Here is a 60,948-nt window from a genome sequence, read left to right on the forward strand (position 1 = left end):
GTGGCTCACTGAAATGGGAGAAATTATTATTTTTTCCCTAGGAGACCATACAGTTAGGCTAATGCCATTTGCAGTCTAAATAATTTAACCCAGTTTAATCATTCCTCCCACTTGTTTGTGAGAACGAGTTTAGGAACACTTTTACACAACACTGTTTCCACTCTCCTGTAAACCAACCAGAATGCGCAAACTCATTGTTCAGTCAATGCTTTGTCCTCTGAGTTACTCAAGCAGCAATTCTCCTCTCTCTTACTTTGTGCCTATAACACAGGTGGGCAACTATGGCCCCTTTATGACCTGTGGATCAGCTTTCAATTGAAGTCCTCAGATCATAAAGGGGCAACCCACCTCTAGTCTATAAGGACAATTTTAAAGATAGCAGTACTCTCCTGCCCTCTGCTCTCCCCCCCCACACACACACACTTCATGTTGCTGTGATGGGAGGTTAAGGGCAGTTATTATGGGAAGAGCTAATATTATAAAGTGTTTCTTTGTCAAAGAGGGTGCTGCTGTGGCTGCCTGATCTGAAGGAGGCAGTTGGTGCACCCCTTTCTCAAGAGGCCATCCCTTGACCTCACAATATTAGACAAGCTTTGTCCAGTCTCCAATCTTCCCTTTTTAGGGAAGATCATTGAGGGGGGTGGTTGGCACAGAGATACAAAGGGCTTTGGATAAAACAGATTATCTGGGTCCTTTTCAAGCAGCGTACAGGGTGCGGTACAGCACTGAAATGATGTTGGTTGCACTTGTGGATGATCTTTGGAGAGCTTGAGATGGGAGTGGTTCAACCATTCTGGCCCTCCTGGAGCAGTGACTTTTGATAATTTTTTAAATCCATTCATTTATTTATATGCCACCTTTATTTTTATAAACAATTCAAGGTGGCGAACATACCCAGATTTCCTTCCTCATCCTATCTTCCCCACAACAACAATCCTGTGAGGTGGGCTGGGCTGAGTGAGAGCAACTGCCCCAAGTCAAAGTATTGTTCTGGATGATCTTCAGGGATTCAGAGTGGGATGGTGGTTCTCCTCCTTCCTCCTAGCTACTTCCTCAGTGTTGGTGCAAGGGGGAAGGTCAAGGCCTAGGGCACCGCAATGTGGGTGGCCTTGGGGCTTCAGCCTTTTGCTTGACCTTTTAAACATAATGAAACCGTTGGGGGTGGTCATCTGTCAGTATCGTCAATCTGCTGGTGATATTCCTCCACCCCTAGATGGACTGTTGATAGTATGGCAGTGTTGGCCAAGGATCTTGGTGGGGAGGAATTGGCTTTGATACTCAACCTTGGCAAAAAAGAGTGGCTCTTGGCTTTTGGCCACCCATGCCCAGATTTCATTTTTGACTCTGGACAGAGTAGCAATCTCCCAAATCATGTTGGTATGCAATTTGGAGTCCTCCTACTAGACTCACATGTCTCCTGCTCAAAGAGCAGGGGGGCAGCACATTTGCACAGATTCATCGTGTACCAATTGTACCCTTCCCTGGACTAGGAGGCTTTGTTCAAGTCACTCATGCCTTGGTAATTTTCCATTTGGATTACTGCAGTGTGGTCTACCTGGGGCGGCCTCTGAAGGCTACCCGGAAGGTTGCATTGGGAAAAGAGAATGGTATAAATGCAAACTTCAAGTTCAGGCTCCAGGAATGGAATAGCTGGCAGCTGGGGAGGGAAGAGCTAGGACTTAGGGGGCAAGGCAAGGCAGAGATTCCCTTCAGTGAGCACAAATCACCCACAAGCTTCCAACCACCCTGCTTTAGATGAAACTTCAACTTTACTCCAATTTCAAATTCAGATGTTGTTGAGCAAGAAAAAGATTGGTTCAGATCTCCAAATTAGCCAGTTCATATATAATCATGCACACTGAGAGTTGGTTTTAAGGTTCTGAGGTCATCATGGTAGACCTGGCTATATGATAATGGGTACTGTCAAAAATCTTTTACCCCAAATTCCAGTGGTGGGTTCCTCCCGGTTCGGCCCGGTTGTCCCGAGCCGATAGCGGTGACGATATGACGTCACCGAATCGGTTCTGCCCACCCCTCCCCCCACCCCCCGTGTTATTCTTACCTTTTATTCGGCCCCACCCCCAATCTATTGCTGCCTCCTGAGACCCAGCTGATGGCTAGAGGGAAAAAAACTGTTTAAACTCTTGCCACAGGGCTTCAAAGGGCCGCCCTACTGCTAATCAGTGGTAAAAGAAAACAAATGAGTAGACCGGTGCCTGCAAAAATAAATGGGTAGACCAGTGCCTGCAAAAATACATGAGTAGACCAGTGCCTGCAAAAAAATAAATGGGTAGATCGGTACAGCTCTGCTAGCAGTTAAAAGCCTGGTAGACCAGTATCTCTGCTCAATCCTAAATAATTGTCACATCACCATCAAGCCATGCCCACAAAATAAGCCACGCCCACAGAACCGGTAGTAAAAAAATTTAGAACCCACCCCTGCCAAATTCTCTCCAGCAAATCTTAGTCTGAGATACAGCAGTAACAGTCCAAGGAGACAATACAATTATACTTTATTTCTTAGAAGACCAACAGGGATAGAAGAGGTAAAACATACAGACATGGTGGAGCCCCTCTCATTTACTTCATGCCTGGCATAAATGAGGTGGATTTCTCTTGGGCTCATAGATGCAAAAGAATATGCAAAACACACACAGAAGTAGGGAACAGATCTTTTTTAAAAAAGATAAAATGAAAAGATAAAAGAACCTTTTAATGGAAGAGGCTAAATAAATGTGCTCCATGGAATCACAGTTCCACAAACCTCCTGATTATATTTTTCAGGTTGAGCTAGCTAGGGCAATCTGCAAGCTGGTTTTGTCCCATTAATGGAAGTTGGGAGGACATGGAAAAGTTATGATTCCAGTGGGTTGGTGACACGTCCCATAAAGACTGGGACCCTATGATCCCTCAAAAACAAAAAGATGAACGGCTGTTGCACTTCAAAGACTGTGGCTATACGTGCTAAGTTGACGCTTGTTGCGGCAGCTGCCTCTACTCCCTCCTCCGAGACTTGTAGGACAGACTTGTGCTTGGCACTGGACATGGCTACGGCTTCACCCGGAGCCATCCCACACAAATCGGCATCATAGAAAAGGCCAAAATCTGAAAGGAAACGTTGAAAGAATGCCTAAGAAATGGCTCAACATTTGAAAGAAAAACAGAACTAAACTAAACTAAACTAAACTAAACTAAACTAAACTAAACTAAACTAAACTAAACTAAACTAAACTAAAATAAAATAAAATAAAATAAAATAAAATAAATCTAAATTTCCATATTACATGCTTATACATAGCTGAGGTGTGCTGCTTTCCCAGAATTATTTAAAGAGGAATTATGACATTTATTTGTAAAACACTATTCTAAAAACTAGCAATGCCCTCCCTCATTGATCTTTCTGTGACACATATTGGCAAGTAAATCCCATTCTGCAATGTCTCCCAGTTAGAATAATTCCTATTTAATTAAACATTAATTAAAGGCTCAATACTGTATTGTCAACTTCTATTACCTAATGTTTATGCACGTGATATATAGTTTTTATTTTTTTATTTTTTGTTATTTTCTTCTTCTTTTTCTTTTACAGCCATCTTTCCAAGTATCCTCTCACAAAATGACTGACATTAAAACAACCCTAAAAGTCTCAAAAGCGTTTTCCTTTCCCCAACTCTAATAATTTTCTATTATTCAAGAGAACTGCACTGAAAACAGAGCCATTTTTCTATTTCCTCATTATCTTTCAAAGTTACAGGTAGTCCTCAATTTACAACCATTCATTTACTGACCATTTGAACTTGCAACAGCACTGAAAAAAGTGATTTATGACTGGTGCTTGCACTCACGACCGTTGTAGCATCTCCATGATCATGTAATCAAAATTCGGGTGTTTGGAAACCAGAATGTATTTACAATGGTTGCCAGGGTCATGTGATCACTATTTGTAAACTTCCCAGCCGGCTTCCAACAAGAAAAGGGGGAGCTGGATTTGTGATTCAATTGGCAACAATACGGATTCGCTTAACAATCACAGCAAAAACCGTCATAAAATCAGGTGAGACTCACTTAACATCTGCTTTGTTTAGCTACAGATAATCTGGTCCCAATTGTGGTTGTAAATTGAGGACTACCTATAATCGCAGCAGTAGAGATGAGATGTGAGCCCTAATTAGCTTCACTTTTTCAAGGAAGAAGAAAATATGGGAAAGAGAAAATAAAATGATTTATTTCCAGTAGGTTTTGAGCAATGCCAGTGCCAGGTATCCTTTTTGAGAATATCTGTTTTGGATGACGCCAAAAGACCCCTCTAGGAGCAAAAGAGATGATGGCTGTTTCTTCTCAGAATAAAGCTATATAACTGAAGTGAATTAAATATGCCTAAGATTGGCACCGAGGATGTTTTTCCCCCCCCACACCATTGGCTAGGTGGCTCAGTGGCTAAGATGCTGAGCTTGTCAATCAGAAAAGTCGGCAGTTCGGTGGTTGGAATCCCTAGTATAGGTCTCCTATGTGAGCAGGGGGTTGGACTAGATGACCTCCAAGGTCCCTTCCAACTCTGTTACTGTTACTTGAAAGAAGCAAATATATTGTCCTCATGATTTCTAATGTTCCCACTGATTTAAGTTCTTAATTTTTCTTACCCATTTCCCCAATGATTTCGGTAAGATCCTGAGATGATTCCAGCTTAAATTTTGGTAGAGTTACTATTGTTGGCTTCAAAGGCAAGGTCTCCAGCACGTTCAGCGCGGACATGATGGCTGTTGCAGTGAGACGTTCCTCTATCTCAGAGAGGCTTGTGAACTGGGAGCGAGGGATGAGGATTGCCAAACTCAAATTGTCATGCAGCTGAAACCGGCCAACCTGACAAAGCAAATATCCATCAGCCTCTAGTGACTCTGTCTCCCAAATTCCCATTCTCTTCGACTTATAAAAGCATTCATTTCGCTTTCTTTTCACTGTAATAGTGAAAAGAATAGTGAGCCGGTGAGGATCATCAAACTCCTGGCAGTCTGGGGTTTGCATTTAAATGAATTGCCTTTGTTGTTGTCCTCATGCTTACTTTTTATTTTTGTTTTATATTTCTAAGCAGCTAAAAAGGATTAAAAATTCAAATGTAACTAAACAATATATATATATACTGCTCAAAAAAATAAAGGGAACACAAGCAGAAGACATCCGAGATCTGAATGAATGAAATAGCCTTATTAAATACTTTGTTCTTTACATACAGTAGTTTATACACTGCTCAAACAACTAAAGGGAACACAAAACTACTGTATGTAACGAACAAAGTATTTAATAAGGCTATTTCATTCATTCAGATCTCGGATGTCTTCTGCTTGTGTTCCCTTTATTTTTTTGAGCAGTGTATATATATATATGAGAACCACATAAAACATCAGTAGATGACACATCAATTTCCCAGAACCAATTAACTTCCCATATCCCTGATGGGAAAATAGCCACCTTTTAAAAGCTTTACAAAATGTCACCAGCCAGGGATTCCAGAGGGCAGATGTTGTGATAGAAAAGTCTTACTTCCTAGGCAGGGGTGAAATGCTCCCGGTTCAGACCGGATCCCCCGATCCGGTAGCAATGGAGGCGGGTGGTTTGGAGAACCGTAGCAAAAATCCCTGCCCCCCCCTCATTGCCCAGCTGAGCTGCACAATCATCAGAAGTTTGTGTTTTTTTTTTGAATTTTTAAAAGCATTTTTTTCTACAACCTCTTCGGCTGAAAAAAATGCTTTTAAAAGTAAAAAAAAAAAGCCTCTGATGATCACACGGCTCAGCTGGGATCATCAGAGGCTTTTCAAAGCATTTTTTCTACAACCTCTTTGGCCGAAGAGGTTATAGAAAAAATGTTTTTAAAAGGAAAAAAAGCCTCTGCCGATCAGGCAAGTCAGCTGGGATCGTCAGAGGCTTTAAAAGCATTTTTTAAACAACATCTTCAGCTGAAGAGGTTGTAGAAAAAATGGTTTTAAAAGTAAAAAAAAAAAAAAGTTGGCCATGCCCACTCAGTCATATTACCCCCCCACCAAGCCATGCCCACAGAACCAGTAGTAACAAATTTTACATTTCACCACTGTTCCTAGGTCCTTGTTAGAACTTATCTGTCAAGGAATTCATGGAATGTGAATACTTCATAGAAAGCATGGATCAGATAAAAGGGACTTGAAAGAGGCTGTCCCTGTCATGTGCACATTACCTTAGCCTGCAAATTGTAGTCAAAGTAGGAAGCCATTGGATATTTCTTACTGGTCAACATGGGTACCTCGATGGAAGGGAGACCAGGACGGTGGAATTTTTCAAAGACTGTATTCTTTTTTTTAAATATAGTTTTCCATTTAGCTGAAAAGTTAAAAAAAAAAACTGGATAAGAGGGAACCTTAATTATTTAAGGAAATTCCTTAAAGAATTAAGGAAGGTAATTAAAACAGCATGGAAAGTAGTATTGTCACAGTCCCCTCCCGCCCCCACTCCCCGTTTCTCTTCTTTTGTTAGAATTTTTGTAAAAATAATTCAACAATGGATTGTACAAAGCTTCAAAAGTTTTCTTTGCTTTGACAAAACTTCACGCAAACCATACCTTTGAGAAGCAAATCTTCCTTCTCCACTTACAAACAGGAAGCAAGGCTGACATTTGCTTTACTTCATATTGCTCTAGATTTCATTCAGCAGTTCAGCTACTGGAAGTACCAGATGAATCTTATGCAATACTGGTGAAAAAGGCTCTTTAGATACTGGATTTGCCATATGAGGCCTTTGGTGTTATGAAGTGTGATCAATCATATTGTCTCTGGGACATGAAGCACCACACTGAGGCCAATTACAATTGTCTTGCACAAACTAACCAACACATGCCAATATCTGAACGTTGAATTTCTATATGTGTTTTAATAACATAATAACTCTATAACAATATAACTGGGTGGCTATATTTTTAATCCTTTAATGATTGCCACTCTTAATCCCAGATCCAGCAACACATTATGCACAGTACAAAGAACACAATTATTTATTTATTTATTTTTTCTGGAGAAAATGATGATGGCAGTGAGTTCTAGATTAACTGCCCCCCCCTTTTCTGTAGCACTTTCCTTCTACAGGAAATCAGAGAGAGTTAGATGTCAAGGGCAGAATCCCTAGAAATATTTTACTTACAGTGGAAGTAGACAGCGTTGAGGAGCACCATTTGGGTATCAGGATCTAGGTCATCCAAGAGCTTCTTGATCTTGTTACCAGTACGTTCACTCACCCATGAGTTGATATCAGTCACTGCCTGGTAGGTGTTGTTACTAAGGAGCTTCAGCTTGGTTTGATAGAATGTACTTGTTAGATTATGAAATCCACTGCCCATTTTAAGTGCTGCATGTCAAAAATGTAGATAAAAAAAAATGAAATAGCAGGCATGTACCACTTACAATACAAATAATTATAATTCTTCTTCTCCTAAGATTTTACAGTTTGCTATTCATTTAAAAGATAAAGATGGATGGTTGCCAACTGTGACTCATTTACAGAGAATATGTTATACTGTCATTAATTCATTTTCTTCAAGGGATCAGAAGAGTGCTTTTTAAGGAGGTTCTTATATGAGAATTATAATCAATTCCTTAGTAAGCTATAGAATTTCCTTTGGAAGTACAAATCTAGAAAGCATTAACTCATTCTTTGCATCTGTGCAAAAGGAAACAATAGCCCAACCTACCAAAAGCAGCATCGTAGGAGACAGAACAGAAATGAAACTCAAAACAGACAAGAAAGTGTAACAGAACACCTATCCATTTAGATAAGCAACTGTGAGAGTTGATGTAGGTGTCCTAGTAGACCAGCACTTAAGTATGAGCCAGCAGTGTGCTGCAGCTGCCAAAAAGGCTAAATGGAGCCTAAGTTGCTTCAACAGAGGGTTAGTTTCAAGATCCCTTGAAGTGATAATACTGCTTCCAATTCTGGTTTTACCACAATACCAAAAAAATATTGAGACGACAGAAAAAGTGCAGAGAAGAACAACAAAAATGATAAGGAGTCTGGAGGCTAAACCATATGAGGAATGAACGAGGGAACTAGGTATGTCTAGTTTAACAAAGAGAAGGACTAAGGGATGATATTATAGCATTTTTCCAGTATTTGAGGGGCTGTCACAGAGAAGAGGGAGTCAACTTATTATTCAAAGCACCTGAGGACAGGACAAGAAGTAATAGATGTTAAGATCTAAGAGAGTTTCAATCTAGGAGAAATTTCCTGACAGTGGAGAACAATTTATCAGTGGAATGGCTTGTGTCTGCAAATTGTGGGTGCTCCATCACCGGAAGTTTTTAAAAAGAGACTGGACAGCCATTTGTCCAGAATGGGCAAGAGGTTAGACTAGAAGACCTTCAAGATACCTTCCAAGTTCCAACCATATCATTCTATGTTCTATGACTAGTATGCTATTTATAGATTAGCATTACGGGAAGTGATCTGAATAATCAACTTCCCCTAGCTTCAAATCTATAAACAGCAATTAAATAGAATCCTGCTTATGGATCTAGGTAAAAAACATATATTTATAGATGCTCAAAAAAGGGAAAATCAGCCACAAAAATGTTCAATCATAATAAGTCCAAAAATGTCACTAGAAGAAGAAAGGAGAAGCATAATAGTTTAAATTACTGTGCCTTCACTTTTGTTCTGTTGCCGTATTTTATATTTGTATGTTTTAAAAACATGCTAAAATTATTTTTGGACTGAGTCTGTCAAAGGGGCAAAGAAAATATGGTTATAATAATATTTAAAAGTTCAAAATTCAAAAATGCTTATACCATACTTACACACACAAACCTTTTCGCAGGGTTTTAGGAATATATAGATAGTTTTAAAAAAACTATTACCAGTAACATTTATTAGCTAAAAATCCAATTATAATAAGTTATTTTTTTCAAACTTTAAAAACAACTGTGGGAACTACAGCAGAGGTGGGTTTCAGCAGGTTCTGACCAGTTCTGGAGAACCGGTAGCAGAAATTTTGAGTAGTTCAGAGCCGGTAGTAAAAATTCTGACTGGCCCTGCCCCCATCTATTCTCCACCTCCCAAGTCCCAGCTGATCGGGAGGAAATGGGGATTTTGCAATATCCTTCCCAAGCCACGCCCACCAAGCCACACCCATAGAACCGGTAGTAAAAAAATTTGAAACCCACCACTGAACTACAGCCCCAAAGGGTAATAAGTTAGGGAAGGCATTCTAGCATTTGCTCATTAAACTGAAAGCAGGCTAAAAAAGGCCTTTTGCAATTTTATCTTGGAATCTCCCTTAAGGTAGACTGGTCTAGAGTTTAACCTAGTGATGAGACTGAACATCTGACAGAACGTATCTTATTCTTCTGCAGAATGTAATTGTACAATCTGAAGTAAATAATTTTTGGATTTGAGTGTTAATCTATTGATGGATTCATGAAGAGAGCCTCAAGTATAATTTCCAGCAGAAGCCACACTTCAGTTGCGTTCCAAGACGATTTTTCCTTTCCATTTGGGAACACACTGACTTTTAAAAATCAGGCATTTAGTTAAAATTAACCAACTGTTACTCACCTGGTTGGTAAAAAATCGCATTGGCTGAAGTCAGGGCTTTGGACTTGCCAAGTACTTTCAAGAGACTATGCACACATGCAAATTCTTTAGGATAGAACAGCAAACTCTCAAGACGATCTTTGGTTTCATCACAGGCTCCTGAATGGCAAAGATATGTGTATGGAGGAGTTATATATCATTGTGCAAAAACACATTTTTTTTTCCCTGCAACCTACTTATTTAATCATTCAACTCCAAAATTCTTGGATTTTATAACAGTGCCTTTGCTATGACAATTACTTTTCAAGGCTGCCAAGTGTAACTCGTGGGCTTGATTCTGAGATCTAGACAAAGGTCTATCTTTTAGTAAATCTTACTCTTCACTTTAATGAACTTTCATATTGCAAAGCCACATTTGAATATTCACATTGTATGGATAACACCAGTACCGGTGTTTCTTTTTGTTAATCAGGTAGAGGATACATTTTCCAGCTATATTAACACAATTCCAAGCAAAGAGAATATTAAACTCATGTGACATTAATCACTAACCACTGGATGATTTAGTGTGACAATGAGATCGGTTTGCCACCTTGTTGTTGCCAGCGTTTGAGATGTGGATTAAGTGAAAGTACGGCAATTGTTTCTTCTCACATATAGTAAGACATTCAAGTGCCCTAAGATATTTTGGACCTTAACATTATCAGCTTCAGCTGGTATGGCCAACGGGCAAAAAATTGTTGGTGCTGTAGCCCAAGATATCTGGGTGATATCTGACTGTTTTCTGAGGAGCAGAAAACTCCTTAGACCAGAGAACAAGAGGTTCAGTTTGCAGCACTGACTCGTTGTTCTGAAGGCCTCATAGAAGGAAAAAAATTAGACAAAAATGGTGAAACAGATTGGATCAAATGAAGGCAAGTCAACAATCCTTTGAACAATCAAAGGAATTTGATTGTTGGAGCAAAACCTTTTAGTGAAAAATGAATTGTGTCCCCATGGATTTTCAGCAATAGTAATCAGAATAATATATTGTGCTTAGTAGCCTGACACAATATAGAGACAAATATATCCTGAACAAATGCTGGAAAAATCTGTCCAAAGCTTTATTTAGGTTGTCAATGAGTGAATCTGACTCATTTCTAGAAAGATAGGAACTTTTTCCTTAATTTAAATGAAGCTGCCCGGAGTTTAATACTATAACTTTCTCATAGCAAGAATGAGATTGGAAGACAGAAATGTATCTACTATATTAGCAATGCTATTTGAAACAGGGATGCGTACAGCAGTGAAATCCCCCAGGTTCTATCGGGCTTGCCGAACCGGTAGCGGTGATGGCAGGAGGCTCCGGCCACCCGCTGGTACGTCATTATATCCCATTTTTTAACCATCTGCACATACACAGAAGGTTCTGTGCATGCGCAGAAAAGGTGCTCCCGCGCAGGAGCGTGCCCAAACTGGTAGCAAAGGTAAGTAGATTTCACCACTGGATGCGTATGACAGGAGGGATGTTTCATAACTTACTTTTTAGAGAAACATAATATTTAAGAAATTATGAAAAGATATGAATATATTTTTATACTGAAGCATACAAAGGAGACCCACTCACACTGCACTTCAGATCCTCCAGGTAAGGGGGGGGGAAATGATGCAGAGGTCCCAATGGTGTATTCTTACCTAATAGGAGATTGGAAAGCGTTGTTATGATGCTAAGGGGTGAGAAAACCATGTTACCATCATTTTTCTGGATTGCTATTTTATAGAACTCAAGCGAAAATCTGGATAGAGCCTCAGCCAGCTTCTGTTCATCTTCTGGAGTGGATTGAGCACATGTAGGCCATGGTTTCCAGCGCTGTGAGCATAAATTGGGTGGACAACTGGTATCAGACACTGTGGGAATGGGGGTAGTATTTATTGTGGTTGGTCCTTCTGTTGGAACCTCAGCAGATTCTTTTTTGTCATTTGAAAGTTCTGGATCCAGAAAATCGGGTATCACAATAATAGTATTATTTTCTCCATTGTCTCCATTTTCCTTGTGTATTGGTCCTTGTGTAATTTTATCTGAAGTCTCCTATAAAATGTTGATATTGTAATAGTGGATTACATTTATACACATATGAATTATATATCAGTAAAAGCAAAAATGATTGGCACTTTTTCTGACTCCAAATCAGGGGTGAAATGCTCCTAGTTCAGACTGGATCACCTGATCCGCTAGCGATGGAGGCGGGTGGTTCAGAGAACCAGTAGCAAAAATCCCTGCCTTCCCCCCATGCCCAGCTGAGCCGCGCAATCATAAGAGGCTTTTAAAAAAAAAAATTTAAAAGCATTTTTTCTACAACCTCTTTGGCCGAAAAAATGCTTTTAAAAAAAAAAGCCTCTGATGATCCCGCGGCTCAGCTGGGATCATCAGAGGTTTTTAAAGGCATTTTTTCTACAACCTCTTCCACCGAAGAGGTTATAGAAAAAATGTTTCTAAAAGGAAAAAAAGCCTCTGCTGATCAGGCAAGTCAGCTGGGATCGTCAGAGGCTTTAAAAAAAAAAAGCCTCTACCAATCAGGCAAGTCAGCTGGGATCACCAGAGGCTTTTAAAAGCATTTTTTTACAACCTCCTCAGCCGAAGAGGTTGTAGATAAAATGGTTTTAAAAGTAAAAAAAATAAATAAATTGGCCACGCCCACTCAGTCATATTACCATATTACACCCCCCCACCAAGCCACGCCCACAGAACCGGTAGTAACAAATTTTACATTTCACCACTGCTCCAAATACCTAGATTTTAAATTAAAAATAAGCATATTCGGCACTATATTGCATAGTAGTCACAATTAAATGTTTTGACATTTTGCAGTTTAGATGGGTTTGATATATAATCAGTTTTGGAAAAAGTTTCATATAAAAGGAATTCTAAAAGATTAAACTTCAATACCTTGTTCCTTAAAACAAAAGAAAATAAATTAGAAGTTTAAGTTCAGTTCAAGTTAGGTCTTTCAACAGGCTGACAGCCTGCTACATTGCTTTCATTGCTTTCTCCTGGGAAAAGTTGCAGGAGAATGGATTTGCAGAATTAGACAATTCTGGACACTGATTATTGCTGTGAGCAGATTAGACATTTTACCTTAAATGACTCTTTCTAAATTTTTGATTCTGAGATGTAGAAAATACGTATCTTCTCCTGCATGCTGACCAGAGCAAATAAATATTTTTTTCTTTTATTTCTTCATGACCATATGGTTAATAGTTTGAAAGTTATCAATAATGTTTCTAAAACAGAATGAAAATGCTGTTGGCTAGTAATGCCTAAGATAGTAAAATAGCTAAATTTTTAAAATAAATTCACTATTATTTTCAATGCAAAAGAAATCTGAGTTAAAAATTCCTTTTTCTGGTCTCCATTAGCTAACACACTTGATAATCCAAGTTCTTCTCCCCAAACTTACGTTGCATTCAGAGTTGGTACCAGTATCTGAATTCTCAGTTTCTTCACTTCTCTCAATGTCTTGAAAGGGAGTGGGTGTTATATCGTTTCTATTATCTTCTTTGATGCAAGGTGTCTTAGAAAAATAAATCCTCATTAGATAAATCAATGTGGTCTGCTTTCATCATAAACAATACATTTTCTTTCTGATTTAAAAGAGAAGTTAGTTGTATTATGTTAATTTTTAGCTCAAAGTTTGGAGGAAAAGTTAGAGGACGTGCTTTTGGAGAATTAACAAAAATGTGTTAGTTGATAGAATTAACACAATTGTGATCTGGATTTTCACACCACCTTCCTCCCCAAAATCCATGACAAGAACCTCTGCCATCTGGTTTCATCCTGGCATTTGACTACTTTAGGTTCTTCAGTCCTCTCAGCAACTGTTTCTCTTCTGGATGCAACCTTGATGTAAGGTGTGATGGAGAAATACATCCCTGTTATTTAAATGCATATTCTTCCTTTTAAACTCTAAATACTAACCATGCATTTCTTATATCAACATTTCTTCCTGATTTGGTTAACAAATTGATAGTTCAACAATTTTTAACAGTCAATGCTCAAATCTTCAATACTTGAAGAAAGAATATTATTCCACCCTAATAATTTATCCTTAAAAGACAGACTTAGATTTGCTGACAACAGGCTGAGGTTTTCTTGTTCATTCTTCATTCATGGAGAGGATGATCTTAAATTCGGACACTCTCCTTTGAGATAAATATTCTGTGCTATGCTATGCTATGCTATGCTATGCTATGCTATGCTATGCTATGCTATGCCATGCCATGCCATGCCATGCCATTTTATTCTATTCTATTCTCCATTCCATTCTTCTTTTGCCCTGTCCTAGAAGACATTGAAAATCTGATTTGAACCACGAGGTGGCAGTGTCAGGTCACAAAGGACCTGAACTAGGAATCCTATTGGCTTCTTGGCTCCTCTCTAGGGAGTTAACTAGGGACTGTTTCTCTTGGGCATGTTAATGTACATTTCTCCAGTCCATGAGTTGGCAGAAAAGTGTGCTGATATAAACGACACTGCCCTGATATCTGAGCCCTATTGAGCTGCAATGCAAGACTAGTATGTGTTGCTGTCCTTAACAACAACACATGCTGGAGCCTGGTTTAGCTCAGCAGACTAAAAGCATAGTGATTAACACCAGCTGTCTGCAATTACTGTAAGTTCGAATCTCACCAGGCTCAAGGTTGACTCAGCCTTCCATCCTTTCAAAGGTAGGTGAAATGAGGACCCAGTTTGTGGGGGCAATAAGCTGACTTTGTATAAATATACAAAAGTATGAAGGCTATTGCTTAACGCATTGTAAGCCGCCCTGAGTCTCCGGAGAAGGGCGGCATATAAATCAATTTTTTTAAAAAAACAGTTTTAATGAAGACAAATTAAGGAAAGCAATTGGTGCATTTTTCTGGTGTTATTTCCCCTACTATTAAATACAATCTGCTAGTGGGAGATCATCCAGCAATTGCTCTCTCTAATGTATGGTTGGATGGGTTGGGCAAATAAAGGCCAATGCTTTGAGCAATGGGTTTAGCCAGCTGTTCAGTTGCCTAACAGTTTATAAATATGGAGGTGCCCCTCCAGTTTCATAATGTGCACTTCCTTCACATTTTCAACCTGTCATCCAGGCTAGTTTTGGATATGAGTTTAGTGCTCTTTCAACAGTAATTAGACTTGTGTTGGGAAGAGGTGACAGGTATGAAGGTGGGCTCATGAGAATCATTGGGGGGGGGTGCTCCTTTCCCACTCACCCCACAGCTTTCCCCCATGTTTGTGACTTATCAATTAGGCTAGGCACAGAGGAGGACTCTGGGAGGGGGGGACGTTCAGATCAATAACTATTTTTGCAGGAACAAGTGCTGCAAAGGAAATTCAGTGCTGGCGATGACCGATAACAGAATAGGCAAAATGGGCTGCCTAATCCTTTGCCCCATCAGGGAGTGAAGTTGGGGTTGCTCTCTGTGCTCTGGAAAAGAGCTGTAGCCGGAGAAAAATGCTTCCCACCACCACTTCCCTTATGCAATCATACATTCACTCCCAACTTTACTCACAAGCATCCAAGCCAGTGTGTCCAGCTGCCTGTGATAATGGAGCCACACTCTGGCATTTTAAGGGTGTGCTGAAGTCTAGGGGCAGCTTCACCTGACCCAGGCCCTTACCTTACCAAAGCAAATGCTGAGGTCGAGGGGAGTGTGTAAGAGGAAGAGTGATAATTGAATGGCGTACAAACAGGAAAGCAGGGGCAACATCTGGAAACTGGTGGCTATTACAAGCAGGCAAGAGGGTTCAATTGCCAGAATCACAAACTACGTTGGGGCAGACTATCCTGATGAGACTCCTGCCTGGAGCTTGGAACTTTGCTCGGAGTTCAATAGCCACCAAAAAAAGAGCAACCACACTGAAACAGCACCTCATCCCAACCACTGCAGAACCTTTCGGAAAAAGTTAACGATTGTTTACTACTTTATACATTTCAAGACTTTTGTTTGAACTGAACATTATAGGACTGAGTATTGAAAGACCGAGCATAAAGGATTGAGTGGCAGCAGTAACTCGCAAGTCCTAGAAGGGTAGAGTTGTCGGGGAAAGTGTGTGGTGCAGTAAAGCATTATGTACAGATTGGATATGCTGTGGCATATCCAGTCCTTGGAAAGCAAAGAACCTTCACACACTACAAGAACTAATAACCAGAAAATGGCCATAAGAAGACCTCATAGTCAGAAGAATCCCCCCCCCCACATTCCTGCAAAGCATTTATTGGTGACAGAATCAGCAACACATAAACTGCCAGAATGCAGTTTTCTCTCCTGTTTCAAACTATCTTCTGAGCTCTACAAGGCTAGAACTTTCGTCACTAAAGCTGTACGTAGGAAGAGCATATATAATAACCAAGAAGCATTATAAAAGCATTAGTAAGGCATTACATTGGTAGATGCCAATGACAAAGTCAGATTCTCATTGTCCATTCTCTTCTATAGCCCTGCTGAAAAATGGGAATGGATGGTGGTGCCCAGAAGGGGGTTTCCTATACCAGCTTAAAGCCCCCCCCACCCCCCACCCCCGAAAAGCAGGGCAGCTCCCATCAGCACTACTTCGTTCCCAGATGTTTGCCCCCATGACCTTGGCTTTCTTTTGTGATTGTGATCGCTCTAATTTTATCCCAACAATCAATATTAGGATGCTGCATACTCTTAGAAATCTAATAAAAATTTAAATCTTCTCCATTGCTCTTAATAAGGTAAATAACAGGCACTCACCTGCTGAAGACTTGATATGGTCATAATGGCCAAACACAGAAGGATCAGCCATGTCTTCATGGTGGCAGAAAGCCTACCAAATAAATAACTCTCGTTTTTAATCCCAACCAAAGATAGAGGCCTCTCTCCTATGTCTCAGATCTTCTTCCTTGAAAAGTATCAAAACAGTTTCTTGCTGGAGGAATTCTGAAGAGCAGCCACTTATTCTCTCTCTCTCAAATAACTCCTTGTTGTTCTTCTCTGGCTCTTGGCAAGTTCCTCTCTCCCATTTTTCGCAATCTCTGATCACGTGATTAAGCACAACTTAGTTTCACTCTCTTTAGGGGAATTCCATTACTCCAGCAGATCTTGCTGAAAAGAAATAATTAGAAAAATATGATGAAATAAAGAGATTTTTTTTCAAACAAAGAGGGGGAACAGGAAGTTCTCTGAATGGAAGAAAAACAAGAAGCAACTTTCTTTCTGCAAACTTCTCTAGATAATAGAACCAAAGAGTTGTGACATATATTACCTTACCTTGAGAGAATGGCACAAGAGGAAGTGAAATCTAGACAACTATGAACAGTCCATTGGTTGGCTTTAAACGTAATCAGTTAAAAATTAAAGGTGATTGATTCTCCTCTCAATCAGAATTCCCGTAAAACAAGAGGGTGGGGATAAAAGAATAGTCATGGGTCAGCCTGCAGAATATTCTATCATGCACAAAAAAGAAAGATAATATATAGGTAAACAATAACAAGCTGTGACTGCAAACTGCTTATTGTGTTCTCGCAACTTATTTTTAAAAAATGGCTCAACCTTAAATCAAGTAAAGGCTTTTGCATAGTGTTAAAAAATTATTATTGTTAACTTTGTTTTGAGAGGGCTCTTGAACTGGGAAGATAATTCAGTAAATGACATTTTGCAACTGCAAACTTAATCTGAAAAGGCAACCCATAGGCTACAGATTTTTAAACGGAAACCGTTTCTATGAAGAGAAGTATCAGCACGGTAAAAAACTCCACGTCTCATAATCATTCATCTGTGTATATCCAGTTTGCACTTCATGATCCTCGGTTGCAATCACGTAGCAAAATGCTATGATACGTATGGGATTTATATTCCTATTCAATTATAGGTATTAAATCTCTTCTCATGTAGCAAATCCAGCACCAGTTCCTCCTTTTCTTATTTCACTGCGCAAGCATGTTCACTTGTCCTTGATCTGAGTTTTGCGGTAACTCCCTCTCTTGAATTTCTCAAGTTCCTGCAAAGTCTTGAAGCCCCTTTATTCTACTTGCACTTAAAATATTCCTGATAGGTGCCAGCACCAATATTGTGTACAAAGTGTCAGAAATTATTTCTTTGGCAGGCTTGTGCCAAGAGAAGACAGTAGTATTTTCTAATACTACTTTAAAACTGGAATGGCTAAGGAGTGGGTGAGGGATGAGATGAAGATGAAAATTCAGGAGGACATTTCCTCTAGAAACGGCTAGCAGGCTATCTTGGTGCATTCAAGGACATATGTCATAAAGTGATTGGTTTGGTTTGGCTCTAGCATGTTGTATAAACCCAGTCAATTATGGATTAGACCATAAATAATGGGTCTGCAGGTGTGGCTTTTGTAATGTATGGACTTGGCCAGAACATCCTTAAAAAGATTACAAGTAGAACTCATTTATTTAGATAGTTTTCAAGTATTACAACCAATACTCTTACGGTAGCTTTAAATCATGAAAGGGTCACTTTCTCAACTGCATTAAAAAAAATGGCTGTGATCCACAAAAGCTTATAAAACTGAATGTATCTGTCTTCATAATGCTGTAAGAAACATTTTTGTTTCTTCTGCAAAAGGTTCTTGATTTTTCCGCATGGCAGGGCAGCTCCACACCTAGACGGGCAATACTCTTGAATGTCCTCATGAAGTTATCAGCTTCTGGGAATCTTGATCCATTAAGCCAATTAGCTTTAGAAGGTAACTGCTGCTGCTACTCTTGCATATTATATCATCCCATGGTCATCCATAAACCATGGTTTACAAACTAGCTGAATAGGGGGAAGAGGTTGTGCAAGTCAGTTGGGCATAAGAGTGATACCATTACCAGTGGACTATTGCACAGTTACATCTGAGGATAAAACTAAACCACAGAATTATCTCCCAACACATGGCTTCCAAAATAAAAACCAACAAAAACAGAATAACAGATTTGGAAGGGATCTTGGAGGTCTTCTAGACCAGTCTGCAGCTCAAGCAGGAGACCTATAACACTTCAGACAAATGGCTGTTGAGTTTCATTAGCATTTTCTAGAAATCAGCTGTGATACTCATTTAGAACAGGATAAAATGGCCCAACATTCTGTTTCTACCATGATCATTAATGGGAAACTCTGAAATTAGAATTTCAGCAACTGAGTACTATGTAGATTTAAACAGATCTGCACATAATATTCCAGGTAAGGTTGTACAATTTATTATTAACTACAAAGTCATAAATGAATGAAGTTCCCAATTTTATCTTACTTCTCAATCTTCTTATATCACTTTGGGGGAAAAGACTTTAAAAAATGAAGACAACAAGCAAGCAACAAGTTAAATCTTAAGGCCTGTAAAAGATAATAATTAGAAAATTAACAATTTCACATTTGAATGAAGTGTGAATTTAGATATAGATATCATTATTTGCTTGTTTTTAAAAGTATTAATAAAGTTATTTTTACTTTTGTCACTGATATTTGTCTTAATAATTCATATACAATATGCATGGATCCATGGTTTGCTTCATTTTTGTTAAGTATGTCATATGAACCTAGCATTCTGGTTTAACTCACAGTTATGATTTAGTATTTCTGCTAATCCAGCCAGGATTTAGTTTAGTGTGATTCATGATTCCGGCCTCAGGTTCTCAGACTCCCACAAATATCTATCCTATATTTTCTATAATGAATAAAATGCGATTATCTCTCACCCCTTAGTAAGCCATTGGTATCCAACAGTCCAAATGCCTTGTTTGACTATTTCCGCCTCTGAGTTATTTAATGAAATGATGAAGTCATTATGATTCATGAATATGTGAACAAATTCTTCAAAATCATTTTTAAAAATCCTTATTGCCTATTTGCCTTTCTTTTTTTCATACCTATACTTTCTTTTTGTTATTTGCATTTCACCAAATTTCCACTTTCTGAAATGATCTTTGAGTGTTTCCATATGTCTAAGAGTTTTTTTGACATTGCTTATTAAACATGCTGCTGATCTCCTAGGCTTCCCTGATTTGCATCATACTTTCTTAGTTCATATTATGTTGACTTAATGTTTCTTACTTCCTTTCTGCTAATTTCCTCATTTTTGAAAAATTGCCTCTTTTGGAATGAAATGTGACTAAAAGGTATTTCCATGGCAGTTTTCAACCCTATCACTCAGGAGTGGGTTCTACTTACCTTTACTACCGGTTTGCAAAATCAAACAATTTCCAGAATTGCTAGGGTATCCCTTGCATGGAGCCTTCTGTTGTGGGTTGTTTTTGAAATGAAGCATGAAGATCTACAAAGGCCTCTGCTTCTAAAATTACAAATCTTAGTTTAACTGCAGGAGCACATTCTTTAGCAACTTTATGCGTCAGTATGTTTTTTTTCTTTTCATTTCTGACTCTGCACCTGGTTCATTTCAGCAAAACCAACAAAGTATGTTTAACAAAGCTTTTATATTATTTTACCACCATGACTAGAAAAACTGCATGTAGCTTCTCACAGTTTATGGCTGGGATTTGTCTCTCTCAAACCAGAGTGATTGTTTCCATTCAGAATCTTCTGCAAACATGGTCTCTCTGACTCATCTTCTGTTCTTGCAAAAATATGTCAAACATGCAACCTACCCTTTGTCCATGTGTATTACTATTATGACATCTCAAACATTATGCAAGCTCCGAAAGAGATATTTTAACTAGACTTTGTAGCCAGATTTCAGAAAAAGAAGGAGGTGGAAGTGGAGAAATTATGGGGTGCAGAAAGTGATAATTTGGTAATTTGGAAAATAGATCATTTTCCCTTTGTCCTTCATAATTAAACAATTACCATTATGAAGCAGGGTTGAAGCATTCTTTTCCAACACCTACTTTTATATAACATTACATATTCTGTTTCACTTTTCTCTCATCAAGAGATGATAAGTTTTTCTCTGCTGTGATATTTGAACCTTTGGACATTGGTAGGTACTAGGTGATTTGATAGTGGCACTTATATCAACAAACACTTCTGTGCCAAAGCATTTTAAAATGCTAGTATTACCTCTGAAGCCCTGCTTAGGCCTTAGTAGAAAATAAAATGGTTTGCCCTGATTGAGTTTACACAAAAAGGGAACATATAAATATTTTCAATTAACAAATAACAGTGGTTTGCTTGAGCATACTTTTGAGTCACTTTATTTCTGCACTAGTGATTTATTTATATTGCTTATATTGAAGTGATATTTTATAATGCTGGTATTTTAATACAATGATGGTTGCATGGTTCTAGAAGTTGTTATAACTGGAAATGAGCTGCATCTGGGTGAATCTACTATCCCTTCAAGAAGATCCCTTGGACAAATTTTACAAATGCTTTTTAGGTGCAAGAGGCATATATGAAACCACGAGTGCATCTAAGGATAAAGGAAGGAAGAATGGAACAGAATATTCAGTGCTATATGCATACATGTGACATGTACATATCTGAATATGTTTTCTGCCTAAGGCAGGAAAGAACTGTGAAGCTGTGGTTGTGGATGCTGTCTGAGAAATATTTGGCTTATCTATAGGGCAGATGACAACTGGAATGATAAATACCTTCCATGGCACGCTCTGTAACAAAGGGCAACCAATACAGTGAGAAAAATCCCATGACTAACTTTAGACAGAAGCACCTCTAATATAACAGGCCTTGCCCAGAAGCATGTGTTGGGGGACAATCTGTACTAGAGAGAGAGAGAGACAGAATATTAGGGGGTTCCAGCCAAGAAGGAAGTGGGGGCAGCAAAAGAAGAGGTTACTGGTTCAGAAGTGGCTGATTAGGGCATCACATTGCTCCTGGCAGGAATACAATGTTTACAGAGTCAAAAAGTCCCCATAAAATGCCCTGGCAGTGAACTGTGTGGAAATCATCACTAAGATGATTATAGTTTGTGATTATTGTATCAGCAACTTTTGTAATGATGTTAACTTTTTAGTCTTAGAACATGTTTATTATCGTTATTGTTTAATATTCCTAATAATCCTTTTTACTCTTACTCTTTTCATGTATTCAAATTATGTTTTACCTGTTATCTTATACATGCTTGACAAATAAACAAATAAATAAATAAATAAATAAGAGTAAATTTAATTTAATTTAATTTAATTTAATTTAATTTAATTTAATTTAATTTAATTTAATTTAATTTAATTTCCAATTTATATACCGCCCTTCTCCCTGAGGACTCAGGGCGGTGTACAGCCAAGATAAAAACATAGAATACAAATATTAAAAACAATTAAAATATATATAAATTTTGGCCCAAAGTTAAGAAATCACAGACTGATTAAAAGAATTTAAAAATTTCTTCTTAAGCCAACCCGGCTTGCTGGAAAAGATGGGTTTTAAGGGAACGACGGAAGGCATTGAGGTCATGGATTCTCCTTATCTCAGGAGGAAACTGATTCCAGAGGGTAGGAGCCCCCACAGAGAAGGCCCTCCCCCCTGGGGGTCACCAGCCTACATTGTTTGGCTGATGGCACCCTGAGGAGGCCCTCTCTGTGGGAGCGCACAGGTCGATGGGAGGTCGTCGGTAGCAGCAGGCGGTCTCGCAGATAGCTAGGCCCTATGCCATGGAGCGCTTTAAAGGTGATAACCAACATTGGAGCCATCCAAAGCAGACTTGCAAGCAGAGCAAATAATATTCCTTTTCAAGGGGTCAATCTTAAATCTTTGAATTGTGAAATCACAGAGTTGGAAGGGGACATGCAGATCAAATCCAACCCTCTGCTCAATGGAGGAAATCAAATTAAAGCATTACAATCGTTAGCTTCTTCCTTAATACGCACAGTGAAAGAAAGGCCACCACCATTCACAGTACTGTATTTGCTTCCACTGTCAACTATTACCACTGTTAGTAAGTTTTTCTAAGAATCAGTCGGAAATTCTCTTTCATCATTCATCTTCATTCTCGCCATTGTCTGTCCACTGCAGGATGAAGGCCACTGCTGCATGCTTCCAACCAATACGGTCTGGAGCTTTCCTTTGCCAGTTGGGCTCGCAATTCTTGCTGATGTTGTCAATCCATCTTGTTTTAGGTCTCTTTCGTGGATGCTTTTTATCAAGTGGGATCCATTCTATGACTGCCTTGGTCCACCTGCCATCGGTTTTTCTTGCTATGTGACTGGCCCATTTCCATTTCAATTCTTTTACTCTTTTGATGACATTGTATATTTTCCTTTGTTCTCTAATCTATGTGCAGGTCTTTCCATCTTGTCTTGTGATGCCGAGCATGTATCATTCCATGGCGCTTTGTGCCTCTCGTAGCTTTTGTATCGATTGTGAGGTTAGTGTCCATGTTTCACTGGCATATGTTAGCGCAGGAAGCACACACTGATTGAAAACTTCTCTTCAGGCATAGGGGAGGTTGTTCTTAAAATTACGCTTAGCTTGTTGAATGCCTGCCAACCACATTTAACACGGCATTCAGTTTCCTTTATTGTATCCCCCTTCCACTGAGATCCATTGGCCAAGCTATATGTAGTGGTCTACCACGAATAGTTCTTCTCCAGATATATATTTTTTTCTTTCTCTGGTGAATTTTCCTTTATGTAATTCCCTTTGTGTAATTTAAACCAATGGTTTCTTATTCTGCCCTCTGAGATGATAGGGAGCAGAGTTTGGCCTTCTATATGACAACTTTCAATTGCTGGAGAGGGCATGTATATTATCCAGTCAGTCTTGTGTCCTCGGGGCTAACCATTCTGATTCCTTTCAGTCTCGGTACTTGGTGAGGCTAGATTTTTTTTTTTTTTTGAGTTGTGATCACCACAGTGCTCTTCTCTAAATCTTTCCAGTTTGCTCAAGTCCTTCCTGAATATATTGCCCATTGCCCAACACAGCACTGCACAAGACAATGGGTCTGACTAGCACACAATAAAGTGGAAGTACAATTTAAACTAAACCTTTTTATAACGTAATGGTCATTTTGCTTCTGCAAGGGGAAAATAGTTTTCATGTATGATTCTCACAACACACACACATATGCACATACGGAGAGACACACACACAGAGAAAGACACACACAGAGTATATTAGGAGCAATCTTCCCATCACTACCACTGTTATTTTCTGTTTCTGGGACATTTCATTTCATTTCTTAGATTATTTAGTTTCTCAAATATTTAAGGGTCTAACTCAGTGGTGGGTTTCAAATTTTTTTACTACCAGTTCTGTGGGCATGGCTTGGTGGGCGTGGCACCAAGTGGTGTTTGCTTAACAATTGCAAATATGCTTAACAAGTAAATGTGATGATGCACTTTATGACCATGACTTATGACTGCAATGAGCAGGCTTCATTATGGTCGTAAATCAAGGACTACCTATTTTCATCTCATTTTTGAACTAGTAGATATTGTTTTATTCAGAAATTATTTCTCATTTAATCACACTTTTTATCTGTCAGACCAAAGGATAGCCACGGAGTCTCCAGAAAAACTAAACCATTTATGGAACTTTTGAAAATCCAAATGTGTAATGGATTCAATAAAGGAGATAATTTGTAGCTGAGGGTTGAGATGAGAGATCCTTGATGCTCTCTGAGCTTGGTTGTTTTCTTGCAGAAACACGGCTAGCACTGATGATGTTACCTAGTTTGGGTAATGAAACATCTGCAAGAAAACAATCAAGCTCAGAAAGCACTAATGACCCCTCAAAAGGAATTCAATTGTTTTTCATCATGTATTTTATTTTGATGTTGTTTTGCAGATGACATTTTCTTCATTTGGGTAGAAGATTGTGAGCAACTTTATTTCACAAATGGATAAAATGCAGAAATATTGGTGTTCAATTTATTCTCTAACTTTTTTATTTTAGGTCCATTTGTAGGACATTATGATTCAATATTTAGGATTATAGATTTAGATCCTATGAAGAAAAAACTAGACTGTAATACTCTACTTACTGTTAGTTTGATAGCTGTCAGATACTGTATACCATGTTTTCCCGAAAATAAGACCCTGTCTTATATTTTTTTGAACCCTAAAATAAGCACTTGACCTTATTGCCATGCGCTCAAAAGCCCGATTGGGCTTATTATCAGGGGATGTCTTATTTTGGGGGAAGCAGGATATTTACCATACAGTTCATTTTAAAGACTTAAAAAACATGTTTTCCTGAATACGATTTTGACAAAATCAAACAAGTTACAGAACAATAGATAGTGCATATTCCATTTTTTATTTTATTTTACAGCAAAAAGACTACATCCAGAAGTGAACAGCAGGAAATATTAATAAGGAAGTCATCTGGATCTAACGTATGCAATAGGATAATGTGTAGTTTGGTTCCATTTTCTTCTGGGAGGTGATATGTAGTTCAGTTCAGGTAGTGATAAATTCATCTCTGTGTCAGGGGAGTGGTCCTGCCTGCACTGAAGGAGGTGATCTGCCTTTCCTCAAGAAATCATCCTTCAGCTTGATAGTATCAGATAGGAACTCATTCTTTTCAGCTTAGAACAATACCAGCTTGAGCAGACAAAAGCCTTCTTTATGCAAAAGCTAGATGTCAGCTGAAATGCTTGGCCTTGAAGGGCCTCAGTGAAGGTCTTGGCTTTGCTGCATTGCTCTAATTAAACCATTCTGCCATGTTTTTATGACCAGGAATTATACTGAGTGTTAGGCATACCATTCTGTTTAACTAGTGAGAACTTGATGGATCGGCTTTTAAATATACATGCAGTTATTTACCTGGTTATGTGTCATTAAACTGGTTTTAACTTCTATGACTCTACCCATATATTTTCTTCATGATTATCTGTCCTTAACCTGGTCTTTCAGTCTCCCATGGTGCACCCATCTCCATTGTAACTACCTACTTTGCTGCTGGTCACCCTCTTCTCTTTCTTTTCACCTTTTCCAACAACCAAACCTTCAGAAACTAGGCTTTCAAATGTGTCTGAAGTGGGATAATTTGAGTCTAATCGTTGCCCTCTGAGTGAGAACTTGTGGCTTTGTCTGATGATTTGTCTGTTTTCCTGACTGTCCATGGTATTCTCAAAAGAACTTTCTCCCATACCCAATTTCAAAGGTGTTAATATTTTTTCTGACCTGCATCTTCAAAGTCCAATTTACAAGACTGAGGTGTTGAATTTTTTTTCTGCTCACATAGTTGTTGACAATTGTATATTAGCTGTATATGGAGTTTCCCTAATTAATTCCCTAATAGTGCGAATGGAGACATATACTTCTAATGTTATTTCTAGTGTAATCTTATGAGTTATTACTTTTTTAATATTAGCAGTTTATTGACTAATATGTTCTACGTACATACTATAAACCATCCAGAGTCCAATAGGAAATAAAATAAAGTATCCAATGCAATGCCTCATGCACTTCTCAAGCTAATGGAAACTGCTCACCCATATATCCATAAATAATATTTTTAATGACCCAAAATTGTTGACTCCAGAGCACATCTTTGTTTTTCTTTGAAGACGTTTCGCTTCTCATCCAAGAAGCTTCTTCAGCTCTGACTGCATGGTGGGGAATGGAAGAATTTATATGAGGAGCGAAACGTTTTCAAAGAAAAACAGGAAAGTCCAGTTGCCTCCTAAAAAAGCATCTTTGATTTGGGTTACCGAGAATTTCCTTAGCCGGGGAAGGGTTGATCGCGGAGGGGAAAGGCCAGTTTCCGACCAAGATAACGCAGCGCAGCAGCAGGAAGGGATCCTTTCGCGGCGCTATTTCTTTCCCTGCCTGGTGCGCGAGAGGGATCGTGGGTAGGTCGAGCGCGTTCGGGATCGGATCGAAGAAAAATGGCGGGAGCCGGCAAGAGGGTGGCGAAGGTAAGCTGATGACGCGTGGTTGGGAGACCCTTTTAGGGCTTCGGAGGCATTTCGAGGAAGGCGAAGGGTGGGTGGGTGGAAGGAAGGTTGTGCTGCAGAAAAGATCGCAAGCGATTGAAGTTGATAAGGCGCGCCTCTTTTGAGAAGGAGGCGGCGGCGACGGGGTCTCGAACCGGCAGGTCTTGGGGGAAGCCCTTCCGGCATCTCCGGCAGGAAGGATACTTGATAGGCAACCAGGCAGTCCTGGAGGCTTAACCGGGATGGGGTGGGCAGGCAGTCTTCGGCAGAAAATGTTCAGTTTTTAAATACTTCGCTTCACTTTTGGCTAGGGAGAGGATCGCTTTAACGGGATGCTCTCCGATACGTGAGCTAGAGGAGCATCTGCCTGGACTGCCCTAACATCTTTTCATACTTCGGTGCCCAGAATGCCTCCTTTAGAGTCGGAGAGAGATAATATTCAGCGGGTAACCCCTATTTCAAAGGAAAATGCTTGAAACGAAGGCCGACAGAGAAAAGGAGCTCTTAGGTGCTTTCGGTTTCGTTTCCTGCTGGCTGGAAAGCTTTCCGTGGAAAGGAGGGAGGAGGAAACAGAACCGAACTGAAAAGCTGTTTTCAGAGAATGTGAAGTGATCTGTGACTCAGAAAAGCCATGAAGCAGATCTGTCCGCTGCTAGATATAAGCCATTGCGTTTTTTACAATGACTTGAAAATGAAAAGAAGATTCATTGGATTTCAACACCCACCATTCCTCCTTAAATCCAGGATGAGAGAATTTAAGTTGTTTGAAATGCTGTCAGCATTGATCTTGGAATTACTTTGTGGTGTGTGTTTTTTGTTGCATTTATTCGTTGGTTTGTTCGTTCATCGATCCATCCTTCATTCATTTTTGTCTTTTCAGGAACTTGATATCATTAAGAAATTAGGGTTAAGATGCTTTCAGGACATTCAAGCAGATGTGACCAATATTCTCCTTTGGAAAGGACTTTTAATGCCGGTGAGTTCAAAGAAACTGGATGAGAACAATTGAGACTGACATCTTGCAGGAAATTGTAATGTACAGGTACTAGTCAGAATAATCTAGCATGCTGTCACTTCAAACAATGATTTGGGTGATCATGAAAACACCACAAAGTATCAGAGTCTTTATTTAAGCGGGAGTGGATTACATTTTCAATGTGGGGTACTAAAAGGCCTTCCATATTCACCATTTGGGAAGGGACTGACATCTAATTTTAGTTTGGTCTGCAAGGAAAATTGCATTCCTTAACCTCCTATGAATCATGCTTGTTCCTGTCCTTATACACAGGATAATCCTCCATACAATAAAGGGGCCTTCTGGATTGAGATAAGTTTTCCATGTGAGTATCCACTCAGGCCTCCTACAATAAGGTTCAAAACCCAGATCTACCACCCCAATGTGGATAAGAAGGGTAAATGCTGCCTGCCAATCATCAGCGAAAAGAACTGGGAGCCTTATACAAGGATAGAGCAAGGTATGAGATAGGATGGAGAGAGCTGGGGCTGCTGGATGGCTTTCATTCAATTGCCACTTTGTGTACGTTTTTCTCTGTTTCAAGGAAGTGTCACTTTTAATCTTTTCTGCAGTAATTTATGCCTTGATAGAGCTGGTAAATAAGCCTGACATAGACCACCCAGTGAACCTAGAAGTGGCCAAGGAGTTCAAGGAAGAACATGAGAGATTCCTGTTACAGGCTGAAGATCACACCTGCAAATTCAGTGAGAAGCGGCCATGCGAGTGACCTGTGCTCACCGATTGGAGTCTACCTTATATAATTTTTAGCCTCAAAAGTCTTTGTTTACCAATGGGATGGTAGAGAAGAAGGACCAGACAAAAAATATGCATGATGTAAATTTGGACTTTTCAGAGTAAATGAAAAAGGGGGATGGGAGGGGGGAAAAGAAAGAAGACAGTAAGAATAAGTGTACAATTATGATGATAATACTGATAGAACAAATCTGAAAAGAAATTGAAAGTTTATACTATTAGAATACAGGAGTTGTTCAGATACCAAAAAAGGAGAATATTCCACAGCAAAGAAGATAGGAAGGAGAGAGGAGTAGAGGGTAGGAAGAGGAGAGGGAGGGAGAGGAATGGAAGAAAGGGAAAAGGAGAGGAAGGAAGGGTAGGGAATAGAAGTAGGAGAGAAGGTGAGTAGAGGGAAAAGAAGAGAGGAGTGGGGAAAGGAAGGGGAAGTAGGATGAGGGAGGAGAAGAGGGAGGGAAGGGAAAGAGGAGAAGAAGAAGAAGGGTTGTTGCGAAATGAGGGAAGAAAGGGTAGAAGAGCAACTCCGAATGTAATTAAAATGCCTTATTTTAATGCTTTCTTTAAGGAAACATATATGTAGGATTAATTATGTATAAGAAAATGTACATTTTATATTATGTGTATAAGAAATAAAACTGAAAAAATTTTCCAAAAGAAAAAAAAAGAAAGAAAGAAAATTTGGACTTTTCTGAGTTTAAAGCCAGAACTACTCATTTGGGGAACAAATGAGTAGTTAACTGTCGGTATTGGATTTCAATAAATTTCATATTGAACTGAAGAGAGAACATAATTTTCTAAAACAGAATAATATTTTCCCTCAAAAGAACAGAACAAATTAGAACATTTGCAAAGTTACAGGAGTACATCATAGGAATAAAGTTAGAATTCCACAGAGAAAAAGTACTGAGTTTTCTGTTTTCCAAATACTTTCCAAGCAAAGAATGATTTATCAGGAACAGGAACAGACCAATAGGAATACTTCTGGAAAAAAGAATATTGCATTTGATGCTTTGTTGCATGCTATTCCCTTGCTAGTATATCTTGCCTTGAATGAAGAAAATAAACACATTCTTAATTCTTTTTAATTTGCTCTTCTTCATATAACTTTCCATTTTCATAGTCATTCCTGTAATACTTCAGGATTGTTTCCAAATCTTTCCTTTTCAATACCAAGTTTAATTTATTTAATATATTGTAGTGTTTCTCTTTTTTCTTAAACCTTAGCAATTGCACAGGCTGTGTTGCTTTTTAACTTTCCTCCTGCCACCATGAAAGTATACGTTGAGCTGACTTTCTGTTCTGTAATAAATGTACGTTATAATATATTATAAAGAATGATACATTACTACATTACAGATTCCTGGTGTCTTATTGTTTTCTTTTCATTTTCTCTATGTGAATTTGATTTTACACCTTTGCAGAGTTCTAACAACTGTTAACAATACATGTGGCTTCACAAGCACATATGTCAACAATGCAACATTGTGTAACAGTATTGGTATGACATCAGTTTTGTATCAGGAGGCCAAGCGTGTAGGCAAAGCAGATAAGTACCCCTAGAAAGAGACCATTATTTCGAGCATTGTTTTTGCCTATCTGAATTTTCTTCTTGTTACAATGAATCATACGCCCAGTAATCGCTAAGAAGCAGTTCTGTGAAGTATAACAGAATTTTGCTAATAGTGGTGTGTCTAGTTTAATGAAAAGAAGGACTGTGGCGACATCATAGCAGTCTTCCAACATTTGAAGGGCTGCCACAAAGAAGAGGGAGTCAACCTATTCTCAAAGCACCTGAAGGGAGGACAAGAAGCAATGGATGGAAATTTATTAAAGAGAGAACCAACCTAAAACTAAGGAGAAATTTCCTGACAGAGCCATTATCAGTGGAATGACTTTCCTCCAAAATTTGTGGCTGCTCTAACACTGGGCGGTTTTAGGAAGAGGTTGGACAACCATTTTTTCTGAACTGTTCTAGAGCAGGGATGTCAAACTCAAGAGCTGCGGGCTGAATCCAGGCTGCGGGGTACTTAAATCTGGCCCACAGGGCCAGGCTGGAAATAGCAAAGGACCAGCCTGCGGTGCCTCTGGCAGCCAAAATGGGGCACGGGGGGGCGGCTGTGTGCAGCCCCCGCACATCCCGTTTTTGGCCTGGACGGCCTGCAGCACTTTGCTGGCCAAAACGGGGCCCAGCTGGCCCACAGTGGAGAACTACAATGCTGATCCGGCCCTCAAAGAAATCCGCTTGACATCCCTGTTACAGGATTTCCTGCTTGAGCAGGGGTTGGACTAGAAGACCTCTAACGCCCCCCCCTTCCGGCTCTGTTATTCTGCTCTTCTGTAGGAGGTGTTAAGAGAAGGCCGTATCGTTCAGCTTTTGAAATACCTCAGTTGTGGGTGGAGGGGCCATAGAAGACAGCTATTGTACATCTCTAGAGAGGGCTATTGAGCAGGCAAAGTAAGCCTCTTCAGATGCTTTTCCTCCTGGTCCAGTGCTTAAACATAGGCCAGAATACAAGCAGGGATTCTTGGTCAATGCACTGTGTATGTGCGTGTGCACGTGTGTGTGTGCTGTTGTCTAGTTGAATCAGTCTCATAGATCACAATGATGTGCACCAAGACTGTCCAGTGACTCCAAAGATAGTATCAGTTATTGATACTAAGTATCATTTAAGCGTATAAGAAAGGGGAAGTTAGAAGCAAAATACAATGTTTTCAATAGTGCTCGTTTCTCGCTTTTTTGTGATATCTTTAAATAGTAAGTAGTGGAAACTGTGGCACTCAGTGCAGAGATTCAAAAAGATGTCTAAAATCGTTTTCCTCATTATTAAAATAAGAATAAAGCTGTACAGTTAACGCTCAGTATGTCACTGATGAAGAATGAACCATGAAAAAAAAAATCCAATATATTTAAATGGTTCATTCTTCATCAATAATATACTGAGCCCTAATTGTACAACTTTTGTAACTTCCTTGTCCACCTACTGATACTATATTTTTGCATCAATTCTTTTTTTTTTTCCTTTCCCCTTTTCACTTGTTCAGGAACAACAGTTTGAAAACTACCTCCAAAGATTATACCACTTTTAAGTTTTAGTTCAGCACATCTGACCTAGGAGAGAAGAAGCAATGAATTGCCTCTCATTATTTAGAAAGCACAGCTCCTTTGGGCTTGAGCTGAAGGGCTTCAGGCAGCAGGAATCTCATTGAGACATGAGCAATATCCTTTCTTTTTATGTACACTGACAGCATATACACCAAAGACAAATTCCTTGTGTGTCCAATCACATTTGGCCAATAAAAGTATTCTATTCTATTCTATTCTATTCTATTCTATTCTATTCTATTCTATTCAGCAGAATTAAACCACTAGATCTTGCTTTCCTACTGCTTTCCTAAGACTTGCTTTCTTTTCAAGTTCCCCCCTTTTTAAAGTAAGCTTTTCCTCTGAACGTCACTTGCATTGGCCACTGGAAATAGGCCTGTAAAGGAATATGTGTTTCTGCAACCTAACATACCAGCATGTACACCTGTCTTTTGTTTTCAATAAATAAGAAACAGTTTGCAGCTCTCCTCCCTCTTTAGTTCAGGCTTAAAGCCCTCATCCTCCTCTTCCTCCCTTTCTGAATATAGTGTGTTTATATTTAAAAGTGGGAAGAAGAAGCAAAGTGGGGATTTTTTTACACTGAATTATATCCTGTTTGCAGCTCATCTTGTAAAATGAGCTGTCTTCTGAACAATTTCAACTTGTTCCTCCCCAAAATCCTTCCAAGCTGCCGAGAACAGAGCAAAATCACCACATGTAAATCTCTGCCTCCAGAGAGGTTTTCATTGCCCCACACTGAAAGCTTTGTCATTTGATGTTTGTCCAGCACTTTTCCTGTAAACCAACAAAGGAGGGAATTCCCCCCCCTCTCCCTCCAATCAGCTTGTTTATTCTTAGCCTCTTATCTGCACAGTGTGATTTCTTTGCTCAAAGTTCAATGGTTTGGGGAGTAGCTGAATGCAGAGGAGCTTATTTCTTAGGAAACAAACATAAGTTTGTGTCACATATGTCGTGTTGCTCAAACCATTTTAAGATGCCCGGGCAGCTACATCAAACAGAGCATGTTTGCATTCTCCCTTGGAAACCATGCTGTAGGCCACCTGAGTTGCCGTTGCTAAAACAGAATGCAGCATAAAAATACAGTGTGACAGCCTTGACTTGGTGCAGTTGTGCTTTAATGGAACCGGTGCTTGGTAAGGGAAAGGGTGATGGCAGCATGGGTTGCAGGAAGGCTTTTGCAATCCAAAAAGAGGATGCGGGGTTGCTGATGGTAACATCTGGAAGGACACACTGCTTCTGAGTCATGTGTCTTTGCGGCAGGCTCAGTTCTGCTTCCATAAACACCAGATGTTTGAAGTGCTGACATGACATTATTAAGCGTTCCTTTCCTGCTCTTTTCAGGTGGCACATAGCAAACTTTAGTCGGGGTTAAGTAGCAGCGGTTGATTCCAGTGCCATACTCGGGAAATTGCAGAATATATATGTCTTTTAGCCTGGCTACATCCCATGTTGCATTCTGCCTGAAAAATTTAAAAAAACAACAAAACATCCAAATTTGAGGTGTCTTGGAGAAAACACAGAAGCCAAGCACGGTGGATGGTTCCAAGCATAGCTTCCCAACAACCGCTATCATTTCTACAGTGTTTCTAAGTGGGTTTATAGGCCAGCCTGCCTGCCAATTGGATATAGAAGGACCATAGCCCTATGTTTCTTTGAAATCCTACCAGCTTTAATGTGGAAAGGATCCAGCTGTTGAATAAAGTTTTTTTCCCAATCTAGAGCCCTCCACATAGGTTGGACATGTTGACTGGGGAGCTTAATGCATAAAGTCTCATATCTCATATCTGGTCAGTCATTGCTAGAACACTCTGCTGGTATTCCATCTTTTGCCTGAGATTATTTTGTCACGAGTAACTCTCTTTATGTGCCATTTTTACTGCACCAACATGCTCCAGCTAGACCTCTAACAATCACCTGGAATTGGAAACAGCAATATTTATTTTATTTCTAGATAGTCTGTTCATTTAAACAGACTATCTAGAAATAAAATGGTCTTGCAAGCCAAAATGGCTTATCTTTCCAGTAATGAGAATGTTAAGATCCCTACCATCATGATGAACTTTTCTAGGGATCAAACACCTTTAACATCTTTAAGCATTTCTTGAATCATTTTTTAAAAATTTGATTTATATGCCACCCTTCTCCGGAGACTCCGGGCGGCTTAACAATGCGTTAAGCAATAACCTTCATACTTTTGTATATTTTATACAAAGTCAGCTTATTGCCCCCACAATCTGGGTCCTCATTTTACCTACCTTAGAAAGGATGGAAGACTGAATCAACCTTGAGCCTGGTGAGATTTGAACTTGCAGTAATTGCAGGCAGCTGATGTTAATAACAGTGCTTTAGTCTGCTGTGCTACCAGGGCTTTATGTGTTATCCTTTATTGTTTTCCACCAACTAAAGGAGCGACATCATCAATGGACATTTCCATTTAAGGAGATACTATATTACTTGGTAGCTAATAAACTAACATGGCATTGAGACCCATGAAGGAAAATATACTATATCCCAATAAGAGCATCATTCCCAAATTCTGTTCTGATCTAAGCTTCCTTAGAAATTAAACAGCACAAACTTAGTCCCGGCAAACCTCTTTAATTCATACGGCTGTAAATTACTTTCATTTATAGTCCGCAAAACTTAATAAACAGTCTTTCAAGGAAAGTTATCAACACCCACCTATCTCATGTGGAATGCTGCCAAGGAGCTAATTTCCAGATGCAGGGCAAGACCAAACTTGGCACAGAGTCACAAACAGAAGTTTCAAATCTTGAATCGGCCAGATGAACTAATTGCTTCCTGCAAAAGCTCATGTCCCATTCGCTTCTCTTTTATGTCTTATGGGAGGAGCCAACCATCTCCAAGCCTTACTCCCAAATTGACCCTGTTTCCTTAATTGTTCCTGCCTCCTGGCAGCTCTGCGCATGTGCACACTGGGAATAGGCTCACGCTGTTCTTCTGCCTTGCTGATGTCAGACTTTGGAGACTCCGGAGGCAGCAAAGAACTACCAGATGGCTTTGGCCCCCTCTCTGCCTCTGACTCAGAGCCATCGTCCGAGCCTTCCCCAGACTCCAGGACTGGCCCACATTCCTCCCCAATCTCCTCACTGTCCTAATCTGCTGCCAGCTCTGCTGGCTGCTGGCGGACCACAACAAATTCTGAGGGTGGGACAATAATATTGGTTATGCAAAAAAAAAAAAAAAAATCCAAGGAATATGTTGAAGATTTTTAAGTTAAATATGAAACCTTAATTTTTTTAGCCCTCATACCTAAACATGTGTAGGTGTTCTGTGCTAGATCTGGAAGATGGGGGAATAGTTTAAAAACAAATTATGACTAAAATTCTTCTTTGCCAGGTGCTACCAATTAGCAAGAACTCAAACCTTCTATTATTTTTCAATTTCTTTTGGTTTTATCTAATTGCAATTAATGTGATTCAAGAATTTCAAGGAGCTAGTCCCCTTTGAAGATGAGAACCACAGAAACCTTCTTACCTGCCCCCACCAAGTTTTTCTATAGCTTCCCATGAGCCTCAAACCAAAGCCTGCTTTGCATTTCTATTTCTTCTTGGTCTTTACTAGCCCTTTCTCCACCAAGCTGCGATAAAGTTCCTGGACATAGGTGTAGATGCACTTATTATCAGGAACACTCATGCGCACCATGTCCTCCACCTCCAGAAGTTGAGCACAGTCTGCATATTTCCTGAAAAAAAGATGGACAAATAGTCAACTATGCTGCATACCTCAATAATTTGGCAAAGCAGCTTGAGTATAACTGTTCATCCCCAGAATTAACAAGCTTTATTCTAGAGAACTGGATCAGGATGCAAAATCATGGTGAGGTCCAAGGAGATAGTGAATTTGAACCTCTTGCCTGTTTAAGTTGAATAAATTTCATTATAGCACTAGAGTAACACTGGGTACACCATAAGTCACTGAAATTATTTTGAAACTTTGGGAAACATAAAATAATTGCAGAACCTACTCTTGCTTTTGATTATCATTTTCCTTTGTTCTAGCAAGGACTCCTGCTTCTTTTTCAGAATGGGTCCTTACTCTGGCTATTCAAAGGCTTTGAATTCTCTCCTTCAGAGCTTAATGTTATCTTGAAGCTTGATATTTATTCAGCCTCACCAGCATACTAACTGATTTAGCAATTTTGGTAAGGGGTGTCCTAAAAGTAATTGTCTGTTGCTGCTTGGTTTGAGTCCTTTGTAGAGTAGATAATTACTGATTATTATTTATGATGGTTATATACTACCTCCAAGTTCAGAGATACAATAGTGTGCATGTCAATACCACTATTGAAGGACAAGTGGGAGATTCTCAAAATTTATGTTTAACTGTTGAAGAACACAGTTCTGCTCTAGATTAGATTTTAATCTGATCCAGAGGACACTTGGGTTATTATGATAATGTTCTTGAAGGTGTGTTGATTTCTTGAAGTTTCCTGTTTTATCATGCTTAACAGTTGAAGGTTGATCAACTACGACATAACTACTTTTTCCTGTAAAGCAATCCCTACTGTGTTAAGCCATTGTGAAGAGCTCCTTAGCAAACCTCACTATGTGCTGGTTACAATCATTCTTTTTAAAACAAGAGATGCTAACAAATAAAAGATAATAACTCCAGGGTTTTTAAAATTCTATAGTCTGGTTTCAAGCTTAGCTTTGGGCCAAAAAAACTTTTTGAATCTCAGTTCTGATATTGCTAATTCTCATAGATGTACTGTAGCTGGATGTTTCAATATTTTTGACTATACTTATATTCCTGATCCTAGCTATTTGAGAAGGAATATGTATCAACCCAAAGAAGTTGGGAAACTAATAGCAGATAACTTTATGGATTGGAGAAATGAAGGTCAATCTCTTTGTAAAAGTCTGTATTCTTCTTTTAAAATTCAGATTCTCAGCTTGATGGATTTGTGTGAATCTTAGATGGGGATGTCTAAATGCTAAGTGTGAGCAAAAAAAGGGGGGGCATTTGTCAGTGGCAGACACCCCTAAATACTGTAAAGATAACTAGGCCATGGCCATCTATATTTTTCTCATAGCAATGAAATTAGACTATTGCAGTCTGCTGCATATAGGGTTGCCTAGGGAGATTTTTCATAAACTTTAAAACTGATCCAAAATATTGCTGCTAAATATAGACAAGATTTGTGGTTAGAAATATATGATGCCAAACATTTAGCCACCAGTCAGTTTAAAAGGAAGCTGCAAGATTTCAGATTGTACATCCCACATGGTATGGAGCTCAAGTAACAGAATAAAATCTGCACAACTGTACCTGCATATGAAGATAATTCTATATGCTTTTCTCTAAGTTTCCCTAGTTTGGGAGGTTATGTGCCTCCCTGCCCTTTCCACATCCTGCTGCTTGTATGAGTGGAAGGCCTTTTGATCATGCTACAATTTTAATCCCTGTTAAAGTTCGCAACATTTGCACATCTACCAGTTTAATTGATCAGTTATTGGACACTGTTTTGATCTTTTGTAACACTGATATTTCATATGAACTATATAACAGTAGAGGTCAAAGGCAGGGCAAAATTACTCCAGAGAATAACTTCACACATTTACTAACACCATGGTGCCCTTTCTGGGAGTTAGTACTCATCCCTGACTCAGCCTGCCCTAGACCTCTGGTTGTGGCCAGAGGTCTAGAATGGAGGGGAGTGCTCACTCAGCAGTAGAGAAGGCCAGGGTGAAATTCTCTTTCCGATTTGCTGGGTCAAGGTTTGCATAGTCAAAGGCATCAGGAAAGAACTTGTGGATGAGGGCACAAAAAGCCATGCCACTTTTCCAACTGGTAGAAAAGTTCTGAATGTCCACATGCTGAAAATGAGAAAAAGAGATAGTAAGCACAAAAGGTCAACCACTTCTTTTTTAGGTTTTCCCGCACTAGCAAGTGACTGAAACATGCATTCCTATCTATCTAATATAAACTTATCATTCTGGTAGAACACGTTGTTGGATTGGAACAAGTTGTGTGAATGGATTTTACTTACATATGACATGAAAAAGTTATCTGTAAAATATGGCAGTAATTGGGGAGCATTCTGAATCTAGATTATTGTGTTAACATCCTCCTCTTTTTGAGCATTGTTAATTGTAACTTGGAAGTGAAAGGAAAAAATTGTAAGGACGATGGAGAATTAACTTACTGCCCCCGTGTGCTCGGCATTCTTACTTCACCTTACTGTTGTATTTTAAAATTTCACATAATGTTTCCATCATTTATCTTTCAGTAATCTTTCAAGCCTGCCTGCATTATAGGTCATGATTTGTGAAGCCATAATTTCTGATACACAGCACACATTGCATGTAGCGATGGCTTCGTCTATTCTGCTGGATGTTAGTAATATTGTGATAGGCCCTGTGTTTTGTAGTACATGAATTATCAACACATATGTCACCATTTTGACTGTATGCTAACAGTTTCACTAAAGGTTAGGTATTATAACTTCAAAGTATCTTACAATCTCAGTATGTGAGGTATATTGGCTTTCAACTAAGATTTTTAGTTCACGAACTCATTCTCTTAACTCTTTGAGTGAAATTCAACATCTGAATATAAAGCATAATGAGAAAACAGTACAGGCTAAAATTGCACACATGAGTCTTCATATTCACATGATAGTGAGCATGTGCTGGTTAATAACAACAAAATACCAGCATCGCACAAAGAAGTACAGTATTTCCTGACCTAGTTCACAGAAGAGATTATTCTACTATGATGCCTCCAGGCCTTTGCTCTCCAACTCTGATCAAAAACAGGGCAAGAATTTGGAATACCATCAGAATCAAGAAATTTCTCTGGGATTACTGTATATATAACAACAACAACAACAACAACAACAACAAAAAGACAATACAAACAAAAAGTAGCATCAGGGGGCTTTTGGGGGGGGTACTACATAGTCTTTCATAGTCTTTAACTCTGGGTAGTGATGCTTTCCCAAATACTCTTTAAAACCCAGAAAGATGTATACTCACTTCTGAGTAAAGTACACTATGTTGGAGTAAGTTTGCCAGAACTAGGGAATATTGGCTTCACATCTCTTAAATTCTGATCATCCACAAAGGCCTTCCTGCTGTTGCATTACTGGTGCCCCCTAAACCTGATTTCACCTTCCAAGGGAAACCAACTTGCCTACTTCACTTCACAGACACATTTAAGGGCACTGGAGAAGTTCTCATTTCATAGCTGATACCTTACTTCATAGCCACGGGTCATGGCCCGACACCATTCCAGCAACATGGTCTTCACAGTGTTTGCACCTCCAGTCCTCTTGATATTGGGGGCAGGACCAGTTGCAGCCCTTTGGAAGACAATTAAGGGGAAGAAAGGGAGGGAATAGGAAGGTAGAGAATAAACAAATGTATTTTTTAATCATACACAGATCCTATGAGATTTGGCTGGTGCAAGTCCCTTTTATCTCTATTACCGTATTTTCTGCTGAACATCATGTGGGACAGAGATCTGCCTGGTTTTGTTGTGGCCCCGCCCTCTGAGCCTGTCCCATCGGAGGAAGAAAGCTCCGAGCATGAGGAAGAGGAGTCAGCCAGGCCTCCCTCTCCAGGCCCCTCCCCTCTGGCATTGTCTCAGGTGCCGGCCGAGGGAGAGGAGATTAGCAGGGAGACAGGTGGCTCGGATCAGAGTGACGGAGAAACATCATTCCTGGACGCACGCCTCCGAAGGCGTGATAAACGATTGCAGCAGCTTAGGAGGCGTGCTAGGGATTAGAACTGAGTCACTGGACCACACCCCAGAGACTATATAATAGAGGGTGGTGGTCAGTGATCCTTGTGACGAACAAAAGTAAACCTTGGATAGTCACTAAAGCCTCGTCCGGAACTGCTGAGAGAAATATTATTCTGCTTGGACTTTTTGTACGCTAAGTATCTTATCTTTCTGTTTTGTGGAAATAAACGCACTTGGCAGACGGTGTGTAAATCGCTGCCAAGTTGGAGATAAGACCTGGGTGTGTGCCAAAGTGTTTCCTTAACCCTCGGCTGGCTGTGTTTGTGTGTGTGTGTGGACGGGGACAGATCAGGTTTGTAGCAATATATGCTATCTAATTTGATTGTGTAAATATGTATGCATTTTATAATTTGTGCAAGAGAAACACTTGGTCGGGCACGTTTTTTTTCTGGAGGTGCTGAATATGGTTGTGTTCTGATGGACTTGCCTGGCTGTGCAGACACCTCTGGGGCAGGGGTGAAATGCTCCTGGTTTGCACCGGATCACCTGATCCTGTAGCGATGGAGGTGGGTGGTTCGGAGAACCAGTAGCAAAAATCCCTCCCCCCCGCCCAGCTGAGCCGCGCAATCATCAGAGGCTTTTTTTTTACTTTTAAAAGCATTTTTTCTACAACCTCTTCGGCCGAAAAAATGCTTTTAAAAGTAAAAAAAAAAGCCTCTGATGATTGCGCGGCTCAACTGGGATCGTCAAAGGCTTTTAAAAGAAAAAAAACCCTTTTTTTCTTTTAAATGCCTCTGACGATCCAAGCTGAGTTGTCTCTGCTGATCAGGCAACTCAGCTGGGATCGTCAGAGCCTTTTGAAAGCATTTTTTTACAACCTCTTCGCCAAAGAGGTTGTAGAAAAAATAGTTTTAAAAGTTAAAAAAAAGGCCACGCCCACCCAATCACATTAACCCCCCCAAGCCACGCCCACAGAACTGGTAGTAACAAATTTTAGATTTCATCACTGCTCTGGAGTATAGATAGCAGTGTGGGCTTTCGCTGCCCAATATCTGAAGTTTATTGTGGCAGTTGGATCTAGTCACACTTCTTAAACATGTCCCCTTATAAATGGTCTTGGATGATAATAGAGGCCAGTGCTGCCTGGGGATGATAGATACTGCTTGGGGAAGGCTGGGTTTTTATATTGTGGTAAACCAAGTATGAGTAACCCTTAGCTCTTCAGGGATTATAGAGTTTTTCTACGTTAAGAGCAGAATTGGGTGATACAGTGAGGCAAACAAGACAGTACTGGGTGGGCTACATAAATATATGTATCTAGAATTTTGGGATTTTCTTTTTGGGTTGGGGGGATTGTTTTTTCAATGTTAAGGTACATTGTGTGACGAATATGCTCAATTTCCATTGCACGACACCTTCCTTTTATCGAATGGCCCTTCAATAAAGCAGCAGTAGCATACAGTAAAGTTCTAAATACCCCACTTTTTTAAAAGCTTTGAAAAATCAGATTTGGGGTTGTTGTTTTTTTTGTTAATCTCTCACTTCAGCTATGTGTGAAGCACAGTTTCTTTCTTTGCTTTCTCATTGAACAGAAGGCTTGTCATACTCCTTGTCTCATAGCTTATGTTTCAGCCAGCCAAACTTGGAGAAAACTTCTCAAGTGCAGTTATGTTGGTATGAAACCATACATTCCTGCCAGGATTTGTTGGAATACTATATTCATCATCAAGGCTGATCTGGCACCACAGAAGAAGAAGTCTTTCTTGGCTTCTCCACATTTGCCAACAATTTTCCCAAAGCAATCCATCCATTGCAATGAGCCAGATAGCAGGCTATCTTGATTAGTGTTTTGTAAACCACAGGTAGTCCTCAACAGGGGTGAAATCTACTTACCTTCCTTACTGGTTCGGAAGCGCATACACCCCGCGCGCGAGCAAAGCAAGCATGAGCGCATCACGTGCACATCTGCGCATACAGAAGGTAAAAAAAACATTACTTCCAGGTTAAAACCAGGAAGTAATGACACCCGGGTAGCGATTTCTATTGGATCGCCAAACCACAGGGAAAAATCGCTACCAGATCGGGTGATCCAGTCCGATCCGGGAGCATTTCACCCCTGGTCCTTGACTTACAACAGTTCACTTAGTGACAGTTCAAAGTTCCCACGACACTGAAAAAAAGTGACTTATGACCATTTTTCGCAGTAACGACCTTTGCAGCATCACCATGATCATCTGTTCAAAATTCGAATGCTTGGCAACTGGTTCATACTTATGACCGTTGCTGTGTCCCACGGTCATGTGATCACCTTTTGCGACCTGTTCTGCCCCAGCTACAGACCCCAAAGAACGTAGCACACACAAAGTCCGAACAAACCTTAGTTTACTAAATTAAATCAGTCTTTTACGAACAAAGGCTGTTAATTAACTTCATTAACAGCCTACAAGACACCAAATAATAATAACCATAATTTTACTATGGTTGGCAGAATGCCCAGAAGCAATTTGCAGGAAACTGATAAGAGAAACATTTTTCCTGGCGGAATAAAAAACAACCTTTTTATTCCCCCAGGCGGGCCTGGCCTAATCTTTCCCCTCTTTTCTTTTAATATGCAAATTTTAATCTGCTTTTTAAATGATTGGGGTGTTTTAATTTGTCTGGGCCAAATTGTTTAATTCGATTTTATTCTGTTTTTTAAATTTTGTATTTATGTATTTTACTGTTTGGCTGTTCACTTCCCTGAGTCCTTCGGGAGTAGGGCGGTATACAAATCAAATAAAGATAAAGATAAAGAAGATTAAGACGCAAAGGAATGTGAAGTTGTTCCCTGCAAATTGCCTTAGTCGTCGTCCTTCCTTAAATAGGCTAAGGGAGTGGCCAATTAGCCCCAAGCCTTACTCTCGAGGAGACCTCCTCCTGAGGAGCCACTCCTGCCTTTTGGCAGCTCTGCGCGCCTGTGCATCAAGAAGAGGCTCCTCCTCTTCTTCCTCTTCACTTATGGGAGCTTTTGGAGGTTCTAAAGGCCCTGGCTGAATCCCCGCCTCTGGCACCACATCTTCTCCAGCCTCCTCATTGTCTGACCTGAGTGCCAGCTGCACAGGCTGCTGGCGCAGCACCACACCAGCCTCCTCGCTGTCGGAATCAGCTACTAGCTGCACAGGCCGCTGATGGGCCACAACACCTTCTGACAAGCAAAGTCAATGGGGAAGCCAGATTCACGTAACAACAGGGTTATTAATTTACCAACCACAGTTATTCAGTTAACAAGTGAGGTAAGAAAGGTCGTAAAATGGGACAAAAAAGAGCCTTGGTAGTACTAGGGTTTAAGGCACCCTGTTATTAAGCTGCTTAAGACCAGCTGCCTGCAATTACTGCAGGGTTCGAATCTCGCCAAGGCTCAAGGTTGACTCAGCCTTCCATCCTTTCTAAGGTAGGTGAAATGAGGACCCAGTTTGTGGGGGCAATAAGCTGACTTTGTATAAATATACAAAAGGATGAAGGCTATTGCTGAGCACATTGTAAGCCGCCCTGAGTCTTCGGAGAAGGGCGGCATATAAATCAAATTAAAAAAAAAAAAACTCATTTAACAAATGTCTCACTTAACAACAAAAATTTTGGGTTCAATTGTGGTCATAGGACAAGGACTACCTATATTAGACAAATGCATGACACTATATACAGGAAGGGAAAGGGTTCCAGAAAAAAAAAAAAGGGAGGAGTTTCTTTAATTTTGTTTTTCTTTTGGTACTTAGTAAACTCATGCAGTGCTATGGTAGAATTAGGAAGCTATGGACCAGGTGATTAGAGCAGGGGTCTCCAATCTTGGCAACTTTAAGACTTGTGGACTTCAACTCCCAGAGTTGAATTCTGGGAGTTGAAGTCCACAAATCTTAAAAGTCGCCAAGGTTGGAGACCCCTGGATTAGAGTATTGAGGCAGGGAGACTGAACTTTTATTGACTGCCATTCATAGGTGGGTCTTCTTGTCTCAGTACTCAGATACTGAATATGACTGCGGATATAGAGAGGTGAGCAGTGGATGGCACTGAATTAGGCAGTATGATAAAACACAGTTTGGAGTTGCATACTGTGAGAATGAAATGAAGCACATTAAGGATGTTTTGCAAATGGAACAAATTTATCATCCGGTGGAGCTCAACGCACAGCCTATTTTAGGGCTTATGTTAAATTATTCATTTGTTTTCAGTCTCAAAATGTCTGGAAACCATGCCGCAGAGTTTCATCGGTAAGTCGGGCAGGCCACATACAGCTGGAGAGATACTGCCCACTCTAGCGCTAAGACATAATATAATTGCCTTGGTTTCGGTTTACTGTAAGGTATGCATTTAGCCATCGTGTTTTGTAAGCCAAACTACAGAAAGGTTTATTGGTATATCCATCAGCAGGGCTGAACAAACTGTAGTGAAACGAACTATGGCAGAACCTGTGACACAGCGGCCTTACCCTCCAAACCTCTCCACAATGGCTTTGCGGGACTGTCCCCTGGGTGGCATCCTTGGCCTGGTTATCTCTCTTCGGTCAAAAGCAGGCCTCTTCTTTTTCTCTTTGGCAGCAGCTGCTTCCTCTGGTGCAGCAGAAGGGGGCTCTTTCTCTCCCTTCAGGGCAGCTTCAGGGCTGAGAACCAGAAATAAAAACAGTTCTCCTCACTGTTACTACTCCTTGTCCCATTTTGGTCATCCCAGTCATTGCTGAACTTTGCTTTCTGAGTGCTCCCTGCAGAGTAAAAAGTGGTAATGTAGCCTCTGGGATGGGCAAAAGATGCAGAATTGCTGATAGACAATGATTTGCAGTCAATTGCCAAGGATCCTTTTCTCTCAATGGTTTAAAAAGAAGGATCCACCAGCTCACCCATTCTTCCTTCCTTCTGTATCTAATGATAGACCTGAAGTGGGAAAAAATTTGAGGAAGGAAGGCTCCTGTGTTTAGCAGTATGAGCTATATTTAACTCTGAAACTCAATCTGCTCTTCACTTCTTCAATTCTTAGGTGTATATTTATTTATTTAGAAAATTTATTTGCTGTCCATCTCGTATCCAATGATTATGGATACATCTTTTGCACCAGGTTCTGATAAGCGATTATCAGGCTTGTAGCCATCTCCCCCAATATACCTTGTAAACCTGAATCTTGTCCATCTCAAATGTAGCCCACCCTCTAGAAAGGCTTCCAGAGATTATCTCACCTGGTGATTTCCGCTGGAGCAGCTTCTGGAGCGGTCGTTGGTGGAGTAATGCCACCTAGATTGGATTACAGACATGTTATTAGTTTTTCTTACCTTGTGAATGAACCTCTGTCCCACGTCTGAACTGCGGTCTCTTTAATCACCTCTGCATCTTGCCCTCATCCATGTTTTGCAGTATAGAAAATAGCAGCAGACGGTTTCATAAATCATTACAGGGAAATGGAGAAAAGACCAGCCTGATGGGGACAGGGGGCAAAACTGGGATTCCTGCTTACATTGTCAATAAGGTATCAGTGAAGGTCATGAGAAAAATGTCTTCAGAAGGACTGAGCAGTAATGCAGGAAGTTATGAAGTCTAGAAACACTGATTGTGGAGGGTTTGTTGCTTCACTGGTAAAAAAAAAATAATGATCTACTTAGGATTAAGGTCCAGGCAGACATTTTAGGATAAAGGGTGGACAATTAATTTTCCCAAGGGGATACATGAGAAACTGGGACTGTTGTGGAGGCCCACTGATGTTGCCCTGCCCCTGGAGCCCCACTCTGCCACTCCATTGATGCCACAGGCTGGAGATGGATAGCTGAAGGGTCAGATGTAGCCCATAGCCCATAAAATACCTACGTCTGTTCTAGGAGGTATTATTTTAAGCCAGAAATCCCAGTTGTCACTTCTCCTTTTGGTCTATTCTATCCAACTTTAGTGTATTTGGTTTTCTCAGTTGCTGAATGACATTTTCCTTACCAGTCTCCAAACCTTTGAGCTCGGTGGGGCTTTGTGGACTTGCTTCAGGAGAACGAGGAGGGAATTCTGGCCAGAATTCCTCCTCTTCCTCCTCAGGTTCTGGTGAAAGAGGCTCATCAGAAGTGCTGCCACTTCGACCCTGCAGGAAGGGAAGGAAGGTGGGGAAAGTCAACCAGATTAATTTTTTCCTTCATTTGATTTTCTAGGTTTATATTCTGCCTTACCTTCAGCATCTCAAGGCAGCATGCATAGTATTCTCTTCTCCCATAATAACTTCCCATTGTGATTAATTTGGACAGTGACTGTCCCAAAGTCATCCAATGCACCTCCTTCAGTGAGATGCCCCAGTCTTCCCCAGTCTAAATCCTTAAGCACGGCAGCACCCCGGCTCTTTTGTTCATAACTAGGCCTTACAAAGTTCTTCTTTTTGTTATGTATTCATATATACTGCTCAAAAAAAATAAAGGGAACACAAGCAGAAGACATCCGAGATCTGAATGAATGAAATAGCCTTATTAAATACTTTGTTCTTTATATACAGTAGTTTATACACTGCTCAAACAACTAAAGGGAACACAAAACTACTGTATGTAACGAACAAAGTATTTAATAAGGCTATTTCATTCATTCAGATCTCGGATGTCTTCTGCTTGTGTTCCCTTTATTTTTTTGAGCAGTGTATATTGATAAATAAAACAAACAAACAGAAATGATAGTTTACAAACTTCTACATAGATGGATTCTATTGAAAACCTTTCCTTGCTATTCTTCCCTTGTGCTTTCTAGCCTAAGGAGCAATAGTTCATCCAGTTAATACAGGGCTGGAAATTCCGACTTTTTCTAATCAGTTTCAGAATGTAAGCAGGGAATTCAATTTTTTTTCTACTCAGTTTTAGATATTCAGCATTGTACCTTTTATAAACTCATCTGGTAAAATCTCATCAAAATTTCTTGTAGGCTTTCCTCCCAGAACAGGTGCCGTCAAGTCATTTCCCCAAAAGTTAATACTAATGATATATAGGTTAGTTTTGCATTTTCAGCTCATTTTAAATTGTAGTAGGAAGGTCCTGCATAATTTGAGATTTCTATAAAGCAATAATGTAATTTTCATTTTTTAAAAATTGCATCCAAAGTTTACCTAATTTCACTTACAGTAAGTAATGCTAGTTTAAAGTCATCTCCTATCTACATAAGTTCAGAGAAAAATCTAGAGCTGTGATGGCGAATCTATGGCACGCAGCACCCTCTCTGATGGCACGCGAGATGTTGCCCCAGTTCAGCTCCACTGCGCTTGTGCACATGCCCCCCGCCAGCCAGCTGGTCTTTGGGTCTCTGCTGTGCCACGCATGCGCAGGGGGGCAGGGTGTATGCAGGGGCTGCACGTGCATGCGGGGGGCACATGTGTGGGGTGTGTGCATGCATGGGGGCGGGGTCCATGTGGGGGGCTGTGTGTGCATGCACGGGGGTGGGGCGCGTGCAGGGGGCACTTTGCATTTTGGGGGGTCGGGTGCGCGCACATTTGCGCCTGCACACACACGCTTTGGGCACTCAGTCCAGAAAAGGTTAGCCATCACTGCTCTAGAGGTTGCTATGAAAGTATAGAACAAGGACAAACTCCCTTCTTTCCTTGCTTCCTCCCTCCCTCCCTCCCTTCCCATATCTGAAACCCACAAAGGGAATTGCAATGATATTAAGATAATTCTGGGAAAAGTTAAGGAAGAAGTTGTGACATTCTTTGAATGAGGACATTTAGTTTTGAAAGTTAGATAACCTTAACTGATCTATGTTTTCTTATTTTGCAAGCCTTTGTTTTTTGATGATTTGGTAGCTAATTTCGGTGGCAGAAAATCAGTTCATTCTGGGGGCTGTATGACAGTGACTGGGAATAGCATGTATATGACGGATCATCTACTCAGGCTATAAAAAATGATCCCACTTCTTTCAACCATCTTCCCAAGGAAAAGTTCCTTCAATTGTAATTTCCTATGAGTACCTGTGGAAGAGTAACACAGTTTCTTTGCTTTTTCTGTCTTTACCAGACGTCTTATGATTGGAAGACATAGAAACAAGGGTGAAGAAAACTAGGCAAGTTACCATATAAATGTGTTGTTATTTAACAATTCTTTCACATTCTTTGTGAATGGTTGAATAATAGTATGGGTAGTCCTTGATTTACAACCGTTCTTTTAGTGATCGTTTGAAGTTTACAACAGCACTGAAAAAAGTGACTTAAGATCATTTTTCACACTTACAACCATTGCAGCAGCATCATGACCACGTGAATAAAATTCAGATGCTTGGCAACTGACTCATATTTATGACGGTTGGTGTGTCCCTGGGGTCATGTGATCACCTTTTGCAACCGTTTGACAAGCAAAGTCAATGGGAAAGTCAGATTCACTTAACAACCGTGTTACTAACTTAACAACTGTAGTGATTCATTTAACAATAAAAATTTTGAGCTCAATTGTGATCATAAGTTGAGGACTACCTGTATAATAAAACTTGTCTTACTGTAAGTTTTGTATTGGTATGTTGTAAACATAATATAAGCTGGCACATAGCTAAACGGAAACAAATTAAAATTAATGACAGACATATATATTAGTCCAGGTTAGTGTATTGTCGATTTGCCCACCAACATGAAGTTACATAGACTAAAATAATGTGACATGAAAATGCAAGGGCAAGAAGGATAAAAAATACTCCTGATGTTTTATAGAAAAGAAGTGCCAGGAGCTAATTCTCTTGAAAGAAAAGAAGCAAATGATTACAATTTGAAATATATTCTGTTCTCACCTCTTCCTTGGCATTTTTCTTCAGAACATCAGCCTTTTTCCCGTCCTCTCTCTGTAGGTCTTCTGGTTTTCCAGAAACATCATCTTTGGTCTCAGATACACCTTCAGATTCTGGTTGGCTGCTTTCTTTGACTGTTTTCTCCTTCTGGCTTGCCTTGGATGCCGTCCCCTTTTCAGATTCAGAAGCCTCTTCTGTAGATTCTTCCTTCTGCTTTGCCTCAAGTCCAGCAGCCTCAGTTACCCCAGCCTCCTTCTCTCCATGCACCTCATTCCCAGCAGCCATCTTTGCTTTCTCTAATTCACTTGCATCATCCACCTCTTTCCCAGTTTCTTCTGCAAACTTTCCGTCCTCTTTAGTTTCTTTCTCACCAGTCTCTGCTTTTCCTGCCTCACTCTCTCCTTCAAATGCATTTTGAGTCATTTCTGACTTCTGCTGCAGTTCGTTGATCTGCTGGTTCTTCTCTTGTTCCTTGGTTTCTCCAGTCTCCATAATACCAGGTTTCTCTGTTGTTCCAATGGAGTGCAAAGTAAGTGGCCTATTCACACTCCACTCCTGGGAATAAATAAATAAATAAATAAATAAATATTGAAAAAAAAATAAAAATAAACATGAAATCTCAGTGTTAAAGGCTTCCACTTTTTTTACACAAATTAATAACGTATATTGTAACTGTTAATTTGTCCCAACTGCTTGGGCAATCCTTGGCATCTCTAATTTGCAGTTAAATGTGTGATCTGACTCTATTGAAAAGCTGAGGGCATTTAATGTGATGAGGGACTGTTCACTCAGAGAAGTCATCAGTGAATGTGTGTGTGTGTCAATTGCACTGAATACATTTTATTCCTTAAGATCTAATGTAGATGCCAGGAGGAGGAGGAGGAATATGGAAGGAGAGGCTGATTTCACAAAACCTTTCTTCTAAAGTATATGACAGTGATGGCTAACCTTTTCTGGACCGAGTGCCCAAAGTGTGTGTGTATGTGCGTGTGCGCGCCCGAACCCAAAATGCAATGCATGGATGGGCCCCCGCATGTGCCCTGTACCTGTGCATGCGGCAGCCACCCGCATACGCACGTGGCCCCGCCGCACTTGTCTCCCCCGCACGCGCCCCACCCCCGTGCATGCATGGCAGAGACCCGAAGACCAGCTGGTTGGTGGGAGACGTGCATGCATGCGCGGCAGGGCTGAACTGGAGCAACGGTTTGCGTGCCCACAGAGAGAGCGCTGTGTGCCACCTCTGGCACACATGCCACAGGTTCACCATCACGGGTATATGACATGCAGCTACGAAAATTCTATAACTATCGCCAAACTGGAGTTTTTGCTGTGCTGAAAATCACCTTACATAGTAATCACATCCACGGCAGTAAAAACACTTGCTATTCTCTTCTTCTGCACTTCTTCTGTATTTCAGAACAATTTGATCATATGCTTAGTATGAGCCATTAGAACTGTATTAAAGTTTTCAGAACTGCAGCTGAGTAACCTCCTTTATTGGACATTCTAGTGCAAGTGGGGCTGCATTTGTGTGCATCCCCCTATATTTCTGAACATAGGAAACATGACCTACAGTCTCATATCCAACGTGTGAGATCACAAAACGTGGCTTAACACAGAACCTGGCAACATGTGCTTTAATCCGCCCTTCTTTGAGTATTAACAGGCAGAACTATGCGCGCGGCTAAACTCACCAACCTCTATCTGGGTTAATCCGGTACATTTTTCTGCCTATGACAGGGTAGCAAATATTTCTCATCCCCAGCATAAGATACATGGTGTTATTCCAAGTAAATACAGTATAAAGACTTTTGGCATGTAAGGCAACAGTCTTGTAGACAATCTCCTCTTCCTGTGATAGTAAAAATACAGCAGTCATAAAAGTTTTAGAAGTTGCTATTCTTGCCTCTTTCTGCCTAATGGTGAGATTGGTCCCGTCAGAGAACACTTCAAAGGAGCAAATTATCTGAAGCACAAGATAGATCCTCGGTGGCTGGGAAACTCCTGTCCTCTTCCTTTCTTATCACTTAATAAATCATCTTTAAATAAAACCTGCCAATGAAGTCCAGGAACAGCCAGTGACTCAGACATGGAAAGAGCAAGCGGCAGTTCTGGGGAAAAGGGGGCAAGTGAGTTGCTGTAACACCAACTAAAAATACCCTCCTGACATTTGCAAAGACAGTGGAGAAGTCAGCATGTCTATAAGGCTCTTAGTTCATTTCGCTTGGTACCCTATTATTCTTCCGGGGGCTGTAACTCCATATTCTATTGAAAGCAATAGATTTGTTAGTTTTTAATTACTAAACACATGGTAGTTTAGTAAAAAAAAACACAGTGGTTAGAATGCAGTACTGCAGGGCTAACTCTCTGCTCACTCCAGGAGTTCAATTCTGAGTGGCTCAAGGTTGACTCAGCCTTCCAGCCTTCCGAGGTTGGTAAAATGAGAACTCAGATTGTTGGGGGCAATTATGCTGACTCTGTAAATCGCTTAGAGAGAGCTGTAAAGCACTGTGAAGCGGTATTTAAATCTAAGTGCTTTTGCTCTTGCTCTGTTAGTAAAAGTGCTCTTTCAGTTAAAAAAAAAAGCCACACCATTTATTATCCTGTTTGCTCAATATATGAATTGTAGGGGAAGTTTCCCATTGTTTTCAGAAAAGAAAACTTTTTCCTGAAAAAGCGAGTGAGAGAGAAAGAGCTACAAGAAAAAGTCCCTCACTGAATAATGATGATGATCTGAAGATGGAAATCTTATGTAATCATCCAAAGAATCATTGGCAGGTAACTGTGTATGTCCATTGACTGGTTCCAAATACATTTTATTTATTTATTGGTTTGATTTATATGCCGCCCTTCTCCGGAGACTCAGGGCGATTTACATTGTGTTAAGCAATTGCCTTCATACTTTTGTATATACCTGCTTAGTAGGGCTTTCGCCCCCCCCCAAGTGGTGTTCTTTTTTATACAAAGTCAGCTTATTGCCCCCACAATCCGGGTCCTCATTTTACCTACCTCGAAAGGATGGAAGGCTGAGTCAATCTTGAGCCTGGTGAGATTTGAACTTGCAGTAATTGCAGGCAGCTGGTGCTACTTAACAGCACTTTAGACTGCTGCGCCACCAAGGCTTTTTCCTACTTCGTTTTCAGCCAATCTCCACTCAGGGGTCATCCTTCCTGAACTGTGCTCATGTTCTTCTCTTTCATCTCCACACTTCTGCCTTGGATTCCCAGTGGCATACTCATAACTCAGTCACACTACAGCAACTGTAGAAATCCTTAGGTGCCCTTTCATTGTAGGACTTTACTAAAATATGAGAATATCCCTAACACACTTAGGAGAAATAGATGCTTTTGTTCTCAGGTCATCTTTGATCTGAGATGATTTAAGAATGCTAAACAGACAATTTTCTTTTTTGCTTCTTAACTGCCAGATGAGCTTATTAGAATCAAGATGGGAAAAGTCAGGGCTGTAGGCAGGACTGGGAAATTGAAAAAGCATCCTGGAAGGATAATGGCAAATCATTTTTGTAATGCTGATGAGATACATCCACAAAGTTATCAAGAATTGAACCAGATTAGAAAGAAGTGTCAGAGTATGTCTGCTGGGATAATGGTGCAAATTTCATTCTTCTCTACTGGAGCTATAAGCATATTCACTAAGTCACAGAAGCAGTTTGAGTACATTAAAAACCATTTCACTGAAGAAATAAATTCTTAAAACCTGTGCATGCCAGTCACACAGAATATAGGGCATTATTTGAGCTAAATGCTGAATATTGTGGTGAATTCTGGATGATTGAGTATTACCGCCTGCCTTATTCTTGTCCTTCTAATACCAGTTGATGCCTTTCCAGCCTTTGAATATTCAGTCATGCCATAAGTTCCTTGAAACCAGACTAACTAAAGTCTGCAGCAAAGTGGGAAAATCTTAAAGAGTATAGTCCCGTGTTAACTTTCTTGAAATTGGTTTATATGAGATTTGTACCAACCTTGGTATCTTTATTTCTCTTTTCAAAAAACCAGAAAAGCATAGCAGAAGTTCTGTGCCTTGCTGACTTGCATGCATTTTAAATTTTAAATGATTTACAGCTCTGTAAATATGTTTAAACTGAAAATACATTCCAAAGCTCCTTGAGAGCTCCATCATAGAGCATTTGCTATTTTCCTTCATACACCAGTTTTCTCAGAGGTGTCACCATTGTAAAAGAAATTGAGATTCTTGGCCTTCAACATTACACAATAAACAGAAACTCAAATGGTGTACCTTTCAAAATATATCTTTACCACTAACAATACTAGGAAGTTACAGATTCAGAGAAATAGAGACAACACATTTATTTTTTATCTGAGGAAAAGGATTGCCTAATTTAGCCTTCAATGAACATTTAGACTGAATATTCCAAAATAATCTCAGAATGATGTATAGTAAAAACACTTTTTAAAAAAAGTATGAACAAGGATTCCATACAGCATATAAAAGGGCAACATAAAAGTAATCAGCAATAAAACGTAAAGAACAGGATAATAATCAGAGATAAAATAGGTTGGATAATATATATTTGGTTTAAAGACTCAGTGAAATCAAAAGCTCTGGGTCTGCAGATAACTAGAATAAACATCAGTTGAGCCTTTTTGATGAACTAATGCCACAACCAGAGCGCCATCCATCAGGAGGCTCTGTTTCTGGCCATTACTTGCCACCCTGGGATATGGTCCATCTTTGCTCTTTTGAAGAACTCTCAGCATCATAGACTTCATTACTTTTCTTCTTTTCTAGTTCTCAGTGTTCTTCAGTGAATACTTTAGAGAATAGCTAATTCCCATACATAACCATTCTTCTTATGTGTCCTAAATTTTTTGGGGGGAGATAGGAGAATATGATATGCGCTTAAGTATAACTTCACCATGAGGTTTCCTCCCTCCCATCTCTATTTCTCCTTCCAGAGTATAAAAATCCTACCTGAGCTCTCTAGGACCTGAACATGGTGTAGGAGTCATCAAATGGCCATCTCCTTATATCTTGGGATAAACACTTACCTGGAGTCACACCTAGGAACAGTTCTTTAGTGAGCCCAGAGTCTACTATGGACCATTTAGAAAGATGATGCCCTAGAAATCAAACTCCACCTACCTATTGGTAGGCCCTTCCCCGAGGCTAGCTGACTTTCTCCGTGTCTTCTTTCTCCTGACTTCTTCTGCCAATATCTCAATCCCCACTCCTATCGCTATGCCTGCCTGCAGCATTTCTCTCATTGTTTACTACTCTGTTGATACAGCCACCCTCCATTCTGTGATGGGTAACTAAACACTCCTATTTTTATCAGGAAGGCAGCAGGTGCTTCTTTCAATCATAGCCCCTACTTCTCAGAAGAGCCAGATGGAGCCAGGACAAGGTAAAGAGTGATAGCTGCTAGCAGCCTCTTAGCAGTTCAGCTCAACATTTAAGGGAATCACAGGAACGAACTATTTTTCTCTTTTAGGGGGAAAGTGAGGTCTAGCGAGCTGCCTGTAAGAGATTTTTTAGCCTGTGTATTGGTCTCTCGAGGCATCAGCTGTATGGGAGAATACTCCAGTGCTATTAATAATAGACACAGTTTCCATAGCCTTTTGTCACTTCTGATAAACAACAGACATTCTAAGGAAATTTGAAAGGTGGCCCACAGGGATTCAAAGAACATTTATACAAAAAGCAAAGGAAACTGCCAGAATACTTTAAAAAGAAGTCATATCCTTAAGAGGATCGAAGGAGCTGTACAAGTATATGAAATGTCTCCATTTAGAGCAGAACTGTTATTTACTTCCCTTATGCATTGCTATTTAATGCATACGATGTTTTGGGTTTCCGTAAGAGGATAAAAATTCTAAATAAATAAAAGCAGGAATCCAGGCTCTAGTACTTTTTTCCCCATTGAGGATTAGAGATGATACAATGCAGGGCGTTGAGTGAACCAACATTGCCATACTTCATTTTTGCACTCTCTTTAAGATGGGTTTAGCACCATAGAAGCCCTGGGACACTCTGTACTCTTGAAAAGCAGTAAATTTCACAGAAATGGAGAATGTCTGAAGGAATATTGAGAGTGAGATGTCATCATTCTGAATGAAGTTGAATATTCAGTTTCATCAAGAGACAAGTGCACCTCACTCATCTTGGATAAAGCAAAGAGAGCTTTGCTTGAATTATTTTAATTTGATATTGTAGCTTACTTATCAACTATCAAAAAAATTGAGTTATGTGGAGATTTTTTTTTTATTTTTTTAAATTTGATTTATATGCCGCCCTTCTCCGAAGACTCAGGGCGGCTTACAATGTGCTCAGCAATAGCCTTCATCCTTTTGTATATTTATACAAAGTCAGCTTATTGCCCCCACAAACTGGGTCCTCATTTCACCTACCTTAGAAAGGATGGAAGGCTGAGTCAACCTTGAGCCTTGGCGAGATTCGAACCCTGCAGTAATTGCAGGCAGCTGGTCTTAATAAGCTTAATAACAGGGTGCCTTAAACCCCTGTACTACCAAGGCTCTTTTGATACATTACCTTATTTTTCAAAGTATAAGATGCTCCAGAGTATAAGACGCACATTAGTTTTTGAGGAGGAAAACAAGAAAAAACAAATTCTGCCTCTGCCCACCAGCATCCATCGGTATTCACCTGGCTAGTGTCCTTGCAGCAAACAGCAAACAGCCTGGTCAGCTTCAGCACGTTATCGCAGCTTGATTTAGCATGATCAGCTGATTGGCAGTTGGATTGGCCTCCCAGAATACCACTAATCAGCTGTTCCACGCTGTGGGGATCGCCAGAGCCCATCGCCGCCTCCACATGTTGCATTATCAGCCTCCGTGCGTTGCGTTTTCGGCCTCTGCATGTTTCATTTTTGGCCTCCATGAGTTGCATTTTTGGCGAGTTCCAGGTGGTGGGGATTGCAGCCGCCACTGCTCCCCACCACCCAGAACCAGCCAAAAATGCGACGCACGGAGACAAAAAACGGGGCATGCGGAGGCTGAAAACGCTATGCGCAGAGGCGAATAATGCAATGCGCAGAGGTGGCAATTCGCAGTGATGTGTTGTGGTGATCCCTGCAGCCTGGAACAGGTCTAAAACAGGGTGTGCGGAGGCCGAAAACACGACGCGCGGAGGCCAAAAATGGCTGAAGGGTGGGGGTCGGCGAGTGGGTGGGGCTTCAGCAACATTCTGTGTATAAGATGCACCAGAATTTTCACCCACTTTTGGGGGGGGGAAGTTTGTCTTATACTCCGAAAAGTACGGTATATATGAAGTATGAAAACAAAGCATGTTTGTGGTTGAAACTAACCTTCATTCTATCTCCTTCCAACATGCATTCTCACTGGCTTCAGTGGAACAATATCTATTAGGAATGGTTAGAGTTGCAATTTTCTTCTAAGGGACATGCTAACTGCAGATCATATTTAGCATTTAGATAGCAATTTCCAAGGATGCAATGTCAAAAAACATGTTCATATTATGATTTGGGCAAATATGTTTTTGAATATCATCACTTCAGTTATGTTTCCTTGAAGAAAAAAAAAATCTACAAGAGTTATGTTGCACTGGCAACGCAAGTTATACAAATATTGTCAACACTCTTTTTTCCATCTTTCACAACCTGGCAGAAAGTATTTGCTGTAAACACTGCTATGGGAACAAAACTGAGATAGCTCTCTGCTGGAAGAACTCATGGTTTAAATATATGATTTGCCAAGGACTCTGGTAGACTTAGTTTATAATGCGCTCCTAGGGTGACAGTGAAAATCTGGTGAAAACTATGGGATTAACCTCTTCAGTATGACAGTCACACAAGTCCAGTTGGTTATACCCACTTATTTATTTCTGAAGCTACTCTGACGCCTTGTGGCCAAACAAGACCGAGTTCCTAAAATTAGACTATAACAGGGAGAAGACATAGGGATGGAGAACAATAACAAGAACTGCATTGTGATCCAGAGACAAAAACAAACCTTACTTTTATTACACAGGAGCTTCCTCACCAGAATACAACTAGAAGAAAGGCATGTAATACATTATGAAGCCGCCATACCCAGGTGTCTAGGAAGAGTTTATTACATCAACAATCTACAAGAAGAAAAATACTCACTTTTAATTAGTGTTTTGTCTCCAAAGAAAAAATATACACATTGGAGGTTGAAACCATGTTGGGGTTCTGGTAATCTTCTTCCTAAGCACTGATTTACTACTTTTGTTCTTCCTAAGCTGCCTTCTGGACATGTTGATGTGCCCCAATATTATTAGAATTTATAGAATCAATTAAAACTTGGTTATTTCAAAGGACCTTTGACAGGGAGATGATTGAAATTCCTTCTGTATATGACTCTACAGGATTATTATTCCTTGTGTAGGAAAGCTATATAATGTAGTACTTTAAAATTATTAGTTTGGACTATTTTTGCCATTATAATTTTCTTTACTTAGATTAAGATAGAATGATAGGATTATCATCTGCTGAATCAGTTATTGGCTGGAGTGACATAAGCCCAATAAAATAATTTTTTTTAAAAAAATCTGGTGCTAGGAATTGGTCTTCTAATTAGAGAAATAGTATGTTTTCAACAGCCTATCTCATTTGTTGTATGATCAAGAGGAACTCTCTTTTTTCATCGCACTGCAGGTTTTTGTCTAAAGCAAACAAACCATGCTTATTTGGGATGAACTTCTTATCAAGTCTGTATTGATTCATGGGCAGCAGCGAGAAATGGCTTTATTTGCTCTTTATATAACAAGATACACAAAGATGGTCTCAAATTACTTACTAAATATAAAAGCAATGTCAGCCAGTAAAAGCTACTGCATGATAAAGGTATTTTCTAACCCTCCTAATACGAGCACTCAATGAAGAGACAGTTCTAGCCAGAGTTGTGGTCAAACTCAAGAAACATTGATTTCTTTTTTAGCGAGTCACAGGCAGACAGACTGCAATTAGTTGGGCAAAAGAACAGACAAATTTGTCATTTCGGCTTCCAAATTTAGCCTTGATTAAAATAGTCTGAATGACAAGTTTCGTATAATTAATCTTTGCTAGCACCCATGTTTTTAGTCAAGAACCTTTACAAGGCATTTGACTTGAATGAATTGGCATTACTTGCAACACAGCAAAAAATGATTCTGAAAGGCCTATACTGTAGTAACTATTCCAGTCCAGAGAATCAACCAGTTCATGTGTTTGTCCCTGGGCAGAAGGAAGAACCATTAAACTATTTTACGTCTATGATGCAAACATATCCCCAGGAAAGCAACTGCTATAATATTTTGTTACATGCAGAGCATTTAGGTTTTTGAAATGGTTAACAGCTAACAAGACAATTTAAATCTGAACTATAATTGCCAGGGTTTCCCCCCCCCTTTGGGCCACACCACCCTACCTGCTGTCCAGATGTTGTGAAGTTGTTGACCCCATTGCTCTGGGAGCATATACTTGTAGAGGTCCTATACAACAATATTTCAGTCTTAAGAAGAAAAACAAAAAACAGAAATGATTGTTGCAGAATATTGGAGAGTATACATTTTATAATGAATGAACATCAAACATGAGAGTCCCTTTTTGTTAGATGCATTACTGTTTGTTATCAATTAACAGATGATAAATATACCTAAATAATAGGTAGCCAGCTTGATGTAGTGGTTAAGGCAACAGGGTAGAATTGGGAAGACCAGTCCGTGCCTTAGGCCCAAAGCCAGCTGGGTCCAGTCACTTTCTCTCAGCCTGAAAATGGAGACAATGGCAAAATCAGTTCTGGAAAAAAATGTCAGGAAAACTGCAGGAAGTCCAGGCAGTCTTCAAGAATTAAACAGGATTGAACTGAAGGAAAAAATGGATATAAAGGAGAACAATGGAAATGAACTAAATATACTTAATTGGAATGCCAAGTATTTCAGTGACCACAATACAGGGGTGAAATGCTCCCGGTTCAGACCGGATCGCCTGATCCGGTAGCGATGGCAGCGGGTGGTTCGGAGAACCAGTAGCAAACATCCCTGCCCCCCCCCATGCCCAGCTGAGCCGTGCAATCATCAGAGGCTTTTTTTAAAAAAATTCATTTTTTCTAGAACCTCTTCGGCCAAAAAAATGCTTTTAAAAGTAAAAAAAAAAGCCTCTGATGATCGCACGGCTCAGCTGGGATCATCAGAGGCCTTTAAAAGCATTTTTTCTACAACCTCTTCGGCCAAAGAGATTGTAGAAAAAATAGTTTAAAAAAAAGTTGGCCACGCCCATCCAGTCATTACCCCCCCACAAGCCACGCCCACAGAACCGGTAGCAACAAATTTTACATTTCACCACTGCCACAATACTATGTGTTAGTAGTATGATGTAATGCTAAGGTGACATACCAGCAGTAGGAAGATCCACGTCCACTCTCAGACATGGAAATTCACTGGATTACTTTGGACCAGTTTACCTTCTTTCAGTCTACCTCCAAGGATTGCTATTCTAAGCATAAAACATAAACATTCTTCTGTAAATATTTTTTTGTTCATGGAGGAAAAGTAGTATCTAACTGACAGACAAGCAGATTGGCCCTAACAATAATCTTAGTCTTGTTGAGCTAATTAAGATTGCATAGTCCAAGCATTATAAACTAGCATGTGTTTATGTGTACATTTACGTATTTGGATTCAAGAAACTTACATTCTAGTTGCAACTCACAGAAACGTGTTTACATCAGGTCAAGCTACTTGTCCATTAATCCAGCTCAGCCCAGAAATGGCAGCATCTTTGCCCAAGGACTATTAAGTAACACCTGTCCATAGAGTTCATTTGCTCTGTTTGTGTCAAGAATAGAATTTAGAATCTTCTCCTTGCGAAACAGGTCTTCTCTTGAGCTATGGAGGGAGCTATGGATCTATCCTTAACCCCCCACCCGCCTCATGTGGTATCATTGTATATGCCAACCAAAATACAGAATATAGAAAGAGAACAAGCCATTTGGGTTGCTCAAGCTCATCCCACATTGCAGCCTGAGGGATCAATTATCTGACCAATTGATTCTTTTTGTCTCCAAACTTCTTATGGCCTACTTTTAAAGAGACTCTCTGATGTTTTAAAGCTACTGCATCGTGAACAGTACCAATGAAGTGTCTGCTTACATCAGTTGCCACTGCAGAAGCTAATCAGACACAAGGCAAATCAAATTTCATTCAGCACTGACCTACAGTAAACCCAAAAGTCAGGAAATCATCTAGTCTCAGAAAATAATCAGGCAGACAATCTGTCCCTCTAGATTGCTTCCTTGCATGATCAAAGGAAAAAGGAACAGAAATAGCCCTCCACAAAATGAGCCACAATTCGTTCTTGTCTCAAGACATAATTTACAAAGATATCAGTCTGGGGCATAGGTTTAAGTTCCAGAAATGTTGGAACCACCTTCCTTGGCTGGCATTAGCCCTGGATGCCATTTTTATCCAGGGAAGTTATTACCCTGAGACTGGATCAAAGGAAAGAGTTCACCAAAGACAGGATTTGGGCAGCTTAGTCAATGCAGGTGGTGTAATACAGCAACATGAATAGTTTTCTGCAGCTTTTCAGAGGTATCAGTACAATTTGTTTGTTTGCTATGTGGTCATAGACAAATTCAATATAAATCTTAGAACAAGGTATCTGAAAGCAAATTATCAAGGGTGAAAAATCATTACAAAATAAATGTAGCATGTTTTATCAAAAGCTTTTTGGGCTTTACTTAACACAAAAGCAATGCTTCCTAATGATTGCAACAGGGAAGTTTTTACAACCTTTGCAAAGATTTTGCTAGTCAGATTCTTCAGTAAACAATTTAAAATCTCTGATTGGGGTCAGCCCATGTATTTAATAATAAAGAGAGAAATTAGTTTTGCATGCAGATAAAGTATAATGGGCAACTTCACAAAATACAAGCTACTGCGATACTTGTATATGCATTTCTACTAGTAAGGGATATTCTTGATTTTTCTTTCATAACTTTAAAATTTTGCCACTGAGAATGCCTTTCTATGAGGGCCAGAAAGGGTATAATGAAAATATTTAGGAATGGCGTAATAAAGGGGTTCCCAGCTCCCAGGCCATAGACCAGTACCAATCCATGGCCTTTTAGGAACCGGGCTGTGCAAGCAGCGGGTGAGCGAGTGAGGTTTCCTCTGCGCATGCACAGGATTTAGGTTGCATGTGAAACCATTCTATACTCCCCACCCCTATTCCCTGTGGAAAAATTGTCTTCCACGAATTGTCCCTGGCACTAGGGACACGAAACTGGTCCCTAGTGCCAGAAATGTTGGGGACTGCTGGTATAATAAATGTCATCAACATCTCAAACAGTAATAAATGCAAGTATGTAACATTTTGTAAAATAAGTGTTGCTGCTTGTGCTGGATCTCATTATTTTTTGGCCCAATATCAACAAACACCTTATCATATTTTATCACATATTCCATGACTAATACCTGTCACTCTCCTGTATTAGGGTGTAATAAAATATTTGCTTAGGGGACTATCACATACATGCACCATGGGGTTTCGTTAGGGAGGCATAATGATGGGCATGCTGCCAAGAATCTGTAGGAGACCAAAATGTTGGCTTTATATTTGATGAGACAGATGGAAAGGTTTTAGATGATTCTCAGTTTCCAAAGTTGTCAATTTACAATCTCTTTTTTCTCAAATCAACAAATATATTCAGTACAACTATCAGTCCCTAATCATATTAAATTTTCAGTCAACTTTGGATGACAAAGATCTCCTTGTCCAAGGAGAAGAGAGTAACAAAAGCTATATAACTAGGTGAAAAATAGAAAGATTGAAATCTAATATTCTGTGCGTGTTTATAAGTAGACCAAATAAGATGAATAAGCAAACCCTGCCATAGCGCGAGAATAACACTAGGAAGAAGAGACTCAATGAGTTGAATAGTTCTTTCAACTACATTTTTTAAAGCCCACAGAATAGAATAGAAAAAGTGCATTGCTTTGTTAGTTAATTCAGGTTAACTAATGCAGTTCCTTTTTAGAAAATAAACATTGTTAACATTATCCCAACATTATTATGTAACAACTAGGATTTTTCTAGGGTTACTGAGCCTGGATCTGTAGTATCTGAATTATACAGGAATTCATGTTAAAGTATCCCTGGTAGATGTTGGTTTTACCTCAGTTCGAAAACATCTCCCTGAATAACTGTCAACTAGGATCAACTGTAAACTTGGCTGCCTTGCTGTTACCCTTAAGTCAAGGTGATTTATGTTTAAAAAAACACTGATCCCAAAATATATTCTTGATGGGACTTCAGTTCTCATTTCTC

At 39.9% G+C, this 60,948-nt stretch overlaps 3 protein-coding genes across 14 annotated transcripts; 1 reads left to right on the plus strand and 2 right to left on the minus strand.

The window, feature by feature from the left end:
• Positions 1-2,496: 2,496 nt before the first annotated feature.
• On the minus strand, positions 2,497-19,807 carry SERPING1 (serpin family G member 1). 5 transcript variants are annotated; one of them, XM_087881598.1, is made up of 10 exons: positions 19,708-19,807; positions 18,791-18,873; positions 16,291-16,641; positions 12,984-13,097; positions 11,221-11,614; positions 9,568-9,705; positions 7,162-7,365; positions 6,206-6,348; positions 4,641-4,860; positions 2,497-3,105 (listed from the first exon to the last, which is right to left on the minus strand). In XM_087881598.1, exons 3-10 carry the CDS (start codon positions 16,348-16,350, stop codon positions 2,855-2,857), a joined length of 1,524 nt encoding a protein of 507 aa, XP_087737724.1. In that variant the 5' UTR covers positions 16,351-16,641; positions 18,791-18,873; positions 19,708-19,807; the 3' UTR covers positions 2,497-2,854. The 5 variants fall into 5 exon arrangements, with proteins under 5 accessions (XP_087737724.1, XP_087737723.1, XP_087737725.1 ...); XM_087881597.1 differs by lacking the exon at positions 19,708-19,807 and adding an exon at positions 13,313-13,423 and having other exon boundaries at positions 18,791-18,868; XM_087881599.1 differs by lacking the exons at positions 18,791-18,873; positions 19,708-19,807 and adding an exon at positions 16,807-16,876.
• Positions 19,808-26,181: 6,374 nt separating this feature from the next.
• Positions 26,182-29,453, plus strand: LOC117667123 (ubiquitin-conjugating enzyme E2-18 kDa-like). Its single transcript, XM_034420326.3, has 4 exons — positions 26,182-26,317; positions 27,216-27,311; positions 27,624-27,810; positions 27,923-29,453. Exons 1-4 carry the CDS (start codon positions 26,288-26,290, stop codon positions 28,075-28,077), a joined length of 468 nt encoding a protein of 155 aa, XP_034276217.2. The 5' UTR covers positions 26,182-26,287; the 3' UTR covers positions 28,078-29,453.
• A 2,850-nt stretch (positions 29,454-32,303) lies between these two features.
• SMTNL1 (smoothelin like 1) lies at positions 32,304-52,899 on the minus strand. Of its 8 annotated transcripts, none has more exons than XR_009621476.2 (9): positions 52,782-52,853; positions 47,658-48,209; positions 44,859-44,997; positions 44,117-44,171; positions 43,379-43,549; positions 38,431-38,533; positions 36,895-37,046; positions 34,705-34,912; positions 32,304-32,666 (listed from the first exon to the last, which is right to left on the minus strand). XR_009621476.2 is itself a non-coding variant. In XM_087881566.1 (8 exons), exons 2-8 carry the CDS (start codon positions 48,144-48,146, stop codon positions 34,768-34,770), a joined length of 1,254 nt encoding a protein of 417 aa, XP_087737692.1. In that variant the 5' UTR covers positions 48,147-48,209; positions 52,782-52,899; the 3' UTR covers positions 33,792-34,767. The 8 variants fall into 8 exon arrangements, 2 of the variants coding, with proteins under 2 accessions (XP_087737692.1, XP_087737691.1); XR_009621475.2 differs by lacking the exon at positions 52,782-52,853 and adding an exon at positions 52,688-52,750; XR_009621479.2 differs by lacking the exon at positions 52,782-52,853 and adding an exon at positions 52,611-52,650.
• Positions 52,900-60,948: the final 8,049 nt, after the last annotated feature.

This window comes from Pantherophis guttatus, chromosome 1 (genome assembly GCF_059756535.1).
Source record: "Pantherophis guttatus breed Tessera chromosome 1, ASM5975653v1, whole genome shotgun sequence".
NCBI lineage: Eukaryota > Metazoa > Chordata > Lepidosauria > Squamata > Colubridae > Pantherophis > Pantherophis guttatus.

Coding starts and splice junctions, on each gene's coding strand:
- SERPING1 (XM_087881597.1), bottom strand. CDS start 16,350: ATGAAGACATGGCTGATCCTTCTGTGTTTGGCCATTATGACCATATCA. Junction 13,098..13,312: donor CATGGATTTTGGGGAGGAAG/GTGGTGTGAAAA, acceptor TATTTTTCTAAG/ACACCTTGCATCAAAGAAGA. Junction 9,706..11,220: donor GCTTTCCAATCTCCTATTAG/GTAAGAATACAC, acceptor TTTGCCATTCAG/GAGCCTGTGATGAAACCAAA.
- LOC117667123 (XM_034420326.3), top strand. CDS start 26,288: ATGGCGGGAGCCGGCAAGAGGGTGGCGAAG. Junction 26,318..27,215: donor CCGGCAAGAGGGTGGCGAAG/GTAAGCTGATGA, acceptor TTGTCTTTTCAG/GAACTTGATATCATTAAGAA. Junction 27,312..27,623: donor GGAAAGGACTTTTAATGCCG/GTGAGTTCAAAG, acceptor CCTTATACACAG/GATAATCCTCCATACAATAA.
- SMTNL1 (XM_087881566.1), bottom strand. CDS start 48,146: ATGGAGACTGGAGAAACCAAGGAACAAGAGAAGAACCAGCAGATCAAC. Junction 44,172..44,858: donor GCTCAAAGGTTTGGAGACTG/GTAAGGAAAATG, acceptor AATCCAATCTAG/GTGGCATTACTCCACCAACG. Junction 43,550..44,116: donor GCTCCAGCGGAAATCACCAG/GTGAGATAATCT, acceptor TCTGGTTCTCAG/CCCTGAAGCTGCCCTGAAGG.